The following is a 72,089-nucleotide window of genomic DNA, read 5'->3' on the forward strand; positions in this document are numbered from 1 at the left end:
GTTTTTTTCGATGTGTTTTCCAAGGATAGCATGTAGCCAGGAGGACCAGGAGTTGAACCACTACCCCAGTGGTTCTTGGCCCTGCTCTACCAACTGAGCTACAGCCCCTCCCCCAAAAATGTGCATTAAGTGAAGCATAACTTAACTGAAGCTTGTGCAACACATCAGGGCTGATTTTACCAGAAGAAACACGACAGTAGAAAAACAAAAAAAAGCGAAAGCAAAACCAATTAAGTTGGGGAGAGGAGGGGTAACATGCAGCTAATTGTTTACAATCTCATCTAAATCTAAATGTGGTCCAGGACAGTATGATGACCCTGTACTGAAATACGTGGCCCTGGTGTATTTCGATAAGATTTTGACATCTTGAAGCAACACTTGGAATATCGGGGGTCCCAACATTTAAAAGCTGCTCTTTCTCATGCTGTTCTGTCCATTTTTATTTTTTTCAATTAGCTTCCTCTATGTTCCAAACGTAGATGGCTGTTGTCGGTCAGGGATGACTAGGCCGCCTTGTTGTTAACCTTTAAATCCTCCAGATAAATACAAACTACACAAGGAAGTAGGTGAATCATGATGCAGATGACGCAGATGCTGTTAACACATGTGTAAACAGCAAGTACATCCTGATTCTAAACTGCCCCTGAACACTAGACTCCACCACTGGTTCCTGTACAGTTACAGGTAAACAGTGTTTCCTCTCTGCTTCTCTGTGGAGAATCAAAAGAGACGGTAAATAAAGAGTGATTCTTTATAACAGCAAAAAGCACAATACTGTTGGGTGTTAAACCTACAGGTGAACAAGGAGGAAACTGTGAGGTTTAGGACTTCAGCTTCATAGGTCATGAGCCAGTGAGGGCTCACAGTTTTGAAATCAGAAGTGACTTTTCTATAATACGCATGTCTCATTGTGACTTGCTGGTACAATGTGCATATATACATTTACACTAATCTGGATTTCATTCAATACATTTTACTCAATGTAAACCACTATTGAAATTCTAAGGAAAACCCAGATAGAATTTTCAAAGAAAACGAGTGTCTCACGTACTGAAGGATGCAGGGCATCTTAAAAAAAATATAAATCAAAGTCTATGTACTATGTTTGTTAAATGTCCCGTTTTCTTGCTTGTAATCAAACTTTAGAACATTTTGAAAAGTGGTGTACACATACACACTGCTGTCGTGACGTTTGGGGCGTTACGAAAAGTGGCCATTGTTTTCAGTGAATACATGCAGCTTTTCTGCTGTGGTAACAGATGGTTTCTAATGATCCCTTAGCCTTTGAAATTGATAATAACTCTTATGTCAATGATGTGGTCACCGTTTAATAAAATCTGCTTTTCTTTGAAAAACATTGAAATCTCTAAGTGACCCCAAACTTTTGGACGGTAGTGTACATTATCACTGACTGATTAACAGTAAAACAAACCTTAGTCACAGCACTAATATAACCTGACACTGAACTCACTGTAGATGTTTGTCTTCTGTTATCAAAGAGCTTTCCAGGCACCCAATTCCAAATATGGGCATTTGTCACACTTGCGCTCTTTGTTACCTACAAGTGATGCACAGTGTGTCCTTTCTCCACACAAACAAACTGTGTTCCCATGTTTTTCCAGCAGCAGATGTGCTCATAACATTAGCCCGAGGTTCCTTCTCAACAACACAACTGGACTGACATTGACCCTGATATTTGCTTCAGCTTCTTACATCAGCTACTGTTTTTCTGCTCTTACGTAACTTCAGATCTGAGTTTGATGGCCTCTTTGTACGCACTGTGTGTGTGTGTGCGTGTGTGTGTGTATTAGTTAAAAAAACTAAACAGGAAGAGCGCTTTATTCTAGGAGACAAGTCTCCATTGGCTTTATTTTTATAATACGTCAATATCATTGCAGTGCAAACACTTAGTATAAAATATCATCTTTAACAAAATGTACATTCACGTGAAACATCCCAGTGAATACATTTTCAACAAAAAACTTGACAAATCATTCATAATAGATCTCTGAAAAAGACTCTACAATGTACAATAATAGCTAGTAATACCTACATATAACAATTGAAACCCGTATCATAAAGTATGAAAATATCCAATTTACAGGAAAAATATTGTACACAACTCCTTTCCATCAACTTCCCATCAACAGATTAAAGTGTATAAAAATCCTCGTTTTTAACCTCTTAAAAACTCAAAGTAAGCATCCAAGCTACTATATAGACTTCAAATCTTTTTTGAATGAAATGTCGTTTCATTCAGGCTATCGTGTCAAAAGAATCTGTCCAAAATCAACACTTGCCATCGTTTTGAGGTTACAAAACTGTTCAGGAACAGCTCAAGCAGTAAAAATACAGGCATTCAACAAAAGAAAATCCACAATAACCATAGCCACACATTGTGCTACAGCTCAACACAGAAAAAGTCTGATATGTTTATGAAAATAGGTTGGCACATTTGAAATCCAGCTACCTGTTGACTACAGCAGGAGTGGGAAGGAGGAGGAACCCCCGGCCCTGATGTCACCCTATCCTGAAATATTTCCCCCGAAAAGGTTCCAAGCACACCAAGCTCATGAAGAAGACACGGGTCAAAAAAAGCACCTTACATTCAAGAGGACTGCTACCATTAGCGCATGCATGAGGACTACATTAAAACAGAGTCACTGTGTGTCTGCTGCTCAGCCTGTAGTAGTGTCTCATCAAAGCATGCATGTAAGAGCCACAGGCTTGCAGGCAGTGCATGCTAGAACACATTAGAGGAGAGTTAATGGCTGTGGTAAGCCGTACTGTGAGTAACATGCTATACCATAAAATAAATCATCTGACTTGGATGAGGAAGCCAGACATGGTGGTTTGGGTGTCTCCTCATAAACAGCAGTCTTCTTTTCTCGACCAAAGCAATTTTTAGTTCATAAAAATAGTAGAACTGAATATTTTAACAATAGAAAATATTTCGTAATAAACAAGCACACAGAAAAAAAGGGTCCTTTTTTCATCATAATTCCATGACTCTCGCATTATGCTGAAAATAAGTTTTCTAAGTCATGCTTCACTCCACATAGATACAGACTGGTGTGGCTAGCTATGCACACTCTACTGGCTACACACAATCAGGTCAAAGTAGGATCCAGCTGGCTACAGCATGCAAGGGGTGAACAGGCTGAGATAGGAGACAAACTGCTTTATTGCTACACTTTGACAAGGAAGAATCTGGAAGTCAAGCATCACAGGGAAACAGACAGCAAACATGACTGAAATGCAGCAGTGGCATCATGCACTTAAAGACACTGAGTTAAGCTCAGGGAGTTAAGAGTTTACCTCGTGTGCCATTCAAGGGTTTCAGTGAAGGGGTATAAAACGTACCGACCCAGAACTGATTGAAGGCAATGCCCTGTTGGATTTTGGCAGGTTTACAGCAGTAACTGCCATTTACAATTACACATTTGGCTTATTTCACTCAAAATGACCCTGTAAGTAATTTGTCTGGATTGGCGTAGTCAAATCGATAATAGAACCAAAAGGCAACAACAACAAAAAAAAAGGCAAGAAATGTTTTGTGAGAAGTTGTCGCTTAGGCAACAGCACTGTTTTGGTGTTAAACCGAGGGAAAAGGGTCAAGCTAAGGTTGTTAAAGGAATTTTCGGATGTGGTCGTTGCGAGAGGTTTGTGTGCTACACTAATAATTGTGCATTGCAACGTGTTTTTTCATTTTGATGCTAGTTGTGTTTATTAAAATAGTGGACACAGTTTGTGGAGCCAACTGAAAACCTGGACACATCCTTGGCCGATGATTGAATACGGGGTAACGTGGCTGAAATATGCTGTATCCTGTCCACGACGCCCCACGGTGCGAAACAACAAACAGGGCTCGAGCGTGGTGGTAGAGTCTGATCGAAGCTGCCTCAGACTCTTCATTCCTAAACGCAGCACAGGCCTGAGTTCACGCCTCCCATTAGAAGATCAGCGTCTCAGCATCTCTGCATCTCACGGACAGCAGAAGAGCAGAAATCAACTTTTCCTCTTATAATAAGCTCTCTCTGCTACGTCTCATTGACATTTATGCTCATCCTGCACCTCCGCTCTCATGTTCTTGGCTTTCCATGGTCAACATGGACACGGCGTCCATCACACCACTGCCGTGGGGACAGAGGGCAGGTACCTGGTGGTGCTGGTGGAGGTGGTCGGTTTGGCCACGCTTGGGCTCGGGGTCCTGATGGTGGCATAGTTGGTGACGGCCGGCGAAGGGCTCAGCCTGGTACACACGCTGCCTTGGGTGAACGCGCTCGACCGGCGCATCGCATTGCCAGAATGCTGCTGGGTATGAGAGGCTCTGCTGCCCTGTTTGCGCCCTCCTAGGAAGTACGTGAGCATCTGACCTTTGCCCTTCACACTGACCTGTCCTCGGCAAACAAAGTCGTAGTGGTCTGTGATGAGACGGTAAACATCTTCTGTCACCTGGAGAGGATGTAAAGACATATGATGTTCATCATAATCTATGTGAGACACCTGTGTCCATCTTGGTCATCTGATGAGTACTACATGATATTGATATCAAGTCAAAACATCATATTTATACTTACTTATAGTAACAGGCATTAGTTTAGCATAATGACTGGCAGCCTGTCCAAAGTTTAAAAAAAAAAAAAAAAAAAGCCTAACACCTCTACAGCTCACTGCATTGCTGCAAAAACAACTATTTGTCATTTTAGAAGGAGTTATGTGACTACAGGTGGTGTTGCAGGGATGCAATACTAGCATATAAAAATAGCAATTGGTGGGATTCTGGATTCACTATCTGTGAGCTCAGTGTAGTAACAAACAAGGTAACCTCCCTGTGACAAATACAAGAAGCCCTCACTCTGCATAGCCTTTCAAGTCCTTATGAAATTACAATTAATGAGAATATTACAAAACCATTCAAGCTGCAATATAAATGTAAAAAAAGTTCTACAGTGAGTCTGGTTCACAGGTGGCTTCAACTGGCTCCAGTCCAGATCTTTCACCAATAGAAAAGATTTGGTTCACTGTTGACTGTTGAGCAGCTAGAATCCTGCATTAGACAGGAATGGAACAACATTCCCCTCTTAAACTGCAGCAACTGGTCTCCTCACTTCCCAGACATTTACAGACAGTTGTTAAAAGAAGAGGGGATGATACACAATGGTGAACATCACCCTGTTCCAACTTTTTTGAGATGTGTTGCTGCCATCAATTCTAAATGAGCTAATATTTAGCTAACATACGGGTTGAGATTTGAAAATCATTGCATTCTCTTTTTATTCACGTTTTACATGTCGTCCCAACTATTTTGAAATTAGGTTAGTACGGTATATACAGTAACATTTCATAGTTGAGTTTTTGATCAGCTATATCACCAGCTCTCTGGAAAAAAATATGTATTACTTCAATAAAACTTTTGCCCGCTTAAACAAATGGGAAACAGAGGAAGTATTATGAATGGTCACAGCAGCACTGTACCTGTATTTTTCCTTGTACTCCAGTACTGTCCATCCTGCTGGCTACATTCACTGTGTTCCCCCAGATATCATACTGAGGCCTCCTGGCTCCAATCACTCCTGCTACCACTGGTCCCACATTGATGCCTGATGTGGCCATAACCAGAGAGTCGACAATATCTGGGTTATCATACTGTATATGTGAAGCTCACTCATTGTTTGTATTGAATTCTGATGAAAATACTAGCAATGATTTATTCTGCAATGTCTTTGAAAGTGTTGTATTTCTGGCTGCGAGACACTGGTCACCATCACCTGGCGAAGAACAGTTCTCAGATCAATAATAAATGATACAGTTGAGTGCAAAAGTTTGCATCCCTCTGTGAAATGACCAAAAGAAAAAATAAAAGAAAAAAAGATAAATTATTTAAAAATTAACTTTACTTTCTGATGAAGGAACTTTTGTACCGGCTCAAAAACCCCTGGTGATCATACATCATATATATATATATATATATATATATATATATATATATATATTACACAATCAATTGATTAAAAAAAGTTGTTGCTGCACAACCCTAACCCTCAAGGATTACAGAAGTGTAATATGATCACAAGATGAGCTAACATGAGAGTGATATACTCAAAACAAGATGTAATAGGGCTAGTATTGATACTATAGGTATCCATTTGCCAACAGCTACTACAAAATTTAAATAAATGCAACCAATTACACAATTGTAATGACTGAAAATGAAAGGTATCGCTTCATCTTTACAACAGAGGTTTACACGGTGTATCCAGGCCAAACTTTGCTTTTTTGCACTTTGTGGAAGTGCAGTCTAAGGCAGATGACGATAGGTTATGTGTCACAGGTTCAACTGAGCATGCAGCACAAGCAATTTTTCTACTCGTATCCCCAGTGTCTTGCAGACAGGATGGCACTGTGTACACCAGGCTATGCTGGGATTAAACAAGGGCTCCTGTCGCAGGATACCCAACACAATGGAACCCAGAACTCCAGGTTTTGCTGTGACGAGCTTCCTTTGTGGGGATCTTTCTGTGATGCATTTCCTAACTTCCAAACTTAATGGAGCATCCACAGTGTCCAGTTCAATAGGTCAGAATAAACCACTGTTTAGATAAACCAGTTTGCATGTGTGTGCATGTTCACTCACCTACTCTCAGGACAAAGTCATTGTAAGACTGGTAGTTGATGGCATCCAGGACATCAAACATCTCTATGGCAAAATCTGACACTGTGCATAAATGTGAGGTGATGGACTTTTTTGCCTACAAATCAGAAAGACAGAGACATTGAGATCACACTGTGGCAGGAAGTGATACTAGGTAATACATATTATTATCTACAGTGTGACTGCCACGAAAGCACCCAGCAGGGTTTTCCTCGAAGTCTGCAACTGTAATTGATGGTTAAGTTTGCAGAAGTTGCAAAAAGGCCCTGTTTTGTTTGTCTGCTTGGCAGGGTTTAAAGAAAGTTTCTGAATACAACTCATTTGTGAGCGTCACTCTTAGCCTTTCACACCCAAAGTGGAAAACTCAAAAACCACTATTATTTGTTATGGTCTACCATCCTCCAGTCCCTTATTCAGAGCTTTTGATTACATTTTCTGATCTTCTATCTGAATTAGTGCTTAGTAAAGATAAAGTCATTTACAGTAGGTGACATGTAGATGCTAACAGTAACTGCCTCAACTCTGCGTTTAATTCTTTACTAAATTCAATAGGTTTTTCCCACAATCTAAATAACCCACTCACTGTTTTAGTCACACCTTAGACCTTGTTCTTACGTATGGGATTGAAGCGGATAATTTAACAATAATTCCTCATAATAGTCTTCTGTCTGACCATTTTCTAATAACATTTGAATTTACAATTCAATTTACAGCAGATAGAAATTAATTCCACTATAGCAGATGCTTAAGTGAAAAAGCTGTAAACAAATTTAAAGAAATTATTCTTTCATCATTTGCTTAACGAATTGTCAATACAATGGAAAGTAGCCACCTTAATGTTACTCTTGCACAAGTTGATTATCTTGTTGACAATTCTGCAGACTCGATAGTGTTGCCCCTCTAAAAAAGAAGGCAGTAAACCAGAAGAGGTGATCTCCATAGTTCACAAACACGCAACTTTAAAACAAGCAACACGAAAGTTAGAAAGGAAGTGCCGTTCCAGAAATTTAGAAGAATCTCATTTAGCTTTGAAAAACAGTTTAATAATATATTTTAAAGAAGCCCTCTGTGATGCCAGAACAGCATATTATTCATCATTAATAGAAGAAAACAAGAACAACCCCCGGTTTCTGTTCAGCACTGTAGCCAGGCTGACTAAGAGCCATAGTTCTGTTGAGCCTAGTTTTCCCTTAACTCTGAGCAGCAATGAATTCATGATTTTTTTATGAATAAAATTGTAGCTATTAGAGAAAAAAGTCACCAGATCCTCCCCCTAAATATTACAGATAGATCTTAGTGAACAACAGTGCTAGAATCATCAATAAGGTCCGAATCCCCGTTAGACTGCTTTTTACCCATACACCTCACTGAGCTAACTTCAATTATTACCTCATCTAAACCAACAACCTGTCTGCTAGACCCTATTCCAGCTAAACTGCTCAAGGAAGCTTTACCCTTAGTAGATACGATCGTATTAGATATCATCAATCTATCTTTAGAAACAGAGTATGTACCACAGGCCTATAAGGTAGCTGTAATTAAACCACTACTTAAAAAACCCTGTCTTGACCCAGATCTTTTAGCCAATTATAGACAAATATCCAATCTCCCCTTTATTTCTTTTTCTTTGAAAAAGTAGTTGCAAAACAATTATGTGATCACCTGTACAGTCTGAAAAGTCTTCATTTGTATGAAGACTTTCAGTCAGGATTTAGAGTTCATCATAGTACAGAAACACCACTGGTAAAAGTCACCAACGATCTTCTCTTGGCCTCAGATAATGGACTCGTCTCCATACTTGTTCTGTGTGCTGCATTCGATACCATTGATCACAACATATTATTACAGAGACTAGAACATGAAATTGGGATTAAAGGAACTGCACTAGGTTGGTGTAAATCTTATCAACTGATAGACTTCAATTTGTTCATGTTAATGATGAATCCTCCATGCACACAAAGGTTAGCTATGGAGTTCCACAAGGCTCTGTGTTAGGACCAATGCTTTTTACAGAGCCTTTAGCTATCAAGCTCCTCTCCTGTGGAACCAGCTCCCAGTTCAGATTCAGGAAGCAGACACCCTCTCTACTTTTAAGTCTCGGCTTAAAACCTTCCTCTTTAATAAAGCTTATAGTTAATTGTAGTCATGCTGCTATAGGCTTAGACTGCTGGGGGACCCTCCCCCGATGCACTGAGCTCCTTTCTTACTCTTGTCCCTCTCTTCTCTACTCTCATCCCACAATTGTCACCACTGTATGACATTAACTCTGTGTCTTCTTTCTCCCGTAGTTATCTTTGTGCTTCTCTGTCTCCCTCTCTCTGTCCCTTTCTGCAGGTGTCCACGGCTTTGGAGCAGTGTGTTTTCCAGCGTGCAGCTACTGGCCCTACCAACCTGTCTGATGTTTAGTTGTTGCTTTTGTTGCTCTTTTTCTTTTCTGTCTCCACTTTCCACTCACCCCAGCCGGTCAAGGCAGATGGTCGTCCACCCTGAGCCTGGTTCTGCTGGAGGTTTCTTCCATCAAAGAGAGTTTTTCTTCTCCACTTTTGCCTAGTGCTTGTTCAAGGGGGAATTGTTGGGTTCTCTCTATACATCTTTATAGTCTTGACTTTATTCTGTAAAGTGCCTTGAAATGACTTTGTTGTGAATTGGCGCTATATAAATAAAGTTGAATTGAATTGAATTGAATGCAAACATTGGTGACGCCACAGACGCTAGTATCCCTCACAGAGGATTTGTGGAGGGAAGCATGACAGTATCCTAAATATCAACAGTCAGCTTATAGCTATTTGGACCTTCTAAGCCTAAAAAATGTAGTTACTAAAATGCTGCAGACATACACATAAAATAACTATAGCTATTGCACGTGTACCTTGGAAGCAGTTGTAGGAACCAGCCCTACTGCGGCCATGTACGTACTGCCAATAGTCTTGATTTTCTCGATATCCCTGTAGCACTCTTTATCCATCAGCTGGACAGAAAATGAATGAAAACATCAAGAAAACATTGCTATTCTTACAAATTTGAAATCAATTTCAGTAAATTGCCACTTTTAGGTTTACATACAGTATATCATAGATTGTGCTGCCAAAAAAATCCAACTGCATTTTAAGACTAGTTTTAGTGTGTTTGAGTAAATTAATGCTTTATATGTTGCTGATTACAGATTCAAGCAGGCCAAATGTCATCTGCAAGTAATTCCTTATTTTAAAAAACTTTCCCAACCGCGACCATTGCACAGAATTTTTCAAACCCTCAGTCATGGCCACAATGTCATCTTTGAAAATGACATTATGGAGGTTGTGTTGCACCAGAGACTTTCCCTCCAGATTCCCCAATGTGAGCAGAGGCAGACATGAAACCTGCAAGAAAAATACGCATGAGATTTATGAGGTATTTGACTCACCTCATCAAAATCGGCGATGATCTCATTTAGCAACCTCAGACACTCAACTCCCATATTGTTCCCATCCAGCTCGATGTAGAAATCGTTGAAGTTGGCGATGGAGGCAAACAACACTCCAACCTGAGCGTAGGACTGGTAGTATAGGTCCTGAAGGGGAGGTTTTTAGCTTTAGCCAAAGATCCCCCAATTGACTCAGATCAGATTTTTTTTAAGGAAGTTTTAACAAACCAATCAAATACAGACTACTGTTGTATGTGGTCCTAAATTAGACTCGCGTCTGATCTCTGACAGTGTGACTGCTGTCACAACAGTCAGTGTCTGCATCTCACTGTGCTGTAAAAATAAACATGGAGGAAATCATCAACAGAAACGAGGGTGGACAGAGCGACTTGGCTTCTCTTCAAACTATAATGGTACAAAAATATTGTAACCGAGCAGTGTGAGGAAATTTCATGATATGACTTTTGCAGAAATGAAATATAGGTCATATTTAGGTAACTTTGTGCATATATAGTGGTTTAGCAGTGGTTTACAGTGTTCACACAAGAGGTGCACCCTCAAAAACAGCTGAAAAACATTTGATCTAACTGGAGAAAAATCAGATCTGAGCACTAGGTCATGTTATGTAATTGTATCTTTGTTTTCTTAAGAACTAAATTACATTTGCATCATAAATCAGCACCTGAGCAATTAAGAAATGCGAAGACATAAAATTATTGGGACCTCTTTGGGTAACACCTGGCACTAATTGAGCTGCTTAGAAAAAAATCTAAATTCTCACTAGACCTAAAATGGAACCGTTAGGGGTGACCTGACCTCCTCAGACATGTTTATGAAATGATCCTGAGCAACATCTTGATTAGGAATGAGGTTATGGAAAGGCAGTAAATAAAAATGAGGGTTACTGTATCTGTCTGGATGAGTTACTAACAGCAAAATACTGCCAAGAGATCAAAGAAAGGGCGCTGACAGGTAAATTCTGTAGTTACAGATACAATTATTTTTTCAATCATTAAGTCAGTATATTAGTGAATCTTTGAACTCCAGGCTGCAGAGTCCCACTGTGCTGTGTTATGATTACAGTGTATGGGTGAACTTTAGCACAGAGGAAAGAGAGGAAGCCTTTCTATACAACGTATCCCCGAGGGGTCACCAGTGTGCCGGATACATGCTTCCTGCTGAGTGTTTACTAGTCTCAGCCTCAGATGATCCCCATATCATCTGATCCACAGCTCGCTGACTGTTAAAGGACAAGGCCAATGTTACTTTGTCTTGTTGTTCTTAATGTAAAGTAGCACAGCAGCGTTAAACATTAACCAGGTTATAAGTTATTGTTGTTTTTTCCAAACTTGCAGTGTAGCAGTGTATAAATCTCTTGAGTACTTCCTTAGCTCTGACTCAAGTCTCTTGCAATGTTCTTAAAATATGTAGGTGTTTGTTTTGAGTGTAAATCACCAACTCCCCTTTAGGCAATGCTGCTGCAGTGTTTGAGCTCGTAATGCATTTTGCCCCATTATTTTGTGCTGATATGCTAAACAGGCTAAAGTCTGGCTTTAAAACATCAAAGCTCTGTGCTAATGGTCCTAATTTTGATCTGCTAACTCACAAAATACGTTCCAAAATAAGTTCCAAACACACCATTACATCTAAATAAATCTACATGCCACAGGACAATAAAATGTTTTGTATTTATTATGCTCTATATGGATTTGTAAAGGGAGGTAAAAAAAACAGAAAAGGCAATTTGCCACCTTTTTGCACATTTTACCTAGATTTTCTCTGTATTTGGTATTTTACTATAAAAACACATGTCTTTAACCACATTTATCTTTGTTTTAACAAATAGTAAATAAGAGTGATATTGATTATTATCTTTCACTTTTGTTTCAGCAAGTGTTAATGTGATTGTTATACATAATCTAGAATAGGCTGGAATTACTAATTGGTTCAGAGGAGGAATCCCATGGACCAGGAGAATATTAAAAAAAGAAATAAACAAGAAAGTCTTCTCATCCCCTTAAACTCTTTAAGTTGTCAGTGGATCTGTAATTTCTGCACACCTCCTGGGTGTTTCAGAGGCGTTAATTGTCTTTAGTTCCGAGTGTACGAGCCTGGACATGTCTGTGGTTGCTCACCATGTTCCTGGGGTTTGACATGAGGAAGTGCTGAGCCACATGAGCTGGCAACAGGTTGAACAGGATCCTCTTGTTGTCCAGCTTCACCTTCTCCATGTCGTCCCGCTCCTCCTCTGCCTGGACAACATCAGCAATTACACAACACACATGTGGAGAAGAGGAGGTGGCTTCTTACAGACAAAATGAAGATCCAAAGTAAAACTGATGCTCTATTGTCTAAACCCAATAAATATATATTGTGGCTCAGAGAGCCATGCAGAGATGTAATTGCTCGTTCTCACCACTAGAGGGAGGTAATGATTCGCAAACAAGAGAAATGTTCACTTCCAAAAATAGAAACATGCCCACTTTCATATAGACTGTGCATGCAAACACACAAATATACAACTCAAACACACACTAAATATGAAAATCTCTATCACACCAAGTGATTTGTCCCTAAAATGTCTTAAAAGAATATCACAAACATCCTCATTACAGAATACATTACAAATTATTTTATGTGCCACATTTTTTGAGGTCAAGAAAAGATTTATTCAGATCAAGAATCAATAATTATTTCTGTATTTCTAGGAATCTCAAATGAATACTGATGTCTGTTTATAAACTATTGCCTACTACACTATAGTCTTTATTTCTTTAAACAATTCTAATACAGTAAACTTATACAATTTATAATTGCCAAATCCAATAATTTTGACACAGGCACTTAAATCAAGCAGATTATTAGTAATCAAGTGATGACACCCACCCTCACAAATGAGTATATGTACATACTACTGTAAATCTATAGCTATCCTCTTTTCATAGAGCTGCTGTGCACATATTCAAAAAAGGAAACAAGCTAACCCATGCATACAAAGTCTGGATTGCTTGAATGACTATAGCCAACCAGAGGGGTCAAACAGTAACGTATAACAACAGATATTATCCAAAGCCTAGTAGCTGCACAATCTTATTATTTGAGAGTAACAGAGGGAACAAAGAAGAAATTATATTTATACAATACCATATATATTTTTGTCTGTACATGTAAACAAGACAGAATAGTTGCTACACTCAAAATCAGGAAAATGTGAACTTCATTAAAATGGTTGAGATGACTGTTGCATTGAAAATCAGCTGCACCTGTAGAAAAAATTACTTGACATACTGTTACAATCCTCACCTGGTACACACTTTTGTCTTAAGCAACTCATTTTCTTACTTACATATACAACCAAGGTTCCAATAATCAAATAAAATCTCATGGCTAGATAAAAAGATCTGTCTTTCATGGCTTTACAATTGAAATGCAAATCCATATAAGCTAAATGTACACATACACACCTGAGTGGCCCACAGATAGTCGAGCCGCAGCTTCAGGTCCAGCTGTCTCGAATGTAGAGCCAGAGCTCCTGAAAACAGCAAGACGGCCAGCACAGGATCGTAACCACGCGTATGGAGAAAACCGCCACTGAAAGGCACAGACATGTACACCAACAAAAATAAATAAAAATGTATTGCTTTACTTCTGTTTTTCATCATTATATATCTCTTTAATTAGAAAAAAGAAACATTAACTAAATATTGACTCTTTGAGTCTCTGGGCCTGGGTCTGATAGGTCAGTTCAGTGATCCATCTATCAATTCATACACATTCCTCATACTAAACAACACCACACATCAGCAGCTACCCCACGGCTTACCCCACGGCTTGGCGATAGCCGCTGGTCTCCATGACAACAGTGTAGGTGAGAGAGAGGAGCAGGAGAAGGAGGATCTTGGGGAGCGAGGAAACTCGGAGGTAGGGGACAATTGTGAGGGTGCCGGCCACACAGGACAGCAGTGCGTATGCCATGCTGGGACAACCTCTGTCTGTGGCTGTGCCGTTTGAAGATCCAACCCTTGCAGCATCAGCGGGGACGTCCTCCACAAGGCTGCTTAAGTTTCTCCCAACTCTTCCCCAAGGAACGCAGCCCACCTGGGGGAGGGGATTACATAGATGGGTTAAAAGAAGCAGAAGCATCAAACCATTAATATATAAAGATTTAATCATTTGGATTCTAACAAAAAACATTTTCACTTAATTTACAGTAGGAAGGTATGTTGAAACAACTACCATGAACCAAAGTATTCCACTAATAATCACTATAAAAAGACACTCAGAATAAAAATGCATTATGTGAGAACATGGTCACAAGATGTATTACAGACACAGCGGCCTCAGCTGCAAGATGTTTTTGGTCCCAATTAGCAAATGTTAAAATGATACCCAGCTAAACGACTAATATTGTAAATACATGTAGGTAACAACTGAACATTTGATTGTTGCAGTTTCAAGGCTTTATTCCTCGGGTTAATCTTAATTCACCAAACCTCACTGGCTTTATTACCAAATAAAAAACCTCAAAGGCTTTAGCTGTCTTCATATACCTGCTGCAACACCTGTGCTTTGTTGTATTTAACGCAGTCCCACAACACATACTTTTGGAAGTTAGATATTGACTGAGATCTGGGGACGATGCTGACACCAACCAATTTGCATTTAAAATATTTTAATGGGTGTTTTACACTTGAACAATAAATGTTTTATTCTTCTGAGACTCCGCAGCACCATCTGCTCGGCTGTGATGCGTTACTCTGCCAACTCATGTAATGCAGACACTTGCAAACAGTGTAATCTGTTAGATGAACAACAAAATGAAGACGCAGTTTCTAACTCCAGGATGGACTCTTCTCTTTTATCACTGACACTTCAAACATGAATTGAAGTGTAGATGCCATCTGTGCAAAGCCAATATGTTGATAAAACATCACCTTGCACCTTTATAAGCAGTATAAATGCAATAATTTATTGCCTTTTTACCATCATCAATCCCATTTACATTAGCACTAGCCCATTCTAGTTTTGGGAAACGATGCATTTGTAATCTTCTGCTGGTTCTTCTTGTTGCAGTGCAAGTGTTGCATTGCTAGTATGAAAACACATATAAAATAGCTGATTAATATCATCAATCAATAATATACACTACAGTATGTTAAGATTTTATAATACACTACTGTACATGTATCCAAGTCTCTTTCAATCGGTTATAGGACGCCTTAACTGACACTGAACATGCTTCTTTTGGTTCCATTTTGATTAGTACATGTAACTGAATGCCATAAAACTTCCCAATGATTTCCCTGTATAAAAATATCTCACCACTTCTAGCTGAAAAACACCTCCATTACGGAGGTTGCAATCATGGTCAACCTGCTTTTTCAAAACTCCACCAGATGACATCACCTGAACTAATGATGAAAATCTCCTCCAGTGAAATATTTTTATATAGGGAAGTCAGTTCAAAGTCTAAAAGCATTATTGTACATTTGCCCCCTCAACAAAAGCCATACTAAGCAAGTAAAAAAGTGGCAAAGTTGCTCTTTAATTATGCTTTTATTAATTAAAGCGATCTTAACTCTGTCTTTGCATCTTGTGAAGCTTAAATCACAGTGTTGTTTGTACTCGTGTGACTGAAGTTTAATGCTCAGATCATTTAATTTAATGCTCAGGTTATAACCAAGACATCTACTCGACAGATGTGTAAGCTTAACCTGCTGAGAAAGTCCACTAGAAATGAATTTGAGTGCTCTGCCAAAAGCTAGTAAGTTGACCTGGAACTAAGACCTTCTTGCCCGATATTCTTCTTGTGTGTATAAATTCTAGCTGGGATGTAACACACACAGAGACACACAAACTTACCACACAGGCCTGGGTAACAGAGTAGGTGAGCACGACGAGTAAAACGCAGAGCACCGTTCGTATCTGGATAGTGAGGCAGCCTGGTTGGCACTAAAACCAAAGAAAAGTAAAGTGAAGGACGTGGGGGAGGAGATGGAGGAGCTGGAGAAGAGGACGAGAGAGTAGATGAAGCACCTGTTTATCTACCTCAACAGCATTTTGGACACATCATTAGCCAGGAGTGGGAATGAAATGACGGCATTTAGTGTGTGGCTCATTATGAGCAAAGCCTATTAAAGGAGATGCTTAAAAGATAAGTAGAAACACACAGCAGATAAAGACCCTCACGTCGCTCCAATCTGACTGGTAGGAGTAAGAGAAAAGATTATATCAAATGCTCTTACAGTATGAAAGAAGCAAAATACCCAGCACACTGCCCATCACTTATAAGCTGTTAATCAGACAGTCATTCACAGTCATAAATTAACCTTTTTGGTTATAATGTCGGAAAAATGTAAGAACACCTAACAAACAGGTCAGGAGGTGTAAGAATATCACCAATAATTTACCTGCAGTTGCTTTCCTGCAATAATGACACAATACACAATTCAATACTTACACAAACCTCCATTAAATAATGCACTCTGAAAAAAGATTATCTGTGGAAATTGGTGTAAATGATCAGACAGTGTGAAGGACACTGCATGAAGTCATCCTCTGCACAGACGTCATGGAAGAAAGCCAGTGCTCACATTAAACTTTGCCAGAGAAGAAGGAATTGAATGATGAATATTGGGAGCACATTCTTTGGTCAAGACGAGTTTGTTTGGATCAGAAGGGATCCAGCGTGTTTGGTGTGGCCCTGGTCAGGACTACCACAGGGACTGAGCTGATATGGGGCTGCATGAGTGCCAGAGGTGGGTGATCATTGCAAGTGTGCATATAGCATTCTGACTGGAAAAGAGGAATTTACAAACATGACAATATTCCTATACGTTTTCTTCTTTTTAATAAAGTAAAAGCTGTGTCCTCTGTTTTCAATCTGGTGAAAAACCTTTAAAGTCCTTTAAAGCTGAAGCAGCAAAACGCTTCCTAAAAAGACCAACGGAAAAGAATCATCAGAGAAGAACACGCCTTAATGATATAATTACTATTATTGATAGGTTAAATAAGTGGAATCTTACTAATGAAGGGAGTACTGACAGCTGTTAAAGCTGCTTCTCAAATAAAGGCTTTTTTAATTCAATCAATCAAATACAGTGCATCCATTGTTCAAATTAGCTGCCTCCAGCTATCTTGGCCTTTGGTTCATAACATACAGTAACAAGCAGACTGCTGCAGTCACCACTCAATTTGACCTTTAAAAAAGTTTTACATATGTAATCTAATTAATCTAATTACAAAATCCTGTTTCTTGTGGATACAGACATGACAGGATGGGAATGGATGCAATGGATGTTGCTCTCAAATTCAGACCAACTCTGTCCAAAGTTAAAAATCCACTTATAATTATTAGATATAAACGATTAATTAGTAATTTCTAAAAAAATATTGGCCACTGCATGTTAGACAGGGCTGTTTCCCTGTCTTTATGCTAAGCTAACCTGCTAGTGACTCTGGCTTCACACCCAAACATGCTAATCACATTATCTAGAACAATGTCAAACATTCATTAGCTCCAGCTACTCAAATAAGATCTAAATTGAACATATTTGAGTTGGGTGGAAAGCAGGAGGCAGGTTTTGACTACATAGCTTGATTTCTTCTTATTGGTTCATTGTTCACAGACCACTGGCTGTCTGCTAGGTTGTGCAATTTTTTGTTACTTAAGTCAATCTCCACATTTTCAGCTCTACGCAGACATAGAAGCCAACCATTCCTGTTTTGTTTTCCTAAGCTGTGTCAAGTATAAAACGAAATAAGTACATGCTCTATAGAGGCCAGTTTCATAGCAGAAGCCTGTTGGGAAAGTCGTACCTGAACACTGGTGAGATGCAGGTACATGACACAGGCCACGTGGAAACAAACGCACAGTACGAGCAGCAGCAGCACCAGCATTCCCCTGAGAGAGAGGGGAGATCAGAGTGACACAGGCTTTCCCACTTTTCCACTGACTTCGGTGAAAACACCTTCCTTTCTAATTGTCTCACTGCGCCGTATCAAGATCAATCCAATTACTATACACCAGTGAACAAACTGCTAATGTGGAAGAGTGTCTGTGTGTACTTACTGTGGAATCATTAGCAGATAGATAAGGCCAAACAGAGCAGCGAGGATGAGGGAGAGAACCACGGCGCTGATGAAATGGTCGTCATACACCTGGTAATACTTAGACAGGACAAAAACACAGAGAACATGTCAACATATGAAGCATTTACTGTGTGTATCCAACTCTGGTTTATCTGTTGGTAGATAAAGATTCACCAACACATAAAGTTCCATTCTATTTTACTTAAGAAAACTAAAAAAACTATGATATTGTCTATTTGGTGGGAAAGACCAGAGACGTGTTTCCATACTTTCTGGGATCCTGAATCCCTGCAGATTCTTTATCCCTTGTGATTTCTCTCAGCTGGACATGGCCACTTTACCTACAGTAGAATAAAAGCCTTCCATGAGGTATCCAGATCAGATGTCTGATCGACCTTAAAGAGCACCTTCAAACGTAAAGAAGCAGCAGCCACAGTCTTCCTCGGGATGAGCTCAGACACACCACACATTAATTACACCCGCTTGTATGCTTGATATTACCCCAAACTGATACAACACAGGTTAAGGCTCACATTTTAGACTCAGCCCCAAGCACCAGACGAGCAAGTTTCAACACTTACCAGCCTAACACTACTACTTCATGTAGGCGAGAGGAAAACGGAGATACTCTCCAATTAAGACGATCCAGCACCCTAAAACAACAGTCATAGTCCTGGATTACAGTTCAATCATTGCTCATTGAGGTTAGCTATGAAGTACTAATCTTATTCTAGACCTCTCCTGGTGGAACCAGTGCAGTCAGCACTGCAAAGTGTGCTTTTATGTTCAGAGCAAAACCTCCAAGCACGACTAAAACTTTTATTTTTCATAGAAAACTCCAAGAACGTTTTTCTAATGGTGACACAATTGATGCCGTCTTGCATGCAGTACTTAGCATGTTAGCATATCTGGGGGCACATGGGCTAAAAGTACCTGTTGGGCTCTGATGATTTCAAGTTCTTATCAAGTGCACACAGCACACTAGCAGCACTAACAACACTTCTATGACTTTTGCACAGATATCCAGAGACCAGCAAATTCTGCTAGAATGGAAAAACAAACTTGCCACAGGTTTTCTGCAGTAAGTTCTCCTGCTAAAATTATCATATGGATCATTTAGTCCCCAACCTCTCATATGAGCCGTAGATGAGCTTCGTGACTGTATAGCCTACAACTCTGGAACTGTCATAGAGAAAAGGTAAAAATCTGATCCTTTTGCCCTCGAGATCTGATTTTACCAAGAAAGGCACTTCAAATTTTTTTTCCTCATATCAGATCTGCACGTTCTATTTTTCCTATGTGGTCAGAGTTCTGATTTATATCCAAGCTCTGAAAATACAGCTGCTGTCAGATCAGTGAGACTCCAATTCATGTGTTTTATAATGTCTACGCAAATCATCTACCATCATCAGCAAGTAACAAATGATAGAAATGTGGTTAAATGGAGAGGTGAGGACATATCAGACTGGGCATTTATGAAGACAACTTTATTAAAGCCAAACTGGACGGAACACATCATAATTCAAATATATTAGTAAAAACAGTAGACTGTTGCATAAATGACGATGTTGTTGTTACCATAAACATGCAGATCACATTTCAGGTAAACCTGCACATGCGAAGAAAAAGCCAGAAAAGATCAGATCTAAATAAACAAATTGGAGATGAACATTAAAGCCTTTACGGTTGTGGACACAACTATAAACATTAGTTTTTGCACTGTGATTAATATCGGTTTCCTGTGGGAGAGTCTTGTGTTTTCTGACCCAAGTCCACCCCAAACTCCTCCAAACAAAACTTCTTGTTCTATAATGTCAAAAAACTTTGCTCATGTTCTGATTCCTATGGCAGCTATAATTTTCGTAATAAAATATACATTTTGGTCACAATATCCTGTTACGCAAAGCAGTATCGACTTACTTTCTAAAGGAGGACATACTTGTTTTCTGTGATTTAATGAAGTGCAACTTTGTTTTGTAAAATGCGATATGCCACAAGACACAAGGCTCCCTTCAAAGCTAATTACACATGCAGATTTTTTTTGTGTTTACTCATCCTAAAGAGGCATGGGATACTGCAAAATACATCTGCTCTAAAAATATTGGTAATACTTTTTCTTATGCAGAAATATCAAAAACAATACTAACAAAAGCTTCTAAAGATCTGGTGTGTGATTAGATCTAAATTTGTGGATCAGTGATGAGTACTGAACTCTATCAGAACTATATGAAAGAATTATTTTTAGTGTAGTTGTTGCGTGGGATTAAATAAACACTTTACACTAATTTGTGTCTTCATTTCTTTCTCCTGGTGGCTAAAGTCATCTAAAACATGTTTAAGTGAGATAGATGAACTAGTTTTAACTTTGTGTAGGTTTTTAATTCTTCTGCTGACAGCATGAGTGTCCACACTGCACACACACAGACACAGACCAAGACACACAGCCCAACCCTGTTCTGTGTCTCCTTTATGGCTCTACCCACGCACACATAGGAGAAAGATATCAAGTGTGCTACTCAGATGTTCCCAAATCATTATCTGCACCCCCTCCTGAGTGGGTGGGTGGATTCCTCATACATGCATGCACGGGTACGCACTCACACACAGACATCATAGACAACAGGCGTGGGAGAGAGGGAGAAAGGGGAGAAGAATTAGACTGTGCAGGTTGTGTATGTGAGAATAAAAGGGGGGAGGGGATGGACGCAGTCACGAGGCCTGTTGTCTTATGTCTAATGAGAAAAGTATATATTTGTTAATGTTCTGTATCCTGTTGTAAATAGGAATCTGAGCTGCTGGCCTCTGCAGATGTTCAGTGTGTACGTTTACATGTGTGCTCACCTTGCGCTCCCTGTCGCCGCTCCTGTAGAACAGGGTGATGTAGTTCATGTCCGATGTTCCAGACTCGGTCTGCCGCGCTTCAATGAGCCGCCCGATGTAGCGGTTGACTCGCGTTCCTGGCGAGTGCTGCACGGCTGTGGCTGAGAAGGACGTCCGACTCCTCAGCTTCTCCGATGCAGTTCGCAGGGCTCTCCGCTGTCAAGTACCAAAAAGGACAATATAATTAGTCTCTGCAGAGGACAGTGTGCCTGTTGTGTTACAATTGAAATGCAGGTTTGTGAGCCTTTATTTTAATTTAACCAATTTCAGTAAAAAAAGATCAAGAAAAATCTGCTCCCATGTTGGACTGGCCATAGGAGCATTACATACTCCCCACACACCTACATGGATTATATTTGTGGTTCGTTTAATCATACAGCACGTAGGGCAGAATGGTGATGTCGTAAACTGTATAATTCCTCAAAGTGCTGCAACAATCCAAAGAGATGCAGCTGAGGTTAAATGGTCATTTTAAACTGATGGTTTTCTCAGCCCAGTGACAAACTGGTGACTGTGAACATTAACTCATTTCTTGAAACGTCTTGACTAGCTCTAGTCCCCTCAAAACCCTTTAAGGACATACTCTAAGGATATAGAATTATCAATAAAACACACCATTCATTTAAACAGTTTACACAGTTAGCAAGTGTTTCCATCAAACAGCTTGGAATAACATTATTGGAATATACTTTTATAGTACAAAGTCGAACTGCTCCAGTTTGGATAGGAAGTGACTTGAGACAATTGGGCCATTTCAGACTTACCATCCCAGGCTCAGCCCTTTATCACACTTTAATCTACCCTCTGTCTTTATGTGATGAGCTTTTTTCATAGCTGACATTTTCTAACTGTCTTAGAAAAGTCTCTGCTGTACTTAATAGTGTGATGGTTCTGTCAAAGTGTTACTTTTAAAGTCGATAAACATGTCCATGACCACAGCCTTGGGACAGGTAGACCTACATTTAGACATGATAAACGCACCTGTGCTTTGTGCTTGGACCTGATGGTATTTCTCTCAATATATCCACTTTAAAATGCCTGCAGGGGAACATTCACACTCTTTTAGACCAGTCTCTATCTGACCGCATATTAGCAGTGCTGAAAGTTCTTCTTAATGTTTTATGGCAGTTTGACAACAAACTGGTGCATTACCACCATCCAATGTGGATCAGGGTTCTAATATTAACATAATTTCCTTTAAATGAAGCCAAAAATAAAAATAATCCCCATTGAATTATAGTTTACTTACCCCAATCCTTTCCTTTCTTTCTCTCATTTTTTTCTTTCAATCTGTTTAACAATGCTCCTAGCTTCTGTTCTACTAAACTGCCACACACTTATTTTTGTTGCAATCTTGTCTGTTTCATTTCCTTTTACCCTAATGTATGCTGGTATATACAAACACTACAATTATTCCCATGCTTTGAATTCTATATAGAATATATCTATGAATATTCTATATTTGTTTTATTTCTGTTTTACTATCTGAATGGCTGTAAAGTACACTGCCTGGTGATGAACCTGAATCTGAACGAGGAGCTGTATCCTCTGTCCAATGCAGTGCTAAGAGTACTGCATTCATTTCTGCAGTGTAAACTGATAATCCCTCATTGATCAATTTCCCCACTTTATTATGAATGTCTGGAACATCAAACCAACTCCAATTTTACTGAGTTCCTTGATGCATCTGTACATCAGTATGTAACTGTAAATATAAGTCTGTAAACTATGTGGATCAGCTATATTGCATCCCTTGCTTTAAAATATTATACAGTCTACTCCACTTCCCTTATCAGTCTCTACAGATACTATGATAACATTTATCAACACAATGTACCCTTTACTTAACCCAAGGTTCATCCAAGGTAACATCTGGTTTCCTTCAAGGATCATTAATAAATATTTAGTAAAACTCCATTCGCTGTTAAACTCCCTTGTACAATCAGTGTGTCCTTTCACCTGGATTACCTGACTTCCCTTCCGCTACAGCCTTTTATTAATATGCTCCCATGACAAATCTTCCAGTGCCCATACATTTAACAACCACAGCATCAAAGTGGCAGAGGGTTATAGGGCCTAAGCAGGAAGCTAATAAATCCAGTTTTCACTTTGTCTGGTACAGTAGCACATCTCCAAAACTGCAACAACACCAACAGGCTCTCATCTCTTTACTATTCATTATTTTAATCAGTCACCTTACCCCACTCAGCTCACCTCCGTAAATTCTCCTTGTGAGTTTTACCAAATCTTTCCCTGCAGGAATATCTGTTGTCACTCTCCCAGTCCTTCTATTATCACTAACAGTTCTTCTTTCACAGCGTTTTACTGCAGATATGTTCAAGTGCATAGCTTTGTTTCGGTTTTTCTTTTTTGCATATTATCAACAAGCTTCCATCCCTCAGATCTTTGACAATTTCCAGCTCCCATCTTTCTTTTCACAGCACAGACGAATTTGTTTATCTTCTTTTGTGAAGTTGTTACCTTCATCTGAACTCGTCTTGTCCGAGAAGATTTTACTTCTCTGTCTAGCAAATGAACCATTTTTCCTGTGTCTTGACACATGGTGTCCACTCACAAAACTCTTTATAATCAGCATCGACTTTGTGCCAATGTCCAGTTCCTGAACAATCGTTGTCAAAGTTTGGATCAGTTTTGCCCTGTCGCCCTGAAAGTACACCCTCCTTCAACTTTGACACAGTATTTACTGTTTTGAATCGGAGTAACGGAGAAGACGCAGCGTGTTCAGGTCTGATAGAAGGTAATAAATAGGAAAGTAAGCTAACAGAAAGCTTAGCCTTGCTGGTTCTAGCAGCTAATCCAAACCTGGCCATATTATAGTCAGTCCTGCTGCATGTTAGTGTTGTTATCTAATATTAAGCTGCTGCACACTTGTATTAAGTTAAAGTAGCTAACGTTTGGAGGCGTTAGCTTGTCACACTGCTAATAGTAGCATGAAAGGTAAATGTGTACAAAGTTCGTTACCTTGGTAGCAATGCTAGTTATAGCAGCTACATGGTTGATTCCCACCCTGGTTACGTTATCTCCGGGCCTCCATGCGTTTAACAAAATGTGAGCAGCTAATATTATATGTAATTTATTTTGACTGCTGTAATGTCAGAACATTGTCAGTGTCAAGTGCACTAAGCTAAATGCTAACATTAGCAACATGCGACAGGTAGTATGCTAAATGTAAAATATTATTCAATGCTAGTTAACAAACCGTCATCCTCTTAGCATGGTAGCAGTTGGTTGACGCTTGAGTTATCCAGCAACAGATAATTACTTGAATACAAAAACTTACCATAACTAATAATTTAGTCTTTTTCAATTTGGGTAGGCATCCACAAACAATTGGCTAAAGGACTATTTCCCCTCATTCTACTGCGCCTGTGGATACTTGTTTGCTGTATAAAATAAAAATAAAATTTGATCAAACAGTTGATCTTAGCTGTTTAGTTGATTTGCACGATTCCTATTGAGGACAGATAAAAACATGTTCTTCAGAAACAGGCTTCAACACCGTCAAAGGTTGTCTATTGATGACATAACACTTAAGGTGAAAGCTATCAATCTGTTACACATCAGAACAGTCAGAGTGGATTAGTCCCAGAACCCCTCAAAACATAGTAAGACCACTAAACCCTCTATTTCAGAATCTCAAATGATGTAATGAGATGACTGTTAAAGATCTAAGGGACACGGGTCCAGGTGTTCCCGGATAAATAAGTAAATTAAATGACTGTAGATTACTGCAGTGTCTTCTGCTATTTTATATCCAAACTGGAATTGAAAATAATTTATTCTACAGTCAAAACAGTCATGCTAAACATCGTAACATTAGAATGTTTACAGCTCACAGTCATTCTAAACATAATGCTTTGTTTACATTATGTTTAAACTGTAAATAAAATCAGTTGAGTGGAAAAATAGCCTGAGATATCAGGAATGTGTGAACTGATGATATATCTCACACAGTAAAAAATAAACAGACATGTCAAACTGTTGAGACTTACTCCTCCATGTCTTAAGGTGTTCTTTTTAAATATTCCAATGCAGTTTCCCACATTTTTTGCGATTTCTTTGACATGGATGTCACTATCTTGAAACATAATTCAACATTAGTGGTAGATATATATGACCTATTAGCAGTTATTTATAACAGTCAATTGGCCCAGTGTTGTCTTGTGTAGTGCCTAAATTCAAAAAATGGAGTACTCTAGATGAGCAGCTTGCATAATATGCAGCATTTTGAGGCATGAATTGGGTTCAGGGTCTTTAATTTGATAGTACACGTGACAAATTCATAATAAAAATGACCTGTAGTAAGTTATGTTAAGTAAATGCTGGTGGCTGTACTGTGATTTTGAATGGGGGAGAAAAAAGTTGTTCTTGACGCGTATGGGTTAGGATTTTAACCCCAGGTTTGGCTTGTTTAAAATAGAAATGGCTCTGACCCATTTATTTTCTTGCATTCATTAGTAAAAATGAATAGTATTCTTGTGGAAAGAAATATACAGTTGTTGTAGGTAATAAAGCAAACCAGCTTTTTAAAATTTATAATCTGTCATTTAATTTAATGTTCCTGGGCCAAGACTATTTGCAGTGTTATAATTCCATTATAAAATTCCACTCTGTCACAATGCTAGGATTTTGGATACTTGGATAATCATGTAACAATGTGGCTAATGCTATTAGAGGAGATGATACCAAGCTGTGGGTGATTACCAGCAGTCATAATGCAACCTCATCAGAATCATGAAGTACTAATGCCTGGCCGAGCTCGCATGGTTTTGCGGATTACAGCTTGCAGGCTGTTCCTAACAGTCAGACCCTGTGATGCCGCAGTACCAATCACCAAACGGCAACCGGCCAACAGAGGAACAAACCCACAGCTCTCCGAATGACTCACTGCTGCCTTCATAGTGGTTTGAGAGTAAATATATTCACAGAGATAATGACTAACTCATGAACAACACAAATTAAATCTGTGTGCACATGCAAACATCACATTACTGTTTGGGCATACACACACACTTGATGTGCTTTAGAGCGGTAAGGTTAAGTTAGATAATACAATACCACAATTTTAAGTCCCTTGTAATATCTATTCCACTGGCTTACTTTTCATCAAGTAGTAATGCAGGCATACTGTAGTATTTATGATGCTGCAATATCTAGAAATCCAGATTACTGTATGTGTATGTGTGTGTGCGTGTGTGTTTGTGTGATTGATTGTGTGAGAGAAGATTAGAAATCCAAGCAGGGTTTCACTCCATAACAAATGGATAGAAAACCCATTAAAAAGTTTTTTTTACCATGTGACCTAAAAATATCGTAATTACTCTAAACAATGGGGGCATGTAAAGTCACATGTGACGGCTAAAGTCTGCAACTGTCACTTACTTTGTCGTCATCCTCGCAGGTCATGACGTTGGAGAAGGGGATCTCGGCCTTGAACATCTTCCTACAGTGCATCAGCTGAACCAGCAAGTAGCACACCGTCTTAAACTTCATCCTCTTAGCTGGTTTGATGTCTGACAGAATCAGACCTGGGAAGATCTGGAAATGAAGACAAAGACAATGAAAGGAAGAGACAAAGGCTAAGTGGAGGTACAAAAAACAGTTTTGTCTATGATGTATGTATAATGCTATACATGCTATAAATGTAACAGTTCTTAATTAATTCAAGATTGATAGATACACTCGAGTTGTGTTCTGTTGTTATTTCTAGTCTGATACTATTTCCAGTATGAACTTTGAACAGTGTCCAAAGAATTGAATCCAGGAGTTGTTATTTCACACATGTAACAGCTAGCGACAGATTGTGGGCAGATGTGGCTCAGTTGGTAAAGCTATTACCCTTCAAGTCCTGGGTTGGTGGTTCAATTCCAGGTTCTTTCTGTATGTTGAAGTGTCCTTGAACATGAAACTAAAACCCCTTTAGTAGCACAACAACAACTTTACCATGGTGATCAATTAAGTATCAATTATATCAAGGGCTTTCGGCTTGTCCCTTCAGGGGCCACCACAGCGGTACGTGTTCCGCACGTTTTTACACTGGCTCCCCTTCCTGCCACATGCCTCCCATTTAGTCTGGGATTGGGACCGGCCCCTGGGTGGCCCTTGGTGGCTGGGCGGGGACAAGAACAATAATGTTTTGTTTACAGCGCATCAAAAAAAGAAGCCCGGTCCTGGTAATGTCCAGGCCAGCTGACTCAGGCATTTGCGTTCTGACATGCAGCTTCAACTGGAATAAAAAAGTGTAGGGTTGCTGTGAATGTGTGAAAGCAGCTTTAAAATGTTTTTCAAATGGCTTTTGTTTCGAATATTCTATGAATATTAATGCTTGACCCTTACCTACATTTAACAAGGTAGTATGCTATGCTACAGTTTGACAACTAAGTAAAAGAGAAATGTAACTAAGTAAATGACTAGTATTAAACAAACATACCTTAAGTATTCTAACATATGATTATATGTTCTTTAACACATTAGCATCAGACCAGCAAGGTAAGAGACAATGTGGGGTAATTTCTGGTGTTTAGCAATATTTAAACTGTGAACTTCAGAGTCGAACAAGTAGAACTTTTGATCTTTTTTTGGTGCCAAATAGGAAGTCATTAAAGCCATTAGTGTTGATTTCCAATTTAAAAGCAAGACTAAAACCTTTAAGCTGAGTCATTTCCACTCTCTGAAGCCCTCAAATATAACTTTTGTTTATATTCCTTGCTTTAAAATTCAGAGCTTATAAAATTTAATTCTACAAATCATCATGTCCAAGCTATTTTCACTTACATCTCCTGATTTATTTTTTTTAACATAAAAAAACCTAAGAAGTTAGACATTCCAGTAAATGGTAGGAGGAAAATTAGTCATGGGAGAGGTAAGAAGATGTTCCTTTAAATATTGCTTTGTGGAATCATCTTATTGCAGGAAATACTGTAGATCTGAGTGTGATGTTTTACAGTAAACTGTGAGTGTGCAGTGTTAGGAAACCTGGATGGATCCAGCGTTTTTTGTGTCTGCTTGGGGATTTAAAATGCCACGAGTAGACACACACAGCCCTAGTGCACATGTGCAGCTGGTGTGAGCTAGTGATAGGCACTAGGCATGTGTATGCCAGCTCAACACATGGGCTGCCTCCCCCGCTGCATCAGAGGATTACCAATTACAACACTGACAGATGTGTCTACTCTTCAGTTGTACACAGGGTGAGAAATTGCAAAAAAAAAGAAAAAAGAAAGCAGTCAGACGTACTTTACGTCTGTGTGATGGCACGATGAAAAAAGTCTCTATGTGATGCTTCTGAAGGAAGGCATGCCTCTCGTGGCCAAAGCCTGGTTCCACCTCGTAGTCTCCGTTTAAACACTCCAGGGTGGTCCTCGTAATGTGCACCTTGCTAAGAGCACAAGCAGAGCCGAGGACAACGAGCAGTTAGTGACTCAGGCACAAGGTCACAAATCATTATTCCCCTCATTATTTTTATCAGTCCCCTCAGCTTGCTCAAAAGTGTACACAACAAACAAATTTTCTTCCTAACTACTTATTTAATCTGGTAACAAGACCTCAAATCGTATTACTTCAATTGAAATGAGGATCACATTGAACCAATGAGTGGCCAGATTTTGCTGCGTTTTAAAAGCAAATCAGCTTGTTACTCTACACGAATGAAGTGGCATTAATTTAATACAAATGCTCTGATTTATTTTTAGCTGCTGTAACTGAATTGGGATGCAGTCTCCTAGTTCTGATGTTCTACCCAATGAGGCCACCAGTAGAGTAGAGGGGGTAGTAGGGGGTAGAACTACGGCCCCGGAACACATTGTAGACCCTGGTTCATCTGGTGGCAATGCAACTAGAGGAACCAGTTTTCTTCTAAGGTTCCATGTCAGGGGAAAAGTTTCTCTTCCTTTTTGTAGCCAGTAGTTTAAGTAATGTCAGCCACATTTGCTGTGGTTATCATTATGAAGAAATATGTCATGCAAATACAAAGCTCTCTTTGTTTACACTTGCATTACTTTTGTGTCTGATAATAATAAAAAACACTCCTTATAACATCTTTAATAATCATGGTCATGGGGAGAGCTACAGGATGGGATGTAAAAAAAAAAATACTTATTCTTACACTAACATTTATAAATCCCTGTGGAATTATTTAGATAATACTATACCACAAAGTTAAGAATTAGGATGTTTGATTATTTAAAGTTGACACAGAGTAGAGTTCATGTTGTTTATACACATTTGTACCTACAGCACATCCACTAAGAATGCATTTCCCCATCTGTGACTGCAATAATCTGATGCATACTTCATAAAACCTAATTCTAGCTCTGTTGCTGGGATACTGTGATGTGTAAATTCTCAGTGTGTGTAGAAATCAGCACTGACCCAGGCAGGCCTCCGGCCTCCATCACATTTGCTAGTGTGACATCGTTTGACCAGACATCATACTGCCATTTCCTGAGGCCCAGCACACCACATAGCACACGTCCTGTGTGCAGACCAACGCGCATATTCAGATCCACCTCTGTTGCCTCCACTACTGACCTGCGGGAGAGAAAGGGGTGTACAAAATTAACCTCCAAACTAAAAACTACTTAGGTCTGTTTGTCAGTCAGCATGGTGGAGATGTTTTCAATGAATTTCACAAACAAGTTAAACCATGAAGCAAAAACCAAAGCCAAAGTGATTGATTTTGGTCTGCATTTATAGCTCTTTTCTACCTTATTGGCACTTTACACTGCTTCTCATGTTCTCCCACTTACACACCAATGGAGGAGCTGCTATGCAGTTGGCCAACACTCACCGGGAACTACTAATTTGGGGTTCAGTGTCTTGCTCAAGGACACTTCCACTTGAGTGGAGGTCTATGGAATCAAACCAACAACCCTGGGATCAGTGGACAATCTCAGGGCTGTTGGTTTGAGCCACAGTTTGAGCCACGTGTGCATCCAATACTATTTGATATCTCTAGCATCAGTGTCTCTGCGTGTTACTGATTCAACACTTTTAGTAAGATGTGCATATGCCGAAAAGTAAAACATGGGTTTGTTGATATGGTAAACAGAATATTTATTTAGCATTTAGATTTACATTTACATTTAAGGTGATCTGGTGCCTGATGACTGTTTTTATCACCTGCGTCCTCACCTCCTTTAAAATTTACAGGTGTTTCAAGTTTAATTTCAGAGTTGGGCCTCTGGAGGATGTTACACTTACATACAAATGAACCAGCGGTGTTCTTGGTAACAGCAGCAGCTTAGCACTGATGATTACACCTAAACACAACTGTACAGTAGAAGTAGTAAAGTTGCAAAGTAATAAAATAATCACAACTGTTATGCCAACAGACATTTTTAGGAAAGACAAAACAAAATCTCAGTGAGTGTATTATAAGATATATTTGTTACACACAGCCTGTATTAATGTACAGCACCATATATGCATGTATTCCAGTACTGATTTGTGTTAAGTCAACAGATGATGGTAATATAGATAACAATTTTCAACTTTCCCTTCTGATAAGCTGGCGGCAACATTACATTTTAACTTTGACACTTCAGCTTTTATTTCCAGAATCAATTATAACATATTGAAATATTATAATTAGCAAATAGTCGCTTATGGTAAATAGTCACTTATATAGAGCTTTTATCCAAAGCGCTTTACAATGTTGATTCCCATTCACCCATTCACACACTGATGGCAGTGGCTGCCATGCAAGGTGCTCACCTGACCCACTGGGAGCAACTTGGGGTTCAGTGTCTTGCCCAAGGACACTTCGACATGTAGCCGGGAGCGGGGGATTGAACCACTGACCCTGTGACCCCATGGTCAACTGCCTTACCAACTGAGCTACAGCCGCCCTAGAAGTGGTAAATCACCACACAGCTGCCTGAGATAAGACAATAGATGCTAACCAATAACTCCTGTCAGAAGCCGTCCTGCAGGCTGTTCAGATGCCAACTCACCTCACTGAACAGTTCTCATGTTGCTGAAAACGAGATCAGATTTACAACCGGACTTAATCTGGTCCCAACTGACCACACACAACTGACTAAATCCTTACTTTCTCGTATGGAAACACTACTAAAACACATGTAATAGAAGTCCTACTATAGTTAAAGGCATAGGCACCACCACACTCAGCCCCATCCCCACTTTTTTGGCATATTTCTGGGTGGGTGGAGTTTGGCTCAAACATACAGCATTACATTTACATTTACATTTACATTTAGTCATTTAGCAGACGCTTTTATCCAAAGCGACTTACAAGTGAGGTACAAGGCAGCAAAAACATTAGTTACTCTATAAGTAGAGCTGGATAACAGATTACACTATGATTTGCAATTGTTCTTCTTTTGGATCATAGACATAAGAATAACTGGATCTTCCACACGCTTATGCATTGTTGCATTGCACTTGCATCCTTTTTCACTTGAGCCTCTTGACTCCCAGACCTACATCTGATGATTAAAAAGAGCAGATTCAGAAGGTTTAAGACAAAGTTTCCATTGACCCTTTTATGGTTGCTCCTTTTCAAATGATTCTCTGTGGGTGAAAATAGTATTTTTGGCCTGAGTGGGTCATGTGATGAAAGCAGAAGCTGTAGTAACACAATTTGGCTACTATGCCAAAATTGCCTTGCAGCCCTGCACTGTGCTGGGGGGCTTAATAATAATAATAAACTAAACTGACAACATTATCATTATGTAAATGTGTAACCTCACATTGCAGCTAGCATGCTACAAAGTCTTGTTAGTCCATTATTACCCTTTTCTTAATAGCTACCTTACTTACTGTTTACTAATGTTTGCAGTGTTGCCCATTTAACTATCACCATCCTTATTTTGATTAACTTAATTGGATTTCTAACATTTTTAATATTTGTCTGCCTCTGTGCAGCCTGAAAAGTTATTTCTAATTTCCCTTTCTTCACCAAAGGCTCTTTTTAACTACATGCGCTTCATAGACCAAAACAAGTTGACCCGTATATGTAGAGGTAGGAAGACACACTGCACCTTTGTTAAAATGCAGTGTCCAATCCAACAATCCTGCAACTTTAACACTATCATGGGGTGTGTGCTTGTGTATGTGTAGACCACCTTCATTTTGCTTCGTTGTGGTGCATTGGGGATAAAACAGGACTTTTCCAGGGCCTTTACTCTGCAGTAAATATCTACAGAAAGATCCTCATCACCAGAAGGAGATCAGCCACTTCAGACAAGAGACAGAGTCACAGATTTGAGGAAGGAAATAGAGAGCTGTGCAGGGCTGACTGTGTGTGTGTGTGTGTGTGTGTGTGTGTGTGTGTGTGTGTGTGTGTGTGTGTGTGTGTGTGTGTGTGTGTGTGTGTGTGTGTGTGTGTGTGTGTGTGTGTGTGTGTCAAAAAGCAAAATGTGCTCTGCCAATCAGACTGAAGGAGAGATGTTACATGCACACACACACACACACAAACACAAACACACACACATACTCAAAGGAGTAACTGTGTATGGCAGCACCTGTCCCCTGGGATAAAGGACTTCTACAACAGCATCCATCCTGTCAGACAGAGCAGCAGGGAAAGAACATGACAGACGAGTGCTCTCACAAGGAAATGACGTAAAGGCTGTATGTGTATGTGTCAATGTGCTGGGGGGGGGTATGTTTGCATGAATGCCACCCAGTGTCTTATTGAATGCAAATTTGTTTCAAATTGCATTACTGTCAGATTTCAGAATGCATCTGCACATTTCTTGCATTGATTAATTATGTCCGAACGACGCCATATATTTCTTTCTGCTAAACTCCTAAATGTTCATCAAATCATCCCATTACATGTGTTTTGCATTAATGTTGAGCAATTTTAAATGTTTGGCAGTCAGCTCTGCAAAAGTGTGAGAAATCTTGGAGATGCAGAGGTAATCTGTCAAATGACTGAGTGCTAAATTTAGTTTAGGCTGATCCAAATCTCTCTTGAAAGCTGAAGACAGTCAAACATATTTGATGTACAACTAATCACTCAACACGAACAGATTAATGATTCTCAGGCTCATCCAAATATCTGATACATTTAAAATAGTATCAGTGTATGACTTGTTACAATTGAATTAACTTGTATTAGAGCCAGGACTTTGTTCTTATTTCTGTTTCAGTCAAAGTGCAAACATCCCCAGTGTTTACCTCTTGTCTTTAATGAAGTACATTTCCACACTAATAATTCCATTAGTTTTTCTCTTTAACAAAAATGCTATTTTCCATTCTGTTGACTATTCCCATTTACCAACACCATTTGCAGAATAGTTGGGACACCACATAAAATATACATAAAGATAAAAAGAAAATGCATTCATTTGAAACATTTTACTACTGTGTTGCTGGCATCAAATTCAAAATGAGTATGATTAAAATATTGTTCAGATGACATATTTCTCAGTTTCAACATATGATATTTTACAGTTTGATATGTTTACAGTCAAAATGATTACAAATGATTTGCAAATGATACAATTTTTCTCTTTGCATTGTACACAATGTTCCAATGTTTCTAAAATGGGGGTTTGTACTTCTACTTAGCATTTTTTAAAAGCCCAACAATGAAACTTAATAAATTATTTACATTAAAGGTTGTCTAGGCACAGTCGCAGCTATATTTTCATAGTTTGAGTTTATTTGAGACCAGGTATGGACAGAGTTTATATGGAATTGACTCAAAATTGGAACGGAAATTGTATTGCAAATCATTAAGACATCTGCTCATCTTTTTGTGTTGACAGCAGCTTTGCATTACAGGAACTTCTACATTCTGTTACGGTCGCTCTCTAAATAGTTGTAGATCCACTGTTCATTCAGATAAAATTAAACCTTGTGTGTTAACTTGTTCAAACTTGCAGGTGCATGTTGCAAAGAAGATGCATGATTGTAAGTGTGACTCACGCAATTGTGTCAATCATGTCCAGGCCCATCTCCACGCAGCAGTGGGCATGGTCTGCTTTGGGCTGGGTCAGCCCTGACACACAGTAGTAACAGTCCCCCAGTATCTTAATCCGCCTGCAGTGATTCTCCTAAAGAAACAGAGTTGGACACAGATTATTTGGTCCATTCTTGTCCACCAAACAGCAGAAGTTAGGCTTATAAAACAAATGTGCTGCTGATGCTTGTCTACATTTTGTTTTGTTTTGCTAAAAAAAGGTGTTTAAATAGGTCAAACCTGATGGAGATGGGGCAAAGATAAGGCAGCACTCCTACTGATGTACTGTGGTTATTGATGCTTTTTAGATTATTGACAAAAGCTTCCAGTTCACCGATAGAAAGTCTTAAGGAATCTTACAAGATGGAACATGAAAACAAAAGTTCAACACAGTGTGACTTCAAATGTACATTCTCTATACTAAAAACAAATTTAAAGCTATGAATGGCGAGAAAGTCTCTTCTTCCCTAAAGATGCACCCACAGATGTCCCGATACAGAAAGTAACCGCCTCAGCTGAGAAAATGCCGCAATACAAAGCAAAAATTCCTCAGTGTGTACAGTATGTAATTCATTTCTAACATTACAATAAAATAAATAATGAAAAGTAAACTTTAACCACAAAAAACTTAAACCACATACATAGTTTAGATGTGTGGTAGTTGGTGTTGGGTTTAATTACATTTTTGTAAAATTTGTCTTGCGTCCCCAGGCACCAATGGATGGATTACTAAATAGACCTAGGTCATAAAATGACCACAGTGAAATGCACAAAAACTCCAGAAAAGATGCTAAATTTGCTATTCAGACAACACCCAAAATAATTATAATAACAAAGAATATAAATATAGACACAAAATAACTAAAATCAGACACAAAACATCTAACAATAAACACTAACGACCACATTTAGACACAAAACATTCAAAAGAAGATGTAAAATTACAAAAGACAGGGCCCTTCCCTTGTCTGTGCCCTGGGGCTCATTTTTACATCATACATTCATGAAGGCACTAGCCAATACAACACACACACTACAAACACACATCCCAAACACAAACTTTGATGAGTTCAGAAATGCTGGAAAGGTACCTGCAGTACAATAATATAGTCATTAAGGCCCATCGAGAACCCAGTTTGTAATTAAGCAGGTTGACAGACTGAGGTACAAAAACATTTTTAAATCTAGTTGGTGTGCATTAATTATTTAACTGTGACTGGCTCACTGTAAGGCCACTGCTGTAAAAGTAAACATGACCATTTGTCACCACAATATTCTCAAAATATCACAACTTTATTTTTGAAATTCTGACTTTAGTATTGTCAGTAGTATGACTACTTCTCAAAATAACCCATTTGTTTAAGTTTTAGTGCTTCTCTAGTTACTATTTATGTACACACAATTCTATTTTTAAACCCTATTAAAAAAAATAAAAAGATTGTGAAAAGTTACGGACATATAAAAAATACAGTACATGCTGCAGCTGCATCTCTACTCACAAAATCCACGTGTCTGCTAATGCACCCATGTGTATGTTTGTACTTGAAGCCACCTAATTGCTCCGACGTGCTCTTGAAGTAGAATACCACCCACACATTTGCAGACAGATCATCTATGATAAGACATATAAGCACTAATGTACACGCACAACACTGATTGTTTACCTGAAAAGGGCACAATTAAAGAACTGCATGATCACATGCAAACATACTTTAGAGGTACATGTTCAGATGCGCACAAAGGGTTTCTGTTTCTAACTGTAGACACTATGTACAATCCTAATTCCAAAAAAGTTGGGATGATGTGTAAAACATAAATAAAAACAGAATGCAAGATTTGAAATCTCATCAATCCATATTTTATTCAGAATAGGACATAAACAACATATCAGATGTTGGAATTGAGACATTTTACCATTTCATGGAAAATATTAGCTCATTTAGAATTTGATGGCAGTAACACATCTCAAAAACGTTGGAAGATGGTTATGTTTATCATTGTGTATCATCACCTCCTCTTTTAACAGCGGTCTGTAAACGTCTGGGAAGTGAGGAGACCAGTTGCTGGAGTTTAGGAGAGGAATGTTGTTCCATTCTTGTGTGATTCAGGATTTTAGCTGCTCAACAGTCCTGGGACTTTGTTGACGGATTTTTTGTTGCGTCAAATGTTTTCTATTGGTGAAAAGTTTGGACTGCAGAAAGGCCAGTTCAGCACTCGGACTCTTCTCCTGTAAAACCATGTGATGGATGCAGTATGTGGTTTAGCATTGTCTTTCTTAAATATGCAAAACCTTCCCTGAAAGAGACGTTGTCTGGATTGAACCATATGCATCCAGTTTTGACCTTTGACCTTATCCCTTATGCACAGAGATTCATCCTTATTGTCTGAATCTTTTGATCATATTATAAACTGTAGATGGTGGGATTTTCAAAGTCTTCACAATTTTACGTTGAGGAAAATCTTTCTAAAATTGTTCCACAATTTTTAGACATATTGTCACAGATTGGTGAACCTCTGCCAATTAGTCTAATTAGTTGTCAAATGCTCCATTTGTCTTTGAATTGTAGCATTTACTTTTCCAGCTTTTTGTTGCTTCTGTTCCCACTTTTTTCAGAATTGTTGCTGCCATCAAATTCAAAATAAGCTAATATTTTCCATGCAATGATAAAATACCTCGGTTTTAACATCTGACATGTAGTTTGTTCTTATTAGAGCTGTCAGTCGATTGGGTCTGCAAATAATTTAGTAATTACATATGTTTTATCTGCTCAGAATTTGCAGTAAAGTGAGTTTTAATTCTCAATGGCAGACGAGTGGACAGGCAGTAGTGATGGTACTGACTTGGTAATGGATTGAGAAATAAAATGTAAAGTAAATGTAGAGTAAGATGTATCATTTAATGACACATATAATATTTCCCTTTTATCCCTTTAACAAAATTAAAAAATAGTCCTGATATTAATCACTGGGTGAGCTTTAAAATGAATACAGAAATATGTCTGTGATGCTTTTTTCTTCTCCATCTGATGTCCACCAGTTGTCCACTGGTACAGCTGGTAGAGGGAGCGGGGCAGGTTCAGTGTGGAGGCTGCTAATAAACGCCAGAACTTTTTCTAGACAGTTAACATAACATACAGTCAGCTGTTGTTTTAGCTTTTTCATGGTAATTAGAGTGAAGAACTCTCGCTATGATTAACACATTTACGCAATCACCAGAGGCAAAGCTGACATCACTGTTTCACAATTATGCTATTAAAAGTTTGATGCGTGTTTTAATGAACTGCTTGTATTTGGTTTTTACGCTGTGTGTCATGATACAGTAACAGAGTTGTCCACCTGAGTGTCTTATCTTAGCTGGGATCTGTCTCCCTGCTGCTGCTGTGTGTGTGTTTGTGTAGGAGCTGCCCCGATCTCCATTAGACTGAGACAAACGGCAGATAAACTGTATCAGAAACACCACAACTATAATTATTGTTACTCTCATTCCTCTAGTTCAAATAAAATGAAGAGATTGGGTCAGCTACAGTCACACACAGTCACTCACACTGTGGAGCTCTGCATCATAACCAAACCCGCATTAACGGCATCAAACGAATCAGTGCTGTTCAAAGCGTTATTGTTTTGTCATATTGATATGTGTGTGTATATATGCACAGGTGTGTGTGTGTGCGTGTGTGTGTTTTTATATATATATATATATATATATATATATATATATATATATATATATATATATATATATATATATAAATTGCATCTTGGGGATGCAAACAACATAATATTTAAGACACATTCTGTCTTAATATTTAAGACAGAAAATATTAAATATTATCTGCGTCTGCGACACATTTGATAGTTAATTAATTTACCAAGGGGGAGCAAATTTTATATGTAAACATTTTACTAACATTTTAATGTTGACTAAAACTATTTAGTTCACAAAAATAATGAAAACTATTTTTATTTTTAATTACTAATACACACACACACACACACAAACACACACACACAGGATTCCTGACGACTGCAGAGTAAGAGGCAGAGATGAGAAGGGAGGAGACAGGGTGCTCTGGTTTTCTGCTCACGGGTGCAGAAAGATTCTGGCGTGGGAGGATATGAGAATTCAGAATGTGGATGATTATCCCAGTGCTAGGAAAAGAAACATGAGTGAGTGAACAGAAGTGAGAGACATTATCAGCTGACAGCAATTCATGTCTCAGGAGAGCACTATCTGTCTTTGCTTTTGGAGACAAATTGTGGATTTTACACCAGCTGATTGGACATGGTTTGTCTAATTGGGGGCAAAATCTGTGTCCCTAATTGGGCTTGATTCATTCCTGTTTTCATTACGGTTATGTGGAAGTTAGAGTTAAGTTAGGCATGTGTCTGTTATGGTTATGTTTAGGCTAAGCCTCAGGGGAATAATGAACGCGTTGTGTAGCATACAGCAGTGAGACGGGCTGAGCAGCTGTGACAGAGCTGGTTTGAAAGTGAATTTCTCTGTGCTAACACGACAGGGTATAAATCTCAATTAGGATGCAGCTGCAGCTACACACACACACATGCACACAGTATATTGTCATCACAAGATTTCAATATAATGGCTTACTGAGCCCTGGAGCACTGATAGTAAGCCACACATCACCGTGTATCTTGCTCTGTCTCTCCCTGTGTCTCTCTCCCTTCGTCGAGCCATGACTGATTGCTGAGATGCAGAATGAACTCGAGGGATTATCCTGCTGATCATGTGACTTTGTGTATGCGTGTGCATGTGTGTGGATGTACAAAGCGAATGGAAACTGTCTGCAGAGATCTCTTGGCATGGTGGAAAAAGGGATCAGACATGTTGCTCACTGAGGCTTCACTGCGAATGTGGTGTAACTGACATTTTGGGAGAAATTTTGCTTAACTGTCATTAGAAGGTTCAAACTACAAATGTGTGAATAGCGAATAACAGATCATATGTAAATAATTTAAAAAATTAATATAATATACTAAAGTGTTTAATTGTGTGGTTTACAAGTAATGTATCAATGAGAGGGTAAATAAATTATTCTACAAAAGGCTACAATTTATTAATATTTATTAAAACATTGTAAAAAAAAAAAAAGGAACTTCACATCTTTAGCTCATTAACAAGCAAAGTTAACACCCAGAAACAAGATTATTGTACCTACATTTTCAGCCACTTCTATAATCTATTTTAAAGCTGCTTTTATAATTTGTGACCTTCGAGGGGATGCAAACAAAGCCTTTATAAATCTTACAAAGCTAATGTAGCATCTCTAAATTCTCATTTTTAAATTTTAAATAGTTTTTAAAGCTCTGCCCTGACAAATACTGTCACCACCATGGCCTGAGAAGGTTGTACCACATAAATAAATAGTTACTTTTTATGCATCCAGCTGTCATTGGCATTCATATTGTATTTTTCTCACCTATTTTAAATCTCGGTTGGTCCCTGCTAACTTCTAAGAAAAACAAAGGCCCCAAAGTTGCTAAATGTTTTCATCAGTTAATTTTGTGTAGCTGCTGTTTGGTTCTGGGCAGGTTATATGTGTTTGCTTAAAAAAAACAGCAGCTGCAGCTTTAAACTGGAGCTTACATCTTCATCACACAATATTTATTAGTTAATCAAGTTAGAATCACGGAAAAAACAATTCCGACTTCTTTGTCCAGAGAAATAAGTTTGCTGCTGTAAAGACTTAAACACAGCGCTACGTTCACCTCCTATAAACCAATATCAGAGCATTTCTACCAGAGCTCAGTTTTCCTTGTATACACCACAACATCGAGCCAGTAGTTTCAGATTTAAACACTTGAAGAAGGCAAGCTGGAAACCTCAACCTTTACAACAAGTTTGGGTTTTGGGAAGAAAAAAAAACTGTGTGTGTGGCTCATGCAGTATTAATATGATAACAGTAGTTTGGCAGCAGATAACCTATCACTCATCTAACCGTTTCCAGGGAACAACACTACACAGGCTTACTGACATGTATGCTACTATAAATTTGCTGTATGAAGTGCAGTACTTCCAATAGCACACATACACACACACACACACACACACATACATACATACACACACACACACACACACACACATCAGCCCTTATCTCCCCTCTGACCAAAATCTGTTCAGTCATCTCCTTCTCTCCCTTCTCTTTCTTGACCTTCATCTGCTGTTCCTCCTACACATCAGTCAGCCTGTCCAGCGTTAGTTTCACTGTTCGGATCAATATATGGCTTGGCATAATAAATGAGCTCCTGGACTAAATAATACATTTTCTTGGAGGCGGTTTGTGTTGCAGAGGTACAACATGCTGAAACAGGAGCTCACCAACTGTGAGGACTTGCTTGCAGCCAGCATGCCTCTCTCACTGTATGCTGACTGATGGCCCAGTGGCAATGTTTCATAAGAGATTCTGTGATTTCAAATCGTGTGCACAAAGCACTGAAATCAAATCTACTATTACCTCTGTTTTAAGTTATTGTACATCAATATTATTTAAGAGTTTATAATCACAAATAGCCATAAAGACTCAACTCTGCATTTCCTATATTCAGCTCAATGTAGCAGAGCAGTCTTCTGCTGGTTTTACCTGCAACCTTACTGCTTTGGTGAAGTTAGCCCCCCTCTCATCAGCATTGTGACTAGCGCCAGAAATAAAAGGCTCTGGAAACATTTGTGCACTAAAGCTGCCCAGCACCAAGCAGTAGACAAACAAAGCTACACAGTGATCATCAAGAGGAAAATCTTATGTTCAGTGGGTGGTTGAGGCCGAAACAGAGCTAAAAGGCAAAATAAATGTTACTGTCACTGTCTGTTGAATGTGTAAATAAGCAATTTTTGCACATTCGCAAAATAAATTTCATTATGTTGGTGTTAAATATACAGTGAGCCCTGGGGAATTACACGGTTTTCTGCATTTATTGGTCATAAGATGAAATGATGTTCTTTGAAAAAAAATGTCTTTATAATAATTATCTGGAAGTTGAGTCATAGCAACTTTGTTTCTTTCTGACTTGAGAGCATTTTCTTCAGACTGAAGTACCAGAAGTACTGGTAGAAAACATAAGTGAACCCTTGAGTTTATTCACTTGTTAAACGTCCTTTGGCTGCAGTAAACTCAAACCAGCTTCTTGTAACTGTGGATTAGACCTGCAAAATGTTCATGAGGAATTTTGGCTAGTTAAGGTTTGGCCACAGCATCTTTATCAGGTTAACGTTGGGCCTTGGATTGAGGCATTTGAAACGAATGTCATTCTAGCCATTTTGTTGTACATTTATTTTGACGTTTGTGGTTTTTCCAACTTCTACTGAGGTTCAGGTTGCAGACAATGGAATTTCATACCAACATGAAAAGATCGTCTCATAATGACAAGATGGAGTTGTTTTTTAACTGAAGCAGAAAATGTTTCTCTGTACCAGTGACTATGATAAGGATCAGATCATATTCTATAATAAATCTGTTCAGAAAATCAAGTAAGGGTTCAATTTCTTATTGTAGAAAAAGTTCAAGAAAGGCTACTGAAAAACTAATTAAGCTTGACCATGCAGAATAAAAGTCTGAGACAGTCCACAGTGTACAGGAAAATGTGCCTGTTAACCTAAGGCATAACAGTTGTATCATAACTCACAGCACCTGAATCTGGATCATGTTTAAAATGATAATTTATGTGTTAAATACTAAAGAAAGGATTTGAATAAAATATCTTTGTACTGAACTAAGTGTAGGTTTCTTCCATCTGTGTCATTATAAAAGCAGTAGAGATGAGCACTAGCGAGAAAACATGGACTTACCGTGGCCAGTTCATCAAATTTGCCAAAGAGTTCGTTGAGCAGTTTGACCAGTTCCTGAGCAGTGCACTGAGAAGCCAAGCTGGTGAAACCCACAATGTCTGCAAACAGGATACTGTCAGGGGACAATGAAAGAGACATTTAAATCCAAAGAGCCAAACTGATCTTTTTGACATGACAACTGATCTTTTTTTCCCAATGTTGTCACTGTGCAGGTTTCAGTACAAGTAAGCACAAAAACAGAAGAAACAGAAGGCTTTTTGCATTGGTAACTGCCCAGAGGAGTATTTGTCTCCGTCACTGGAGACAAAATATGCAGCATTTGCACCGACACAGAGAAATTGGCTAATGGTGTTTAAATGTGAAGCAAGCAGTGACTTCTGTAAACCAATGGAAAATGAAGGCATCTTTTAGGGCAACCACTAAATTAATTACAGAGGTAAATTGGCTGCTGCTGCTGCTGGCCGGATGATGAACTGGGGTTGGGAAAGGTGTTGAAAGCTACTTAGCCCCTTGTTCATTTTCTCAGAGACAGGCCAGATGGCAGCAAAACAAAGTGTTATAGATCTTATTGACTCTTTCCTGTGTAAAGTCACGCAGGCTGAGGCTGTGAGCAGAGCTTCAAATACTATGCCAATATGAAACTTCAGCTTCTGAACTGTTATTTAAACAATACTTTGTTCGATTTTAATTGAATTTGACAAAAACATCAAGCATTAACAGTAAATCGACGGCTTTCGGCTTGTCCCTTCAGGGGTCCCCACACGTTGATTTGGCACGAGTTTTTACACACCGGACGGCCTCCCTGCCGCAACTCTCGCAACTTATCTTTTTATTAAAGAATGAGTTTAAGATTTTTCCACTTGGGTTTATAGAAACTTGCTATTCATTTGTGCTATTCATGCATATGGAACAGGCTGTTGGTCCCAAATGTTTCCTGTTGTCCACAGTGTCTGTGAATACACTCTAAGAAATGAGGACAACACCACGGATGCTCACATGCTTCTGTTAACACTACAGTTACTTCACATTCCACACAAGCTCACTTTTAGTTTTAAAAATCAGTCTTAAATCAAAGAAATCCAGCATAGAAGAGGAAGATACACTAAACCAACATGTTTACATTAAATAATTCATAAAAGTTTATTTATTTTTAGAGTTAAAATACAACCAAGCACCTAATGCTATGTATATAGGGCATATAGCAAAGAGCTTATTTGAGCACATTAAGTGTGCGCTGTTCATTGAGCCGTTCCTGGAGTGTGGTAATTTTTTAGTAAACAATAACCTGAACAGATCCTTTCCAACTGAAGAACATGACTATTATTCACCCTGTGTGCAAACCTGAGCATGAAAGCTTTTGTTTACTTGATTGGCATCTCTACACTCCTTCACCATGTTTCACTATGCTTCACTCGATGTGTCTGAGACCTTCAACAAGAGGCATAGGTCAGTTGAGCTTCTGAAGCACTAAGAGCTTCTGAATGGTCACAAATCCCGCTAACTTTCCCACCCCACCAACAAAACACGTGTCTTGGGTAAAAAAGCATTCATAGGGTGTGATGTCACAGAAATGAACGTGAATTAGTTCATTTTGAAGTACGCTCAAAATTCAAAACTGAAACTATGAATGTGAACCAATGTGTTGTATTCTGCTTGAACCAGGTAGCTCCTGTGAAGTTGGAATTTGCACAGCACTGACTCTGTCCATGTGAGGTAGTGCTAATAAAAATGTAGTTTTACTTTTGCTTTGGCTCCTGCCAGACAATAATAATATACCACACATGTCACTAGAAGTCCTCTTGGTGGGTGTTTTTTTTGTCTTGTCCTGTCCAGACACGAGCAGTCATGATGTTTTTCTCAGTAAAACTTGTAAAGTGAAACATGAGACATGTAAAGCATGATGATTCTGGCCAGCCAATCGTCACTTTCTTTCAGAGCTAGGGACACATTTTGGTCTGGACAAACCACATCTTTAGATTCAACCCCTCCCAGGCTTTAGTCACATGAAAAGGCTCCTTCTTCTGCATCGTGACTGAGCTGCTGTGCTCTTCCTGGCAGCACAGTATAGTTGCTCAGGAGCCTGATGTATGCAAAGCTGGGATCACGACTACTGCTCCGCAGAAGAGCTCTGTAGTGTGATTTGTCTTTGAATGGCACTGTGCTGCAGGTTGTGCTTGTGCCTGGTGGGTGAGGAGCAGGAGGCGAGAGGAAGACGGAGGGGGACAAAGGAGGGTAGGTCGAATATGTCTGCGAAGTAACATTCTCTGGGCCACATCAAAGGATGCCAGATCAGGGAGAATGTCACGCCCCTGCTGGGCAACATTTTTTTCCCACCACGTGTGTGTTGCTCCCTGGAGACGAGCAGGTGCCGGCTCACCGGGTTCAGCAACATGATGTTTGGCAGCCAGGCTGGTGAACGAGCACTGATGTTCCCAAGCTGTGGGTTAGTGAGGGAGCTGAGCAGACACATCAGCAGACAGAGAGTGGAGAGGATTGCTTCTTGAGAGGAGTGCTGTTGACATGCTACCTAGCCTTCAACTCCCACACTCTCTGATACTTTCCTGCCTTGTTGGAATGTAATCAGCTCAAAGTCAGGCCAGATTCTCACGCTCCCCGGTATCATTATCATTATAAAAGCAACACAAGATACAATTCACAAAGATAGATGGTTTTCATTTACTGTACAACTTGTTAGTTTGTTTTTAACTCTAGAAAATGTCAGAAAATGTGCATAAAAAGATCAGAACCGTAGAGAATGTGTTCAAATAGTTAGTTAGTCATTAGTTAGAGCAACAGTTACAAACTGAGAGATTTGTAATGTAAAACTGGGAAAAACCGGCAACCTGTGAATGTTTGTGCAGAACTGTAATTTAAGGAAAAATCAATTTGCAATTTAGCTTATTTCTAATATAACTAATATACAGTATGGATGGATATATTTGTCACCAACACTATGAATAATTTGTGTATTGCTTAATCTTTAAAAAGTACAGAAACATATTGTGCACAGGGGACTTAAGTATTTGTATTTGTGTTTGTATTTATTTATTTATTTTTGTTCTTTTTGGCTTATCCCTTGAGTTCAGGGTCACCGCAGCGGATCATTGTCTTCATGTTGATTCGGCACAGTTTTTATGTTGGATTCCCTTCCTGACGCAACCCTCCCCAGTTTCTACCTGGCTTGGACCGGCACTGCACAGCTGGAGATGGGAATGGGCTGTTGGGGTTTATTGTCTTGTCCAGAGAAAATTCGACATATAGCTGGGACCGGGGATCGAACTACTGACCCTGTGGTCCGTGGACGCTTCTAATAACAAGGATAAATGGCTTAAGCATGGGTTTCTCATTTCTAAACTAGATGGCTCATGATACAGAATTTTTGTGTCATTGAATTTCTCCCTTTAATCTAGTGTCACTATCTAGATCTAGAGCCTACAGCCATGATAGAAGCTGTGATGTAATAGTTTCACATTAATACATTTTTTTGATTGAATTTGAGCTTCCATTTTAGTTTTTCATCCCTGATTTGATTAGATTCATTTCAGCTTTTATGTCTCTGTGCGTAGGGGCAGTCTTTCAACAAACTGGTCCTATAAAAAGCTAAAGGCAAATTACCTATAAGAGGGTAAAGGCTGGAGATCTTGGTGAAAAAGAAATGCAAACAAACCACTTCAGAGGCTTTGCTCTGTGACCTTTTGGGATTCTGGACCTGTGCACAGTAGCCCATTTAGTAAAGCATCCTTGTTGTAGAGTGTTGAAAATGAACCAGTGAATCCCTGAAGCTGAAACTCACTACAAGGCTGAGTTCAGGCAAAGTTTTGCCCCATGTGGAAAAAATCCAACTTTTACATTCAAGGAGTTGTTATTTCCAGATTGAACAATGCACTTCTACTGAACTTTAACATTGCCATTGCCAAGATACAACAGTTTTACAAACAGGGTATTACAAACCACTGTTGTATGTTTTGGCATTTTGTAGGCGTTGTAGGCGTCCAACTGTGTCCCTCCAGTTGGACTTTCCCGATCATATCTTATTGTCCACATGAAACCACCCCGTGGTCCTGCTTTCAAGCATAGCCTGAACAATCTGAACAAACCCATATTTAGCTGCAATTTTAGCAGATATTTTCACATTGTTTTTACATCAATTTGTACATTATCATACATATATATATTCTAGCTGCTTTACTTATGTTATTCAAGTACTAAAATCCTTTTGTGGCACAGTGTCACCAATACCTCTTTCTGGCTGCTTTTGCCTCTATACTCACAACTATGTTTAATATATTTTTTACCACAGATTTAAATCTGTCTCACACACAAATGATGAAACAGAGGAAATGTACGTTCTGAAATGAGCTGGTAACAACAACGCTCTGCCCCTTTTCTTCTGCATTCATGGCTAATCTTAATTGGTTTCCTTCTATTCTTGACGCTGACGTCACAGCAGGTGACACCTGGATCAAAACAGTCCACACACACCTCTGTGGTCCACAGTTGTCATGACACCCCATACCTGACATTGTCATGGCGTTGGATGTAGATCTTGTGAAAGATCCTTTCAGGCGGCTTTAGGAAGTCCTCCTTCATCTCCATGGCAACATTCCTGGGCAGTAGGCTCATTAGCAGGCGCTCCTGAGGAGGGAGGGGGTAGAAGTTTATGCAGGGTGGATGTATCCATGTAAGGATGAGAAAAAAAACTAAATGCTCTTTGCCCTGCTGTAAACATCAAGAGAGAGATTTTTCAGAAGCAAAGCACTAAGAGAGTGCTCTTGTTTTCTGCCACAAAAAAAAAAAAAAACACTTCTCCATGAGCTGTAGTAATGTGGCTTTAAATAAACATGCAAACGCCACACAGAAAGGCCAGGGATTCAAACCAGGGACCTTTATAGCTGTGAGGTGGCAGCATTACCTACTCCACCACTGGGCTGCAGGGAATTCATAAAAATTACAAATTTGCAACATAGGGTTTTACAGTATACACAATAACAACATCCTGTGTCCTTAGGCCCATGAAATAAGATTCTTTGTCCAGAACAAACAGATGTCTAAGAGATGTATAGAACAGAAACAACTTTGTTCTAATAAATTGATCTAGTGCCCAAGAATGAGCAGTTAGGAGGAAGAATTAAGAAATTAAGATGTGTTTTACATTTTAATGTGAACTGACAGAACGAGGAAACAGCAACAATACGTATTCACTTTAAATAAGTCATAAGCCTTTTTCGTTTATTTAGTTGTAAACTAACTGTTGTGATGATTAGTGTTCAAAGCTCCAAAACAGGAACTGAACATGTTTAGAAGAAATCCAACAAAAACAAAATTCCATATCTCTCTCTGCTCTCGATACTTTCCAGATTTTCTTTGGAGCTCCTCAAAACTTTTCTGTGAGTCCAAGCAATGTCTTCACTTGTATTTAGGTCTGCACTATTTTTAATAGTGATCAATTTGCTTTCATTGATTTCGGCTCCTTGAACGTCATTGTGTATATAAAGTTCTACATAGGGCTGCACAGGTAAGTGAAAAATGCCATAGTGCATTAGAAAATGTGAATTTGACGCCACGCTGAGTCAACTCTTTGGAGACACCGTCTTATGATTGATGGGGTCTGTTTACTCATGTCTGCGGCAGTGAGTATTGATTTGCCCGGTCTTTCTGTTGCTAAGTTGGAGCCTGTGTCTTGACTTTGTGTTATGATTCTGAAAAGGTGTCTCCACAGCAGGTCAGTAGGAGTGCACTTGCACTGAACCATGTATTTATCCTTCTTAGTTTTTTCCAAGGAAAGTTGTTTGCTCAGAGACAGTGGCACTGAAGAGGTGACAGGAGGCAGAGCTGGAGGTAGCAGAGCTTAAGATGTTGAGGTTCTCTTTGGAAGTGAGGAGGATGGACAGGATCAGGAATGAGGACATCAGAGGGACAGCTCATGTTAGATGTTTAGGAGATAAAGTCAGAGAGGCCAGATTGAGGTTGTTTGGACATGTTTAGAGAAGAAACTGTGAATATATCGGTAGAAGGATGCTGAGGTTGGAGCTGCCAGGCAGGAGGTCTAGAAGAAGACCAAAGAGGAGATTTATGGATGTAGTGAGGGAGGACATGAAGTTAGTTGGTGTGAGAGAATAGGATGCTGAGGATAGAGTTAGATGGAGGCACATGATTTGTTGTGGAGACCCCTGACAGGGAACAGCCCAAAGGAAAAAAGGTTGCCCTCTCTTGGAATTTAATGTTGTACTTTAATTTCTCCAGCTAGGGTCTCTGTTCTTTCTTTTCATCTTTTCCCATCCAAAATGTGAAAACTTTAAACAACGTTTTAGCTAAACAAAACAAAGCCAAAAGATATGGAGTTAATCCATCTAATAAACACAAGATGGCATCACGTCCCCAACAGGTAACGCCCTGTGACCTAACCTCACATTCTCTATGATTATGGACAGTGTTGCAATACTGATATAATAAACAAATCGTTGTATCCTGGGTTTAGTTGTTTATCACAGAAAATGCACAGAATAGTGATAATTTCTGCAAATTTGTCCAGTGTGAATGGAATTCATTGGGAAACTGAATCTGCACAGTTGCTCAAACTAATTCATCATATCGTCAGTTTTCAGTCTCATCAGCCAAATCAACAGATCCTGTCAGCATCAGCTACACGTGTGTGTGTGTGTTTATGTTTCTGTATGTGTGTGTGTGTGTGTGTGTGTGAATACTCTCAGTTGCAGTAGCATCAAGTAACTGTAGCAGGATGTCAAATGCTTGTGAATGCACAATGAATCATCAGGCAGCTCCGCTGAATAGCTTTTGAGAGGCAGGGTTATAAAAGCAGCCGGGGCTCTCCTGTATCTCCCTGCAACACTGTTTCACATTGTCCATCCATTCACACTCCTGCTCCTCACCTGCGAAATGAAAACCTAAACTAGTGTTTGTGCTTTAACACTTCTGCATGTGTCAGGCGTAAATAAAATATTTTTAGTTTTCTTCCAATGAATGGTAAATGGTAAAATGTTCTGCACTTATATAGCACTTTACACTGCTTCATATTCACCCATTCACACTCATAGGGGAGCTGCTATGCAACACTCACTGGGAGCAACTAAGTTGGGGTTCTGTGTCTTGCTCAAGGACACTTCGAAATGTGACTAGAGGAGCCGGGGATTGAACCAATTACTGTGAGATTGGTGGACAACCGCTCCACAGTCGCCCTAATGACTGGATTCTGATAACACAATAATGATTCCCATTTCTCTGATCGGTCCAAGGCTTAATTCGCTGTGTGCTCCTTTTGACTGTGGCCCTTTCATAAAGAAGCGTTGGCTCACTTAGTCCCACACTGACTTTTACAGTAGATTGTCTGCTCCACAAAAATGCTGCAAAATGAACAGATAGGATCTCAATAAAAAAATAAATGTTTATTCAGGAGGAAGAAACAAAACATACATTTTGGGGGAATGTGCTCAGCCTGCTATGGTCGATCCAGTGGGTTTCCTGCATACGTCTTTGTTAAGCTAATAATGTTTTAAACTGTTCAAACTTGATGAAGCAATGGTAAAGCAACACTCCTCCTCTGAGCTACTATGGCAGCAGCACCGACCTGCTGTAGCAACGCTTTTCAGAATCATGACAGAAAGTCAAAACACGGACTTCAACAGAAAGGCAGGATAAAACTCACAACATGGTGCACGAAAACTTCACATTTCACATTTGAATTGATATTAGTGAAGTAAGGGACTCAGGTAAGTTACTTACAGTTGATACAGCAGAGTGGAAACACATGTAAAGACCTGTTACATGAGTTATTGCAAAGTCACAATTTACGTCACTGAATATGATATTAATTTGATTATAATTATTAATTGCTTCACATTCAATTTTAAAATCTGAGTCACTTCAGTCCAATGAATATTCCTTTTCTTATTATTCTAAATCTGAAAGGTAACTAGTAACTATAAAGTTATAGTTAATGGAAATAATTATAGTAAATTGCAAATAAAAGTAACAATAACTAGAAATGTGGGTTCCTTATTTTCTTTACACCATTGTTGTGTTTTTCCTTTGTCTCCCCAAAGGCTTCGCAGGTGGAGAGGAAACTACACTTCTGCTTTCTGAGATTTGCATTTAACTGAGACGTTTGCCACCCAGACACACATCACATAGACCTACAAATGTTGTGGATCCAGCTCAGACTAAAAACCCACATAAACACCAACGTGATAACCAGGTGAAATTACCGATTCACATGAGCAGCGGCCTGGTTATGGGCTGTTGATAGATCCTAGTCGATGGTCTGTGTGTGTTTGTCTCACCCTCATAAACTGTGACCTTTACTGGAGTAAAGGAGGCCATGTAAGCAATCTGCTTGTGTAATTACCTGTCAGAAGCCTGTTACTACTGGAGGAAGCACAGCATATCATCTAATCTACAAAGCGCAGATGCTAAATGTGCACGTGCGCTCAACTGTGAGGTGAACGTGTGTGTAGAGGCAAATCACATCCACGGAGAAGGTAAATCTCTGTTTCACAACTGGTGTGTGTTGAGCAGGCTGCGGCACATCAAAGTGTTTGTGATTGTTCCTTAGTAAAATCGCTTCATGTAGGTGTGTGCGGAGGGGGTGGAACGTGTGGCGCTGGTACACGGGCCACAGTAATTGTTCTTTCCTTAAATAGCTGCTGTCATAGTTACTGTGCGCCTGTGGGCAGGTTGGTAGAATGCACTGGCACCTGAAACCTTTACAAACAAACACAAGAAGAGACTATGAAGCTTTTACGGACGTGTGGTTGCGTGTTATCCTGCTGTCGCTTGTGCAGCTTTGCATGTTTGCGCATTAAGCGCGTGCAGACTCACAGCTCACCTGTTTCTCGTTCTCGTCTTCCAGCCTCAGCCTCTCCTCGATGCAGCTGCGGGCTTGCAGGAAGACTTTCCTCTGGGTGCGCTCCGTGAGGATCCTCACAAACACCCCCGACAAGTTGACGCTGGTGAACAGCACTGCGTTGGCCACCAGCTGAACGCAAACAAGAACAGACATGTGAAACGCACGTGGAGAAACGCACACATCTGTTTGGTATGTCCATCCTGGTTAGACTGGACCTAATCATATTTCATTAATCCGTAGGATGGATTGAATGGTGAAGAAGTAAAGCCATACAGTGGAACACAGGAGCAGTATTGATTAAGTCATCAGAAGCTACTGATCCCACCGAACACTTCATTCAGAAGGTGAACTCTGTGGCCACTCTGGATCATCGATTCCACCAAGGTCATATGTTAAAGGTCAGAGAAACATTCCAAATCCATCACCTTCTGATGGCTGACACTTTCTCTGTATCGCAACACACTCCACAAAACACTCCGGTTCATGTGGTAACGGATGAGCGAAACCAAATCACGCCTAGGTTTAGTGGAATTATGGTGAGAAAATGAACGTGGGAGAACTTATTTGTGCAATACAAAGTTAGGTTTGATTCTTCGGACATTTCTCGTAAATTCCTGGGTAGTTTCCCCTTAAAAAGTAAATACAGGAAAGGCTTGCTAGTAACACCTGTGATCAGGGGTCAGCCTGTGGCTTACAATGCTGCGGTGCCAATAAACTAAGCATGTCAGGCTATTCTGATTTTTTCTTAAACATTATGGAAGGAAGTTTGTGTCTTATAGCAGTTCCAAATATGGGGATCTGAACCCCCCAGTGGGCTGCAAGATAAATGAGAGGTTGTGACTGATCATGATCAATAAACACATGATCATGTTCATGCAATAAAAGCATGTGTCTGCTGCACTAAACCACGTTTTCTGTTTTGTTTTGTTTTTGCTTGTAGGCTACTTTAAAATTCGTCTTTAAAGCCCTAAAATAACCACACACACTGGTCACTGTCAGTGGGAAAGGATTCAAACCCAAAAGTTGGGAGATCAAAATGTTACAGAACAGAGAAACCAGATTTAGTTAAAATACATGTTTAATACAGTGGTGCTGTGCTGGAAGTTCTGTACGAGGCTCTGCACAAAGCTTCGTCCACTTCATTACTCCGCTGCGCACAAGTGAAACTTTCTACTTGTTTCCAGTTTTACAGCATCAGAAACCTGGGGCCAAAATCGATCACTGAGGATGTTTGAAGCTCTTTTCCTCGAGAGGAGCTGGGATGCGTAGACACGCTGCCTCCCAGCGTCACTAATTCACTGGAGCTCAAAAGTTCCTGGACGGTTGAAGGCGACTCAACCCGCTAATGATTTGATAGGACTGGCTCGTGGTGGATGAGTGACTGGACAGGGGGCACTTACCGGTCTCCACATCTTTTGTTTCCTTCCCGTGATCGAAGTGGCTATGACAATGAAGTGGGACGCGGCCAGCATCACCCCGAAGAGCACAGCGAGCAGCGTCCGCACCGGCAGCAGCACGTACGCCACGACGGTGACCAGCATGAGCTGCCACACGCCTTGCTCCGGGGCAGCGGCGCTGACCAGCTCCGACGTGCCGAGCGCCAGCGGGAACGGGCAGCAGAGCAGCGCAAAGGTGAAGCTGAAGAGCAGGGCCAGCTTGGCGATCTGCTGCAGCTGCGTCACCTGCAGGTATTTGACGTTGGTGACGATGAACAGAGACAGAAACACCACGCAGTGCACTGGGTAGGAACCCTTGGACAAGGTGAGACGCGGGCTGGACAGTAGCTCCACCAGTGAAAGCGACGACGCGGCCACAATTAGCACCGCCAGCGCTTTGAGGGTGGCGGTCTGCTCCAGCTTCAGGTTGTAGCTCTGGAAAAGAGCCTCCAGCTCGTGGCTGTTGAACTCGTCCTCGCAGGCGATGGCGCCCAGCGGCGCAGCGGCCGGGCAGTGACCCTTCCTCCGCCGGGTCTTGACTCTTTCGAATGGCATCTCTTCCATGTTCCGGCCATTCATAAAGCGGGAGTGGCGCACGACCCCTCAACTTTTCCGTTCCTCTCCTTCTTACGGGATTCGAACCGGCACCCTCTCCCAGTTCATGCGTCAGGATGTCCGAGGGCCGAGCTCGGCATGTGGAGAGAGTGACAGTGGAGGAGACAAGGGAGCAGTGTGCGTGCTCTGTCCACAGGTTGACAATTGTTGGTGTGTCGTCAGAAAAGTAGCCCGACCAATGTGCAGCACGCCTCCCTCTCTCTCTCCCTCTCTCTCTGCCTCCCCCCTATCGCCCCCCTCTCGCCCTGTCTGACCACCTGCGGTCAAGGCTGATCCTGCGCTCCGGCAGGACTCACTCATAGGAAGGATCGGGCTCGCCTGTGTTGATCATCAGAACAGCTGACCACGAGGCTCAGCAAGCTGCCTTCATCACAAAAACAGTTCTTCTCCTTTTCCCGCGTGCACTTCTGAGACGCGCGGCTCACACACAGACGCAGACGTCGTGTCCCTTTCCTGCCTTCATTTGCGCCAGTGACATGCAAGTGGTTTGATGAAGACAGCAGCAGAGCAGCCCTGGTGATTTCCCCTCACAGTGTCTGCAGTCAGAGCTGGTGTAGTTCCCAGCTAAAAATAGATCAGCTGCACCGGTGGATGGTTCAATATAGCCACAGTTCGGTCTTTCCCGCATCTCTTCCCTTCATATTTTAAAGCAGATTCAAGTGCGTAATGAAACCGGAAAATAACAGCAACGCAAAACGGTGGAGGGTAAAAGTCCTACCGGGAGATCAAAACTAGCACTTATTCCAAATAAAGAGTGACGGTGTAAGAATAAAGCAGCGCCTCGTGGAATGTGATGCACCACAGTCATGGTTGAGCCCGTGTTGCTTCGCATTTGCACGTGCGCGTATTTTGTGCATTTATTGTTGCAGGTTATTTAATGTGAGTTTAATATGACTTCTTACGTCTAACTGCAGTTTAAACACCCACTAGGGATGTGCGCATGCAGAAGGAATATTAATAGAATAAAGACATAGCAAAACGTAAGTGATGAGGAAGAAAGAAAACAAAAACGTGCTGGTATCTATTTATGCATAATTACAAGATGTACGTACTACTTTCCTTTTACATCAATCACATATTTCATGGGAGTTTTTTGTTAACGAAAAGTTGAGTTAGACACACTGCAAAACAAATACCAACACGATTAAGGCTTCAACGCGTAAACATTGAATTAATAATACTGCAGTAATGTACATCAATACTGCATCAAATGTACAATAATATGGATAATAGTCGCCACAGCAGAAACAGTTATAGAGTTTGCCATCAAAAATAATAAGGCTGTATTTATAAGAAGGGGTTATGTGAAGTGAAATGTGCACATCAAAAATTAGAGCTTGAGATACAGCTCACAGCTGAGCAGGCGTCAGGATATTTTATGTTTTCATCTCGTCATTATCGGCCAATGTTTTCCCAAATATTTGTAGACTAAAGATTTAGTTTTGTACTGTATATTAACAGTAACACTTTTTTGCGTATAGGGAATAAGAACTTTAGAAGAATATGTCCACGTAGTGAATCGTGTTTTTATTACACGGTGCTCTTTGTTTCAGTGCAGGATCGTTGGAGAGAATTTGATTAAATACTAATGAAGAATTTTAACTAGTATCAGTAAAAATAATCACTTAAGGGGGCAGCTGTATCTCTGTTGGTAAGACAGTCGTCCACGTACCACAGGGTCAGTGGTTAGATCCCCCAGCTGTGGCGTCCCGGTAGAAATTGGGGAGGGTTGCGTCAGGGTCACCCGGAGTAAAACTGTGCCGATATCAACATGCGGACAACGCTGGGGTGACCCTGAACTCACAGGATAAGTCCTAAGGACAAAAAAACCCAAAAAACATTGTTTTCTTTCAGGATAGAACTTTGGTTATGAAAGTTAAACACAAGTGTAACAATTTCCTTAATTTGACCTTACTTTCATTATTAATGTTTTATTTAGGTATTTAAAATGTCTGGGAATCCTTCGAAATTCCTTTATCTTGTGCCTCTTTTTACACCAGCACCTGCTTCCTATTAGCATTTTACATTCAGAAGTTCATAAAATTCCTTCAAAGCAACAGTAAAAGTGGCAGGTTGTGGCTCCTGTGGGTCTGTGGTTCCTCACAGTGCAGCAGTTTCAGCAAAGCACATGTAGCTCTGTCAGCTGCACTAAAAGGTGAACACATCGTCCGGGATTCACGAGATAATGACGTCTTTTATCTGTTCCTGTTTTTAGAGAAATGCCACTGTCAGTCCGCATTGTCTTTTTTTTAGGAAAATGCCAAAATAACAGGCTTTTAAAGTCTAAAATCTTTTATGTGCATACATAAACGGCCTGACCCATGGCCTTGCACATTTCAATTCAATTCAATTCAACTTTATTTATATAGCGCCAATTCACAACAAAGTCATCTCAGGGCACTTTACAGAATAAAGTCAAGATTATAAAGATATATAAAGAGAACCCAACAATTCCCCCTGGAGCAAGCCATAGGCAACAGTGGAGAGGAAAAACTCCCTTTAACGGAAGAAACCTCCAGCAGAACCAGGCTCAGGGTGGACGGCCATCTGCCTCGACCGGTTGGGGTGAGTGGAAAGGGGAGAGAGAAAAGACAAAGAGCAAGAAAAAGCAATAACAAAACATCGGGCAGATTGGTAGGACCAGTAGCTGCACGCTGGAAGACACATGTGCCTCCAATCACTGAGATTTTTATGGAATTCAATAAACCGACTCACCAATGAACATGTCAATGTGAAACACTGCCCTGCTAACAAAAAAGCATCTTAATGTGCACAGTCAATTACCACATGGTCAATATCCACTATCGTCCATGCGTTTAAATCAATGTCCTGCAGAGTTGAGACCACAACAGTATGAAGAAAGACCTCACCCCCATCTGAGAAAAAATGAATAAGATTTTGTCTGAAAATAGCGAGCACACTCACGTGCTTCAGTTTACGGACACAGAGCATCTTACGAGCTTCAAACGTGTCTGTAAAATGGCTCATTTACAGGATTGAGAAAGTATGCAGCAAATGATCAGGACGTCCTGGACACAGCCCTCCTTTCTCTGCTTCTAGCCTGTTTCCTGTGGCATGGACTGTCGGCTTCAGACCAAAAGCAACATTTCATGTCTCAGTCATTGCTTTAATCATTCTTAGGTTGTTTTGCTGTGTGCTCCACTTTCTGTTGAGCCTCCGATCGTGGATGGATACCCTGACATTTTCCTGTAGAATTTGCTTGTGTAACTCAGAATTCATATGTCCATCAGTAGTGGCAAACCATGTAGCTGGTGAAGACTGAACTCCTCTGTAACCCTGTCCAGGCTGATGAGCATCAACAACTCTTTGTCTAACATCTTCAGAAATCTGATTTGTTGGAGCCACGACAACTTCCACCAACGTGTGTTTGTGTCATAATCAGACTTTGATGTGGAAGACCCAGATGTCTCTTCTCTAAATAAGGCAGGACCTCCCAGACTCACGGCTGACTGATTAAAGTTCCCTTTCAAATGAAACGCACACAAAAACTTAAGTTCTGACAACTGAAAATGATAAATACGCAAGATTTTGTGTGAAGACTTTTGTGTGAACATCTGATCATATTTCAGTACAAATCTATGCAGAAACAGGGTTCACAAACATTCAAGCACCACTTTATAGTATTTGATCTTGACACATTTCTGTGTGTGTATGTGCTGTTCAGCAAATCTTGAATCTGTTTTGGTTTTTCATAGTGGACTCTTTCGGTGAAGCATCTTTTCTTAAGGCCTGGCCCTGAATTCATTGTGTCGCTCTGGATCTGTGAACAGAACATCAGCGGGCATTTACATGCTCTACTGACCTACCTCATCCCAGCTTTCTCTCTTTTTAATGTTGTATTTGCCCTTTAAGTTGTGTGATTTCCCTAATTCTCATTCTCCCAGTAGAAACACTCTGCATTTGCTGTGAATAAGGTGCGATATAAATAAATCCACCTCTATTGCAGAACAACTTCAGCTGCTTTAAGTAGTTCTGGAACAGCCTTATTTTCCCTCTCCACATCCCCACTGGCTCATTCGAAGTGTCTCATTGTTCCTGTTTAGCATATTAGCCATGAAGCGAAGTGATACAGTGCACACACACATGCACGGGTTCAGTTTCTCTCTCTCCTGAAGTAGGTGACAGCTGCAGATTTTCGGACCATCCCTCCTGCCAGGATGCCTGACGGTCCCCTGTTGCCATGGCAACGGAGGCAGTGAGCCCAGCAGTTGTGACTGATATGCTGCTGAGGTGTTTCCCAATCTGACACCCTGGCTCCCTCTCCCCATCTTTTGTCTCAGTCTGTCTCCCCCCTCTTCCCTCTCTGGCTCTCTTTCAGGTTCTTTGAGATGGTGAGCGCAGCTGATGTGTTTGTATCTGTCTGTGCCGCGGTGACACAGCGCCCTGCCCTGCCAGCTCATTGTGCTCGCTGACATTTCTCCAAATTGAGGCTCTGGCATAAAGGACGAGCTGGTGCAGATGAAAGCTTTAGAGGTGACTGAACCACACGAACCTTCCCACCCCCCTGCAAAAACACACAAAAGGTGGGTGGTGGAGGGTGCAGACAGGCTTTGGAAGCTTTGTGTGCATGTGTGTAGAAAGACAGTAAATTCATCAATTCATAATAAACTTTGAAAATGTCAGTCTGAGCCTAACACCGCCCCAAAGCTGCTGACCCCGAGATCTCGGCTTTGATTTGTCAGGCGCCCCATAATCACAGCCAGGTGAATTTCTGTTCAGAGACCTGGTGTGTGTGCGTGTGTGTGTGTGTGTGTGTGATGGGAGGTAGTTGGCAGGGAGACACAGAGACAGATAAATGTGAACTGAGCGGACCGGACACTTCAGTACATTTATGAATAGGAGCCCTCCACCGGGGCTGAGGAAGCTGCATTTGCTTCTGCAGTGTTGTTTTGCATTCATGAATAAACCTGCTTGTTGTCATTCATACAGACACAATTAGCCCCTCGCTTCTCCTGTAGAAGACATGAATAGATGAACAGAAAGCAGCTGTCATGCATAAATGCTGATATTTATACAGCAACTAAAAAGCCTCACAAACTGCATTGTCCTCGTAGTTTCACTGAAACTCTAAACGAATGGACGATTACACCTTCACAACATGTTTCAATTGTGTTAAAAAGCGAAAATGTGAGTGAAAGTTCCAGTTCCAATCAAAAGTGTTTAAACTGCACAACATGCATCCATATGCATAGGGGAAATGGGAAAGATAAAAGAGACACAAAGAGAGTGTTCAGCAGTAGGCTGTGTGTGTGTGTGTGTGTGTGTGTGTGTGGCCTCTTGGGTTGCAGTGTGTGTGGGAGTGTTATTGAGAGATATTTTTAATTCTGTGTGTCAGCTCCTCTCATCTCCCTCAGCAAGAGACGTCGGAGGGAAGCTGAGAAACCTTTCTAATGCAAGTATCATTTAAACACACACTGACTCACACGCTCACAAACACACACACACGCATACATACAGTCTTCAGAATTTGTTCATATGGCACAGGTTGCATCTTATAATATGAATGTGATCCTAAAGATACAATTTCAAAAATGTGCCAGTCAAGCCACACACACGCGCGGACAAAGAATTTAATTTGAAACTGACGGTGATAAAAGATTAAACAGATGAACTGTTCCTTATTCCTGGAGTTTTGTTTTAAAGAAAAATTTGCTTATAAATTCTCGTGATACTTCTCCAGCCACGGTTACTAAAGACTACGTCAGCGTACAGTAGGTAATGACTTTAATAATTCCCCGTGGATCCGCCATCATTGAGCTAATGACTTTCTTCTGTGCTGCTGCTTTTAGGTGGAGGGTCTAAAGTCGCTGTGGACTGCAAAGTAGATTAGGGTCATCCTGGTGGAATACAGAATAGGATTTCTCTCACTAGAAGGTAAATGTATTTTGCTCACACTCCTATTCTCAATGAAGCTTGTGGAAAAACACATTTGTCTCAATCACACGTCACGCAGCAGGGTGTATACTGTTTTTACGTGGCCACACACAGCACGCAAAGTAAAAGGAATTCACTCTGAATTTATGATCTCAGGCTGTTTAGATATGACGGTGTTGTGCACTACAGACATTTGCGTCCTAAACGCCTGTGTGTGTGCGTGCGTGCGTGCGTGCGTGTAGAGATAAATATTATGTTTGCAGCTCTCTCTGGATGCACTAGCATGGAATCATAGTTGTTAAACACTTCCCAGATCCAAACAGATCCCAAAGGTGAGTCACATGAAGATAGAAATGGTTCCTCTGTACATACGTAGTATCTGAATGCTGGGTTGCAGAATACTCAGTAAACTTTAAACTACATATCAGTCCATACAGTAGACGTAACGGTGTTCCCAGTTGGGCTGTTATTATGTTCAGGGTCATGGCTGGACACACAAGTGTTTAAAACATGGCTGCCATCTCACTGTGGCTCTGCTTTAGCTTCATGTAGGGCTGCACATTATATCGGCTTTCAATGAGCACGTGTGCAGTGGTTACATTAGAGGAGGTGCAATATCAAGTCAGGCAAAGTAACTCAAACATATCCTACTACAACTTGATACAAAAGGAAACCTCTTACGGTTTTTGTTCTTAGTCATTAATTGACAGGATAAATCTGATAGAACATTTACTCTTCATTCACGGGAAACCACCAATCACAGTCATTCTTAATCAGTCTATCAATCAAAGCAGGCCCCGCCCACTCCATTTTTCATCACCCACAGCCTAAAAGTGAGCTGGCTAGGAGCAGCAGAAAATCTCTGAAAGGAAATATTTCACTACAGAACAGATACTTTGTTGACTTCACAGTGATTCTCACAGTGATACCTCATTTCTCCTTCCAATATCATTTCAGAGGAGTTGTAACAGCGCTCACCTGATTTGTTTTTGGTACTTTAAAACCAGCTTGTGCTAAAAAAGCACTGTTAAATGAAGGTGACAACTTTTTCAGTGAACTGAATGTGAGCTTGGTTAAACTTGCAGTGATCTTGGCGGTACATCCCTACGCTCTCCCTCATCTCAAAACCAGATAAATTAATAGAAAATAATGTTTTGTTTGAGACTTTTAGAAATCAAAACTGTGAACGCAGTTTGATTGTTCTGCATCTTCCAACATACGTCCAAACCTCTGACCTAAACAACTTAAAAACTAAAAATCATGGACATGATGTGAGAATAAATTTGTCAGTTTGATTCTAACTTTAAATAATTTCTGCACCCTGATACTCCAATAAACCAAAACCAGACTCGGAGCAGTTAATAAAAGCAAACACTGTAATGACGGTTTTGGCTCTCACATACCTGTAGTTTCTCTTACACTGAGAGCAGTTCAGTAGTTTCATTATTGTCAGAAGAGGGCGTAGCAGGTAGTCAGTCCGATCAGTGCTGGAACGGGGCAGATAGCCAGAAAAACCCTCTGTGACCCCGGTATGGGGTCAACTTCACAATCAACCTGACCCATCACATATTCAGCGCGATCAGTGATGCTTGCGATGGAGACAGAGAGCAGGGAAAACCAGCGACATATTCACAAATTATCATTAACATTTAAAATCTTTATGCACATGTGTGTTTCAGGAGTAACACTGACACTTATCCACACATCAGATGCTAAAGCCGCAGTATGAATTATTGATCCTAATCAGCGTTCGAAGATCAGAGCTTTGTGCTGGCAGAGGAGCAGCACTGCAGAGCCTCACATACATGGCTGCTGCACAGATGTTCAGAAATATCCACAATTATCTGTATTGAAGAATTATGTTTCTTCATAACTCAGTCCATTATTGCACATGCACAGGCTGTTCGTGACTATTTATTGCAACATTTGTTATTTGGTTGCTCAAACTTATTGGCAGCACAGCACACTATAACTGGACAGTCTATGAAAATACGAGCACTGCTACTGGGTTTCATTTACTGTCTATATACAGAGCAGGTTGGTTTGAAAACCAATCACATAAAAATGAACAGATCACACAGTTTAAAGATAGTGGAAACGTTTCTAAGCAGAATAAATAAACAGACAAAAGTTAACCCTGTTTTATTCATTCATTCATTCCATCCACTGTCATTCATTAGGTGAGTTAGAGACTGTGTAAAATGAAGAAGCCAAAAACCAAAATCAAAAAATACATTGCTGCTCTCACAGGGACAGTATTACTGCAGATGTTGTGTATAGATCAAAATGGGCTGATTTATTTGTCCCAATGTTTTACTGGGGACTTCTCAGCAGCCAGTACAGATTAACCAGTGTTACTTTGCTCTGGTCCACCTGTGGTTCATTTTAAATGGGTTGACCCAAACATTAGAACCCCTTCTTCTTATGATGCACTACAGTATGACTCCACTTACCACTATGATCTCAATAGAAAACAGAGTAGAATTATCACCTTTGTGGCAGTTTCAACTTAAACATTGAGAAATTATAACACTGTAAAAGTAGAATTTATGGCAGAGCGGCTGTATTGGTTTGTAAAGTGGCCAGTGAATGTAGTGTTTATCTTTTACATCTGTTTTTCTTTTACTGTTTTAACTCTTACTTGCCATTTTAGAGGTTGATGGTGTTTGCTGGTCTATTTATGGCTTCCACCATATTTGTCAGATATCGTATACTTGCACCTTTGCATTCTTCTTTTTCAGTGACTTCTCAGCAACCAAGACAGGGGATGACGTGCAGGGTGTTAAAGGGTTCTCCAATTTCATAGGGAGATATTTAAACCATTATGACTTATGACTGAGCACTAGCACTGTAAACTGTGAAGTGGGATTGGGCATAAGGCTGGGTGGTTGTCAGCCTGTGGTCTCACACACACAACATATATACACTTCTTAGGAATAGTGCTGAGTGGTGGTCAGCTCTTTAAGGTACTTTTATATTAACAACTTTGGACAGTAGTGCAAGAAAAGTTAAGTCTGCAGTTCTTACATTTTTTTCACCCAATAAAATCAAAACACAAAAAAACCCAGGCCGTTGGTTTAGCTGTTTCATTCCAAATCCAGATGCTGGAAGACGGAGCCAACACACAGAAATGTGTCACTGATACGACACACTAATACAAACAGTGACACACTCATAGGTAGAGCAGCTGTGATCCCCACATCTGATTATGTTATTGACACTGGGCATGAAATACAAGTGGCAGCGTGCCTCATCTGAGTGTAAAATACACAGAGGACCATGCTGCTCCATCAAATTAAATGACACAACTTGTTGGCATCAGTGCTGCTCTCCTGCAGATTAGCACGGTGCAGCCACATGATCCGTAACTTGGTTTGTTTATGGACTAGAATTAATGCAGCCAACTGGTTTGTCCACCTAAGCTGTGTTTGAGCATCCCTAACAACTGATGATTAGCCTTTACATAATGAAGTAAATGTTACTGGCTGCCTTAAACTGCTACTCCTCAGCTGTAGGTGGCAAACTGACCTCGACATAAACTAAACAGGATGGCTCGGAGGAGGCGCTGGGACGAAGAGGGATGTGGTGGACAGTGCTGAGTTTTTTAAGGATGATGTTACTGAAGACACATCAATGAGCCACGCTGTGTCACATGTTCCTCCGTTTCTATCAACACACACACACGCATACACCGTCACTGTCTCAAACACACATCACCTTGGTGCCACAAATACTAATTGGTATCAGTGTGCAGCTGAAACTAGTCCCCAACAAGTGCACAATTTGTACATGTTTGAATGATGTCTGTTCAAACCTACACGGGTGACTGTTTAAACTCATGAGATTTGTTGATATTAGGATAAATGTGCAACATAGCCAGTCTACTCCATGACATTTATCAAGGGACAACAGAAACACGTGTGTGTCCTAGTCAAGTTATGGTGTATTTATTATTCCATTTAAAACCATTAGGAGTCTATGATCACGCCGGTGTGATGGTTTCACATGATTAGTTTAATGGGGAAACATCTTTTGATAGCACATCAAAACTGCAGATTGCTAAGGGTTAATGCTCGAATTTATTGCCCTTGACAGCTAAAATAAAGACATTGCAACTAAAAATATCCTGTGTAACTTCTGCAGTTATAAAAAATCCACACAGACTTTAATGATACTGTAGGTTTCCAACGAATGAAGCCTTAGGTTGACACTCAAACCATGTCACTCTATTATCCACACAGACCACTGTTTACTTTGAAACACAATGATTGGTACAGAAAAATCCTTCATTTCAGTTCTAGTATTGTCAAAACACTGAATGAAATTCAAATGAGAGACAGCGTGGCTCCACTCCCTCACTTCTTCCTACTCGCCTCGAAACTCGGTTCTTGTGAGACCTTCAAAATAATGGTACACTGTTACTAGGAAGCAACAGTCATGGTCACGTACTCCCAAAATAGCCAATGCAACACGAATGACATTTTGGTTTATCATAAATAATCCACTCACATCTTCAGTGCAAGAAACCTATTAATTAACTTACTGCATTGCTGTAAATATGTCACATGTAAAAACTTTAAATATTAGATGTTTTTAAATTATTAAATTGTGCAAATGACTGTTCTTCAAATTAACCTAAATTACTACATGCTGTTAAGTCACGCATCCACGAACTGCAGTCAGGCTCCTACAGATATGTAACTAATAATTTTCTTTTTTTATGTGAGTGGTTAGATCTTGTTGTATGGTGCAGGGCTGATGTTCTTTTATTCATTCTCTTCTTTGCAGATTCAGTTTTCTTGGAGTTCCTGTGCTCTTAGGCCTCAGCTATCTCTGACGAACTGTCAGCTATGATGTTCTAAAATCGAAATCTTTGCTTTGCGGATCTGCCACTTTTTTTTTCCTGCGTTAACATTGAGCAGGCATTTGGAATTCACACGTTTCCTATATTTGGTAGAAATATGTCCTGAAATATCAAACCATTCCAATTAATTCTCAGGAAAAAATAAAGAGGGGATGTATGTTTGTTTCTCAAATTCTCTGCTTCCATTTCTTCAGAACACAGCCTCTCCCTCCTCCATCACAAGCAGCTTGTATGCACTACGCGTTCAGATCTGCTTGTCACTTCACATCTCCCCCCTGTTTGTCTTTCCTCCTCTTCGCTCTCTTCCTCATAATCTCTCTATCTGTCCATCTCGGCCCCTGCTTTATGTGAGCGTGTTAGTCAGGAGAGATTTCCAGCTTTTAATTCTTCTGCCGGGGGAACCAAGGGACGACCGGGAGCAAGAGAAGGGGGGATCTAAATCCAAAGAGCGGGGGCTCTAAATGTAAACAGTGGCACACAGAGCAGCTTAAGAGGGCTATAAATAGAGCGATAGAGCAAAAGAGGGAGCAAGCAAGAGGGAGATCGAGTGAGAAAGCTTTGCTTACGGAAAAAAAATTGCTCCTGACAGTCAGGGATTAGTGCTTCCCTGGAGGATTTTCACTCCAAAAGCCCAATCTGGAGCGATTGCGAAGAGCACCAGCCTCAGTCATCGTAATTCAGATAGAAAACATAGATCCATACACGTTCGCATGCAAATACGTAAATAGAGACACATTGGCAGATGGTGAAATAAGGTGGATGGGGTTTGTTGGTTCGGAGGAAAAAGAGAATTTATATGAAAAGAACTGTAATGTACAGCGGATCAGTTGCAGAGTGAGCTGCTGCAGATGTAGTGCTGTTTGTTTTGGTTGCTCATAACTGAAAAATACACACTCAAATGCTACCATGCATGGACACACACACTCACACACCACTGCGAGCCTCATTACCAGCAGATTACCGAGCACCTGATCCAGCTAAGCTTGTTAAACAACACTATTCAGCTGCATACACTTCCACTCACACACACACAAACTCAGAGTGAGGCGCTAAAAATAACTATTGCCATACAAAACCAATCACTGGAAGTGCCTTCACTGATAAAAAGCCTGGCCCTAGATATTGTCATTGGAAAATAAAAAAACATTTGCAGCTACTAAAATAGATCTTTGGCCACCAGGAGGCAGAAAACCTTATGACAACATTCACTTGAACAAGACCTTGGTACAAATGGAGTTTTCTTTCATCTTAAATCACGTTCAGAGTTATGGCATCAAACCTGCACAGTCACAGGACTTGTCTCTGCCCCAATGTGGCACATTATCATATGATGTTAACTTACTACCAACTTCCATACTAAAGCCTGTTTCAGACATGAACTCCACAGAATGTCAGGAGGATCAGGTCCTGACATTGTCTGGAGTTTCCCTTTCAGACATGTAGCCAACTTTGGGAGATCGTCAGTGTGAGATGCATTCTCACTTGTGAAGAAATACTCTGTGTAATTGGGAAGGGGTGGTGTTTGGACGACGAATCTCGTGCTGTTCCTTGTATTTTCCTTAACTTACTGACAGAAGTCCACGATTTTCGTTCTTCTTCCAGTTTGACATTGTTGTTGTGTTCGTATGACTATATGAGATCTTCACCTTCGGGTGTTTGTATTTGACCGGTTGCGTCACAGTTGCAGGGACTGCACATCATCAACACGCCCACTCACTCATGGTGAATTCTCTGGAGTGTCACCTCCTCCATTCACAAATGAGCGCGGTTGGAGATAAGCTGGACTTTGTACTGGGGAGCTGGCTGGGTACAATCCGTGTAATGTCAGGAGCAATGGACTTGGGTGTTTGCGTTCACACACACACCCACCACAGGAAAGGCTGGAAAACGTCTGAATTCCAGTGCATGTCTGAAAGGGGCTCATGTAGCAACTTTCCACATCAGATGCCACTAAGTGCTTTACAGTAAAAATTTAAGAAATAAAGTATCAAATTTCAGAACATACACACTCAACGGCCACTTTATTAGGAACAAGTTGCAAATACGGGGTTTGGTCCCTGTTGTCTTTAGAACTGCTGTATTCTTCGTGGCATGAATTTAACAAGGTGCTGGTAACATTCTATACAAATTTTGGTCCATATTGACTTAAGTGTTGCTGCAGATTTGTTGGCTGCACATCTGCAATGTGAATTTTCCGTTCCACCACATCTTCCGGAGTTAAGGGGACACAAGTTCAAAAGCCTCCTTTACTTTTGTATCTGGAGCGAGGAACAGGTCGATATTCCCTGGTCAGAGGACCTTAGAGACCTCACGGTGATGTATGGTTGGATGAGGTCCCTAACGTACTCAGGTGTCTGACCATGTAGGGCTCTGAAAGCAATCACAAAAACCTTGACTTGGATCTTAACTTAACATTTTAACTGATGGGGAGCCATGATCAGTTCCCTTTTTGAAGACCTGGTCCCAAGCTTACAGCGGCATTCTGTCACTTGTAAGGGATCCGGATATGGTTTGCTTAGAGAAGTAAAGGGATAAACACCTCAACCTCGTAAGTCCTCTTTTTCACCCGTGCGTGGATGCTGCCCTTTTTGCAGACTCCACCAACTCCTGAGACCAATGTGGCTCGTTCTTTGCTGTCTCTTCACCGTGTCCGCTGTTTCATATTGGACAAGCACAGTTTAGAGCTTTTTGCTGAAACCCATCCTATAAACTGCAGGTATGACTTTAGCAAGAAACATTTCATAAAACAAAACCAATGATCTAAATAAAAGCTCTGCTGACTTCCAGTCATCAAATGTTTTGGTTCTTGATGTCCTAATGCCACCTTAAAATGCTTTTTAAATTAAATGGAACTCCTGGTAAATGAAAAGTTGACATTTTGGAGCTAAATGTCTGTGTAAACAGGTGTACGTGCAGAAGCACATGCAGCACTGTAATGCTCAACGGTGTGTGAGAAATGATGTGGGAAATGTGTGTACAGTAGCATCGCTGCAGGCTTCCTTCTGCTGAGGCGTTGTACTTAGTTCCCACAGCAACACATTCAGCGGTAAAACCAGATCTCTGTGTGCTCCTGAACCTCCGACTTTATGAGGACCACAGTTTGAGCATTAGACCATGAAAGTCAGGAGACAAGTGGCAACAGCTTTGGAACATGAGACTATTTTTGGAAAGTAGGAACATTTTAACTAGCATGTCTTGCTGACCTCAACAGCAATTGTAAAAAGTCATTTTGTGGGCACATATAAAAAAAGACATTTGGAATGTGAACAGATTTGGGAACGTGTAGGTTTCATTTTTAAAGTGAAAAGAAGTTTTTGAAAAATAAAGTTTTTTGGTGGAAACAGCAGACATGTTTGGGAGGGACATTTTTTATTTTTTATTTTTTGGAAAGTGAAGATGTCTTTGAAAATTGGCACCATTTTTTGACCATAAACACATTTGAAAATTATGACATTTTTGAAAAACACACCTCAAAACATGTTTGGAAACTGAGGGAAACAATTTTGGAAAAGGAGAACTCAAGACGTTTTTGAAAATTAAGAAAATGGTGAAAAAGATAGGAATTACGTTGACTATTAACACATTGTTGTTTGGACAGTAAAGACATTTATATAAACTGAGAACATTATGAGAAAACGGGGGCATTATTTGAACATGAAGAGTTCAAATAATGTGGACAGTAAAGACCTCTTTAAAAGTAAACATGGATTTGAAAAGTGAGGAGTTTTATTTTACTGTTATGACCAAAGGACAGTTTTGAAAAATTATGGATTCCTAAGAACGCATGGATATTATGAGACATTTGAATTTAATGGCGTCATTTGAAAGTGTGGAAAGGACTGTGGAAAGTTCTTCAGAGACAGTTTTGTACCTCACAAAAGTTGACAGTTTTGTGAAATTAATAACTTTAGGGGAAGTGAGGACATTTGTGGAAAAGTGAGAATCTTTGCAAATTGGAGATGTATTTGGAATAAATTTATGATAAGTCGTTGTGTGGTCCTCACATCTTCAAAGTTCTCTTTGCGAGGTTCTGTACGTTTAGAGGCGAGGGTCAGGCCCGGAGGGTGAATTATGTCAATAATGAGTGATGTAGGAAAATGTTCTGTGTTTGGACAACTGTTGACTGACTCAGACAGTGGGTTGGTGTTTGTGGTTCAGCCACAGTGACATTTCCAAACTATGATTCTTTAACTCAGGCTTTGGTTTGTCTTTCTTTGTCGTGCTTCCTCCTGAGCAGATGATAGTAAGTCAGTATTATAATATGTCAGATATATCTTATTGTACTTTTCTTTTAGGCCTCAAAACTGATCATTTATTACACAAGTCGTGATAAAATGGAAGTTCTCATTTTTTTCATGTTAGAACCACCTCTTCTTATGATGCACTTCAGTAAATGTCCTGCACTTATATAGCACTTTTCTACCTATTGGCACTCAAAGCACTTTACACTGCTTCTTATTCACCCATTCACACTCACACTCACACACTGATGGGGGAGCTGCTATGCAGCTGGCCAACACTCACCGGGAGCAACTAAGTTGGGGTTCAGTGTCTTGCTCAAGGACACTTGGATATGTGGCCGGAGGAGCTGGGGATTGAACCAACAACTGCAAGATTGGTGGACAACCGCTCTACCTTCTTGCATCACAGTCTACCTAATAAAGTGGCCAGTGAATAAAGTGTTTCTTACTTGGCATTTTAGAGGTTAATGATGTTTGCTGGTCTGTTTATGGCCTTCACTATATTTTTCAGATATTGTATAGTTGCACCTTTGCATTCTTCTTTTTCTTTGACTTCTCAGCAACCGAGACAGGGGATGACGTGCAGGGTGTTAAAGGGCTGATCGATGTAAACCCTACACACTCATACTGCAGGTTCTTTGGCTAATTTTCTCCCCAGAATGAATAAAGTATAAGTTTTCCTGGGCGGGAATTAACAATCAATAGCTCTGAGAGTTGCAGGTAGGGTGGTGGATGGAGTGCTGTGGGTCTGTGGTATTGTAGCTCAAAGCTAATTCACTTTCACAGTTTGCCAAACAAATGAATAAAATATGATGCATCAGTTTGTGATTCTCTCCTTGGATTTTTGATGTGGTTTAAAGGGATTTGTGGGGGGTGAAATTACCCGTGTACAGACACATACTGTACATTTAATCAGGTGGTGCAATAGCCAATGTGAGGCCTTGGCATAGGTCCTCAGGGATGTGGGGATGTGAACATCTACACTGACAAAAATTCTCTGTGCATTCATTTGCTTTTTAAATTAAGCAGTTTTTATAAAAACCCGTGCAGCCTGTAATTTTCAGTCAGTCTCCCCAGGAGTTTGCAGTGATGCGGTTGCAACAATTAAGACAAATCCAACTTTTGTCCAGGCACCACAACACTCTGTACTGTCCCTGAATGCCTCATGTTCAGTACCTCAGAGTTGCTGATGGAAGCTTGCTAACACTATGTGGTGGTGTCTGAAAGTGAAAACTGTGCACAAAAGCAAGTGACAGGTGCACTTATGACTAAACAAGAAGGATGTTGAATAAAATTTGCAGGCATCAGGAGCTGCTGTTGATATACAAGACACTCCCACCTCTACCTTCACCCATTACACTTATATACAGAGGTCATTTGTAACATTTTGGCCAAGAACCAAATTGACAAAAAATCTTTTTCAGTGCCACTCACATGTCAGCTGTGTTAACTGTTTTTCCCCTAAACAGTCAAAAACACTAAATAATGGACTGGCTTTAGGTTCAGGCACAAAGACCACCAAACAGTAAAACATATCGTCTGGTGATTCTTGGCTGCTGGTGAGAAGTATATCATCTGATTTTACAGGATTCTAAGACTGCACAATAGTGATGATATATTCACAAACAATCTGGTTTTTTTCAACTCTTGGGCAGGAACGAAGGAATGTGCACAAGTAGGCCTGCATTCTGAGATCGAAGTGGTCTACTGGGATGATATGGTGCTATGAGGTATTCTATATATGATGGAGCCTGACCATTCAGAGCTTTATATGTAAGAAGCAGGGTTTAAAATTCTATTCTAGATTTAATGGGAAGCCAATGGAGAGAAGCTAGTGAAGGTGAAATATGATCTCTCTTGCTAGTTCCAGTCAGCGCTCTTGCTGCAGCATTTTGGATTAATTGCAGGCTCTTTAGTTACTGGGGCATCCTGAAAGTAGGGAATTACAGTAGTCCAACCTAGAAGTAACAAATGCATGGACCAGTTTTCCGGCATCACTTTGAGTCAGGATGCTCCTAATTTTGTCAATGTTCCGTAGGTGGAAGAAGGCTGTTCTAGAGATTTGTTTTATATGTCAGGTAAAGGACAAATCCTGGTCAAAAATAACTCCAAGGTTCCTTGCATTAGTACTGGTATTACTGGTTTGTCATCAAATTTCTGAGATTTATGTTATGAAGTCAAATAATATGACTTCAGTTTTGTCTAAGTTCAGAAGTAAAAAATTGACATCCAGGCCTTTATGTCTTGTAGGCTTGAAGCTTGATTAACTGATTTGTTTCAGCTGATTCTATAGATAGATATAGCTGGGTATCATCATGTGATTAATGGTATCGAATGCAGCACTAAGATCAAACAGAACAAGTTTAGAGATGAGTCCATTATCTCAGGCCATGAGAAGATGGTTGGTGACTTTAACCAGTGCTGTTTCTGTACTATGATGAACTCTAAGTCCTGACTGAAAGTATTCATACAAATTATTCCTGTACAAGTCTTTGCATAATTGTTTTGCAACTACTTTTTCAAGGATTTTAGAAATAAAAAGGAGACTGGATATTGGTCTGTAATTGGCTAAAACACCTGGGTCAAGACAGGGTTTTTTAAGTACTGGTTTAATTACAGCTATCTTATAGGCCTGTGGTACATAGCCTGTTTCTAAAGATAGATTGATGATATCTAATATGAACGTATCTATTAATGGTACGTCAAAGGTACACAGTGACATCTCCACTGCAAAGACACTTATAGTGGGTTCTGGACACTGGATGTGAATACATCACAGGACAGACTAAAGGAATAAGAGACTGAATGCTCATATTGACAGCTACAATGTATTGTTTAAGCAGTTTCCCTTAGCAGTTCTAGGTAGCTCTTCGTGTTATCAGTTTGTCATTAATTGGTTTTTATTTACACATCCCAATTTTTCCTTCTTCGCCTATTGTTTTTCTTATTTTATTCAGAAATGACTTGTGAATTTGATCTTTAGCAAAAAATGGTATCAGCTTTCTCTACAGTGCTCAGCTGATCACAGCAGCACATTACTTTACTCTACAGCATGATTACATTAATTTCTTGAAGAGCCCCAGGGCTATAATTTATTTAATATCCACCAAGTGAGCACCATAGAAACCAACAAATGTAGCCTAACAAATGTATAATTCATCTAATTAATTAAAGTCAAGTGACTGAATGAGAGCTGGGCTTTCTAGGGGATCTGCCCCTTTTGCTTGTCTGGAAATCCATTTTATCTGGAAATTGTGTTTACCTGTACCTGCTACAGTGGTTAAATCGTTTTTTTTAATATAAGGAGCCCACCTAAAACAAATGTAATTGCAACAGTATTTGGAAAAATTAATGACGGTGAATACAGGAAGTCCTCCAGTGGCTCAGTGCACTATCGTGTGGACAAAACTGAGTACAGTTGTCCTCACGCAGTTGAGGGGACACTGCTACATTTAATATACTGCACTACTGTGGACGCACTTTACAGATTCCTGATGGACAGTCCAAACACAACCTGCAACTTATCAAGATGCGACATCAGTTTCACGTTCTCTATTAACTTTCTTAATGTTTCAGTGTTGCTGCGTGATCAACCTGCTGCTGGCTGGAATCTTTAGGCCTAATGTGAGATGTCACAGTGGCTCCAGGAAGAAGTACAGTTTCTGATTGATGAGGCTGGTGTTGTTACAGTATAAGGAATTTTCATTGTGACCTACATTTCTGCTTTCCTTCCTTTGCTTGTCTTTTCTAGCTGCTTGCTCTCTCTCATCCCCTCTCACTGACAGGCCGAGCTGGGCAGTACAACTCAGATTGGTGTGAAATCGCCGCCTAACAGGCGGGAAATTGGCTGTGTTATTTTTGGAGCAGAGTCATCGGGGACGGTCGAACCATCATCCTCTCTCTAATGAGCAGGTGATGGAGGCGAAGATGTGGAGGGGGAGAGGGATGCACGGTGCCTCAAACACTGCACACATGGCAGATGTACAGATGTGAACAGAGGTAACAGAGAGCAGAGGAGGCCGGAGAAGGAACAAAGTGGTTGATGAGATTTGTTGCGACTAATATGAATATGACCATCAGATTAGGCAAATTTTAATAACCTCTGTCCTCATCCTTTATTCATGAAAATGACAGTTAACAGCTGAGCTGGACTTGGTGTATGTATATTTTTTCATGTTTAATAATTTTGTCATGGTTATGAATTGATTATCACAGTAAATGTATGACTTTTTTTATACCTTTCAAAGAACAACTATGTGCTGAATTGGACACTCAGCAGTCAGTTGCAGTAATAAGTGATCTGGTTTATTCTGACTTTCTCCTTTTTTTTCCCTTAGTCATGCCGAAACATTCTGCCACATGATTACAAGACACCCCGTTTAAAAAT

General features: G+C 40.1%; 1 protein-coding gene across 5 annotated transcripts; it reads right to left on the reverse strand.

The window, feature by feature from the left end:
- Positions 1 to 1,841: 1,841 nt before the first annotated feature.
- On the reverse strand, positions 1,842 to 53,546 carry adcy1a (adenylate cyclase 1a). Of its 5 annotated transcripts, XM_067514101.1 has the most exons (20): positions 52,052 to 53,538; positions 50,631 to 50,780; positions 46,305 to 46,423; positions 41,789 to 41,900; positions 33,951 to 34,078; positions 29,421 to 29,579; positions 28,287 to 28,428; positions 26,433 to 26,588; positions 20,991 to 21,185; positions 18,130 to 18,227; positions 17,877 to 17,961; positions 15,921 to 16,010; positions 13,882 to 14,156; positions 13,523 to 13,649; positions 12,194 to 12,310; positions 10,059 to 10,205; positions 9,525 to 9,623; positions 6,638 to 6,752; positions 5,479 to 5,603; positions 1,842 to 4,455 (listed from the first exon to the last, which is right to left on the reverse strand). In XM_067514101.1, the coding sequence occupies exons 1-20, from the start codon at positions 52,664 to 52,666 to the stop codon at positions 4,126 to 4,128; spliced, it is 3,384 nt and encodes a 1,127-aa protein (XP_067370202.1). In that variant the 5' UTR covers positions 52,667 to 53,538; the 3' UTR covers positions 1,842 to 4,125. The 5 variants fall into 5 exon arrangements, with proteins under 5 accessions (XP_067370202.1, XP_067370203.1, XP_067370204.1 ...); XM_067514102.1 differs by lacking the exon at positions 15,921 to 16,010 and having other exon boundaries at positions 52,052 to 53,539; XM_067514103.1 differs by lacking the exon at positions 10,059 to 10,205 and having other exon boundaries at positions 52,052 to 53,539.
- Between the last annotated feature and the right edge of the window lie 18,543 nt (positions 53,547 to 72,089).

Source organism: Channa argus, chromosome 8, assembly GCF_033026475.1.
Source record: "Channa argus isolate prfri chromosome 8, Channa argus male v1.0, whole genome shotgun sequence".
NCBI lineage: Eukaryota > Metazoa > Chordata > Actinopteri > Anabantiformes > Channidae > Channa > Channa argus.

Coding starts and splice junctions, on each gene's coding strand:
- adcy1a (XM_067514101.1), bottom strand. CDS start 52,666: ATGAATGGCCGGAACATGGAAGAGATGCCATTCGAAAGAGTCAAGACC. Junction 50,781..52,051: donor AACAAAAGATGTGGAGACCG/GTAAGTGCCCCC, acceptor GTTTGCGTTCAG/CTGGTGGCCAACGCAGTGCT. Junction 46,424..50,630: donor AAGACGAGAACGAGAAACAG/GTGAGCTGTGAG, acceptor CTCCCTCCTCAG/GAGCGCCTGCTAATGAGCCT.